At 45.9% G+C, this 72,089-nt stretch overlaps 1 pseudogene; it reads right to left on the bottom strand.

Annotated features, from left to right (window-relative positions):
- Positions 1 to 32,907: 32,907 nt before the first annotated feature.
- Positions 32,908 to 44,907, bottom strand: LOC144798041 (uncharacterized; annotated as a pseudogene).
- Between the last annotated feature and the right edge of the window lie 27,182 nt (positions 44,908 to 72,089).

The following is a 72,089-nucleotide window of genomic DNA, read 5'->3' as shown; positions in this document are numbered from 1 at the left end:
TAGCCAAGAACTCATGGAGTTTTCAAAGAACTGAGTCTTTGATGACGTTATTATGTCCAACCTTACGTCAAACTAGGCACCTTCAAGGTATAAATATGCCCACACTTGCCCAGGCAAACACATGGTGGTTTGGAGCCCAACGCATCTCGCTGAAGCAAGTGCCGAAGGAAGCAGATGCACTGAGAGGGACACTGTCTTTTCTCTTGCCGAGAAATCCAGCTCCAGTGTTTCCAAGCTACCCTTGTGGGTTGTTGGGAAATCGAGTCCTGAGAGAGACACCAGACCTCCTTCATTCTAAAACCAAGGTACGGAGCTGATTAGACCCTTAGAGAAATCTTGGATTAGATTCTTGGCAAAAGAATACTGAAACTAAGCTACACCTCACTTACTTCTTCCCTTGTACTAGACCTAGGTTAGGTACACCGGGTAGGCGTATTTTAGAAGCACCAGTTGAGTACTTTTTAGTCTTTATTTATTAATGTATGTATTCTATGTATTTTTTGGCTTAGAAACCATATCATGCTTTTACAGTATTATTTTATAATACACTTCGTACTATACGCATTGTACTGCGATTGTAGCAGTTCATTTCTTCTGCATGAGAAAGAAGACTGTTCAATAAATACTTTTTTATTGAAAACGCCCGTCTCTCTATTTCTCTGCACCTCTGGTGAGACGAAGCATGCACGATTGACTGAGTGAAATAACTATCTATTGTTTCCGCGACTCTAGAGATACATTTCTTATTCTTGGGAAACAAAGTTGTCATGTTTATGCGGTTGCCCTTCTTGTGAATTCGAGAAAGTTTCTAGCGACCTCTAAGCTAGCTGGCACTCACAATTAAGTCTAATATAATCGATAGAGACCTAGTCGACCTCAGTCCTACGTCAAATCTATAGTATATATTATTCCAATGTGCAGAGCCTATTGGGAATATAGGAACTACACTACATGGCTCCCAACGTTTGGTAAGGCGATAATTTAATGCTAGATACTAGAGTAACTCAATCGTGTTTTTCACACAGACCCCTTTTTCACGTAAAATACTCCAATAGACATCTGGAGTGGGTAAAAATGATATAATATCCGCCATAACTGAGTAGGATGAAAATCCTATGTATTAGTTTTTTGTTTGTTCAATGTTGAAGGATATAGTGTTCCAAAAATATTGTGCACCTTATCTTTGTTTCCTTGAAACTTGCTCTGCAAACTTTCAGTCAACAAAATGTCAGAGAGTGACGATGAAAGGGAAAGAGCTGCAGCAGCAGCTCAAGCAGCTCTAGACGACACAAGTCGCCAACAAAATAACCTGGATGCTATAATCCCAGTAAATATAAGGAAAACAATCACTATAAAACTTATAGAAAATGGAGTATCATCGAGAGGTGGTAAAGTAATATTTGTTATAGAGGCTGTAAGAAATGGGGTTACCAAATCTCCAGGGGGGTAGCACGGAACCAAGCGGGCAGGCCAAATTGCGGAGGACATGTGAAGCACTAACGCAGTACTCACAGACGACTCACCAGGCACACCACAAAAGAGGCACAACACCAGCTTGAGTTGGAAAATTAGTAAGTTCTCTATTGACTCCAACCTGCAAGGGTAAACATAACATAGGCCGCAATCACAACAAGGCGCTAGCGAGCGCCAGGGCAGTGTATGCCCAGGGGATTATTTACAAGGGAATTGGGAACAAGGCTGAAACGGTAGATAAGTCCAAATTGTCCAGCTGAAATATAAAAAGGTTAGCACTTGGCATGTACCGTCAGCGACATCAATATGAGGGAAGAAAACACTAGGCGTGGGAGCCTATTAAGCATGAAATCAAACATTAGGGGTAAAAACCCAAAATAGTTGTCATTGGCGTCTCCTGCAAAGAGGATAGGGATCACCCAGCATTTACATCAAGCAGGAACACCTGTCATAGAAGGCACATCAAGGTTTACTCCACCATCCACCTGTGGGAATAAAACATCAGGCATAAACTCATTCAACACCGGGCCTCAAAAGCATTTCAGGAATCAACCGGTACTGGATAACTACACAGCCCGGGACCTGCATGAAAGCATGAGGGCATCAACACTAGGTATCGGTCTCGATCCTGAGGCAGGACACCTGTAATCAAAACATCAAGGCTTCCTCATTAGCATGGAGCCTAACCATGGGCCTGGAATAACACGTCAGGCCAGCACGTTGGCAACACCATTAGTATAAAACATCAGGGTGTATACAACAGCCAAGCCTCCACATGGCGACAACATTATGCATCCACATTATGGTGTGACGTTAGGCATTAAATCATGGGCACGAAAAACATTAGCAACAGGACTGCCCAATCATGGCCAGGGGCGCAGTAGCCAGGTGCAAGTCACCACTGTGACCATTAGGACCACCCTTAGCGTTGGGGCAGTCGGCTTGACCTATGGGCGTCTTCTCAGCAGCATAACACATGGGGACACCCACCATTAACAGGGGCATTAATACTAGGCCATCAGCACTCTGGGTGCGAAACCATCTGCCTAAGCATCAACCCAGCATTAACATAAAACTCGTCCCTAACTCATGGAGGTCATGCAGATAGCAGTCACATGAACACTAGGCCCAAATCGCATGGAACCTGGGGGCATTTATGTATTTAACATGGGCCTGACTCTAGGCCTATGAACCTCAACATAGGGCAAACCCTCCTCGGGGCATAAACATATAGATTGGATGTCAGGCCTAACCTCCGTGGGCACGAGCACCTGGAAATGAGTTTCACGACCTGTCTGGTACCCTAGGCACAACAGGTAACAGGCAACCAATAGGCATCACTGCCAGTTCGCTCTTCAGGCGGCTGCCCACTCCAGGGACCACTTATACAGGCCGAAATGGAGGCACCTAAAACCTTGTGCCCTATCACGAGGTCTATAAAGATTACAAGTCATGGGTGGGGGCGGGCACCGACCCTGTGCCCCGTTTCCCTCTCCACCCTCTACACAGGCCCCACTCACCGAGCTCCTGAAATCCTCGTAGGGTTCTGTAGGGCTCTCCTCCGCGGTAGGGGCCAGGCACCGAAAATGTGCGTCGAGGCCCCTGCCGCACGGGGCTTGACTGGCTGGGTGCCCCGCAGGAGTGCAGACTTCCTCCGGCCGGCTTCTCTTCTGCCGAGGCTCCTCCACGCGATGGCAGGGCTCCCCCTCCACACGGAGCCCTGCAGGCGGGGCAGTCTTGCAGGCAGCTCTCCTTCTTCACCCGGGCCCCTGCAGCACAATCGGGGCTCCCTCTTCCTCACGGAGCCCCGCAGGCACTCTACACCTCCGGCCGGCTTCGCCCAGGTTCCCTCTGCCTCACGGGAACCCCGGGGCTTTGGGGCAGCTTCCGCGGGCTTCCGGGGCCTCCACATGCTGCCCGGCTGGGCTGCCAATCCGTGCACGGCAAGGGCGGGGGCGCGGCCAATGACGCGGCCGGGCGCTCCCGTCACGTGGGTAGGTCGAGGCTGGCTTCTCGGGCCTGGCGCGGCCCTTTTCTCACTCCCGCGGTCGCCACAATGTTACCCCCAAGCAGCGGGGGTCTCCTGATACAGCGGCGGGCCGCGGTGGTGATTTTCGGCGGCGGTAAGGGGTAGGCTCCCTTTTCTTTAATTATTTATATTACGGGACAGCTCCAGCCAGCCTTAAGGGGCCAAAAGCGCGCCACACCGAGGGGTAGGCTCCCTCGACGCTATCTCCTAGCAAAAGGGCGCATACACATGGGGTAGGCACCCACAGCACTATTCACGGCACTCAATGTCAGCGCTTCTCAGGGCAACCGTCTTCGGACTTACAGCGCTTAGGGGTCAATGCAGCAGTTTATGCCAGTCAGCAATCCACAGCGCTGCACAGTAGGCTCCTCACAGCCAAGCGCTTCCAAAGGGGCCACAGCTTCACCAGGGGGGGCAGACAGCCCCACAACAGTTCCTCAGGGGCACACTCCTCACCTCCTGGGCGCTTCTTTCGCGCAGCGCTGGCGTGGTTCAAGGTGCACCGAAATGCATTGGACATGATTAATTTGGGAACCAAACAAATGATGTTATATGAAAGATTGAATATGTGAACTTTTCGACAAATGTGGATTATGATGAAGAAATAAATTCACATATACATAATTACAACGAAGTTACGTTTGTATTGTTTAGAGCTGGAGATCCAGCAATCTTCTTGTGCCCGGGGTGAGAGGACTATGTTGTAATAGTCCTGCGACCATTGGATCAGTCTCTGGTGGCACATCCCCCTTACTTATACCCTCCACCCAGGCAGTGCCAGAACCTTCTAGAATGTTGGCAGAGCTGGCCTAAACTGACTCAAGGGGAGGGGTTGAGCTCCCTGGGTGCCAGGCTTCCCTCCAAAAGCTAGGGATGGCTGGGTATTAATATCTAGACCGCTGACCTACGGCAGTCAGGTGGCAAAACCCATGGCCTTGGCATCCATTTTAAATACAGAACATTTCAGTCAGGTGCATTTCTAAAATGGGGGAATATTTCCTGCACACCATTTCGTGACATTACATTTTAAAACAGGGCAACTCTTACCACACATGGCCTATACAGGTTTATTACCATGGGGGAGACATTTCAAATTAGGGGGAAAAAAGCGAAAAAGTTTGAGGGGAAAAGGGCCAAGTCCAACAGAGGCACATGAATATCGACAGACAGAGGTATTCTATTCATGGATTCTGTTTCCTGCAGCAAATCCAGTAACACACGAGTTCCACTACTACAAAGTAGAGGAACCTCCAGCGGAATACGTTCCTTGCAAGAACGTTGAAATTCCACTAACTTGACAAGAGCATCAGCTCTGGTTTAAAGGCGCCCTACAACATCAAAATCACATTACCGGGCTCGGTCCACTAGGTAGACCAGAAGCAACATGGCCGGTACTAGCCAGCTATACACCACATCCTGACATTGAAAGAATGACAGGTCCAGAACTGTTAGCTCAGCTGAAACAGTTAATTAAAATACATAGACAATTGGTTCAATATGTCATGCAGACATTAACAGTCCAACCTACTATAAGGATTCCACAGCACTCCCCTCATCAGGGGAACACAAACAAAATTACACCACAGACTATACAATCAGTCATTGGTAAATTACCAGCAAAAAGGGAACAAATTCCGTTCTGGTTAGCTAAAAAAATTACTCAAATAGAGGCAGTATTTCCGATAGTACACCTCATGAGAAACACAGGATTTTAATCATCTGTTTACCGATGGGGATTGCACCACACGTAGAGGACTGTGACACTTGGGGTACAGTCTTTGCTTCAATCTACACAAAAACACATGGTGTTCCGTCTATGGCGGTAATACCAGACGTCCTAAGACAGATTCAAAATGAATACGGACCAGAACCTGCCTTAAATCTTGGTATGAAAGATTTCAAACAGGTCTTGGCTATACTATTAGCTAACATCAAAGGTGAAGCAGCATCCGTGGCAATCTGCCAGAAACTTAAAGAAACTGATATAACAGAGCAACCATATGAACTTACAAGAATTATTGAAAAATCCTATGAAGAACTAGGTAGAAATAGTTTGGGTGGGAAACCAGTAAAACCCCAACTAACAGAAAATCCTAAAAAAGTTTTTATTAAAAATAATCTCACTACTCCTAAAAAGAAGTGGGAAAACACTAAACATACACTTCCTAAAGAGAAGTGCTCTCAGTCCAAAGGAAGATCTCCTCAACAGGAGCCCTCTGAAAAGAGGTATAACCTCAGAAATAGGGATAATTTGAGAAAACCTGATAGATATCAAGATACTGATACACGTTCCTCTCGTACCTTTCAGACTTCCTTGCAGAAATCCGAAAGAAGAGGACGATCAGAAGAAAAGGAAGAACGCGTGAAGTCAAAAGACGAACAGCACGTTCCGAAACATAAGAAAACCCAATTCACCAAAAAGAAGGTAGCAAGTCTAAAGATTAGACATGCCGAGGATCTTGAGGACACAACTCAGGAACGGGGAGTCGGCCCAGACAATGCTAGACAGCGCAGCAGAAGTGACCATAGCTCGCAAGATCCTGAAGGATCATCTGGAGACAGTGGACTTGAATGACTACATTCAAGTTGAAACTGCCGACACCAGAGTTAGTGTACCACATACGTTATATGAAGTAACACTCTGGATGGAGGGGGACATACCTAGGAAAATAAAAGCACTCTTTTGGGAGAAGCTATCTAAGGGTTATGACATTCTTCTAGCTGAACAAGACTGGCCACCTAAATCTTTCAGGGAGTGCCCACATGGCGAAGAGATAATTATGCCGACCTTCTCTAATCACATTCCAATTTATCCAAAATACACATATGCCAGAAAATGGGCAGTAGCCCAGGCTCCAGCATTATACAAAAATCATGTAGGTTGGGATGAGGACTCTCCTCACCATAAAATACAGTTAAAAAAATCAACCTACTGCTCGAAGGCAGTATCCAGTTAAGCAAGAAGCTAAAAAACAGGTCAGGGAGATCTTAGATCAACTTGAATACCAAGGAGTGATTGAAAACATGCACCTCATCTATGAACAATTCATTGTTTCCTGTCTCCAAGCCAGACAATACATATCGTCTAGTTTTGGACTACAGACACTTAAACTCTTGTTGTTAAACTTTTGCAGTACAAAATGCACATAGTGCAGCACTGATGAATAACATTGTGTGCAAAAAATATAAAACCACACTAGATATTTCTAACGGTTTCTTCTGTCAAAACATTGCACCCGAAAGTAGGTACTTGACAGCTTTCTCAATAATGGGGACACAGCAACAATTTTGCCGTCTCTCCAGGGATTCAAGAATAGTCCAGGTTTATTTTCAGCCAGAGTAACAGAGTTACTACAAACGTATGATGATGAGGCCTATCTTATGTCGATGACATCTATCTTACAGACAATAAAAAATCAAGATTTGCCCACCTCAACGTCCTATTCTTAGGATATGAGTTATCAAGTGAGGGCAAAAGCCTGGCAGCCAACTTCCTAGAGAAATGTGCGCAGCTTCAACCTCCAAAAACGCTGAAAAACTTACAGTCAATTCTAGGTTTCCTGAATTTTGAACGAAACTATGTTCGAAATTACGCAGAAAGGGTTAGACCTCTCTACGAACTAATAAAACCTGATTTCAAATCAACTAATTGGACTCCAGAACACACAGAAATTTTGCGTTCAGTGCAAACTGACATGTTAGCAAAAACACAGTTACAGACACGTGACAACGTGTGCAATCTTGTGATCTGAATCATCCCAGGGAGATGCGGATTCACGTACCTAACCTTTAATGAAGGGGAAAATGTACCAATAGCATACAAATCACACTTGTACACACAAGCTGAAATGAAATTCACTTCAACAGAAAAGATTCTGACAACGGTTCAAACTGCAGTAGCAAAAGAGAGAGCTCTCGCGCACGGTAAATGCATAATGATTGTTACACCTGTACCTGCCTTAGAGGCAGTAACAAAAGCGAGCATTCCAAATGCTAAGGCTTTACATCTGAGATGGATACAATGGGTTAATTCTCTTGCTGCAACAGACGGTGAATTACGTTTTTGACCCCTACTTGAAAACACAAGAATTTCTACAATATGAACACGAATGTCCTCTGCCGACCGAGATTCTGCGTCTAGAACATTACGGCTGTATAATCTATACAGACGGATCAGCACATCCCGCAATTGGGGGTAAACAAGCCTATAGTGCTCCGTGCGCGATTGTTAAAGGTCGCTGGCGCGAAGGTAAATTTAGACCTATGGTCACTAAAACTCAATCACCGAAGACTGTACATCTCAGCGAGCTGAACTACAGGCTTTCAAGATGGCGCTTGAAAATACCGATCGCGAATTCCCCACACTCATTGTGTGTGATTCGTATTACTGCGTCCAGTCTTACAATGAATAGCTGCAGAACTGGGTTCAAAACGGTTTCAAAGACACAAAAGGTGGCACAATTAAGCATAACATGCTTTGGGAACATGTAGTTCTATTACAAAAAGTACTACACAAGACTCATGTGATCCATACACTGAGTCATCAGCGTGATGGCGTTCACGTTACAGGGAATTCAATGGCTGATGAAACCGCGAAGGCAGCTGTGCAAACAGCTTCCGTAGCTGCAATCACTCGTTCAAAAACAAAAATAGACAGCGGCATAATGCCAGCTGTCACTGCCTAAGTAAAAGACAGTGGTAAAACACTCCCAAAAGGCTTTCCAGTAAAGTACTCATATATAACTGATGCAAATAATTTTCCTTTTGCTCGAATCCCTGGAGTGGGGGATAGGGCAATTCCAAACATGGAACATAGGTTAGGACTAATCTTAGCAGCACATGAAGGGCTCACCTCTGCACACGCAGAGGTTTCTGCTACAGTATCATTATTAAAACAGAGATATTGGTGGCCGCGCATAAGGAAACAAACTAGAAACTATGTTCTAGAATGTGAAATCTGCCAGAAAATTAAAGTTTCAACTGTAAGACGACCTGCACAGACGCCCCTTCTAACCTCAGATAATCCTTTAGCGTGCGTTTACCTGGACCACTGTGGTCCCTTACAAAGGGATGGCAACTATAAATATGTCATGGTGGCAGTGGATTCCTGCACAAGATTCATTTGAATGTGGCCTCAGCGCTTGGCTGACGCACGAACTGTTATAAAAGATTTGCGAGTCTTTATCGGCACATACGCAATCGGCACGCTACATTCTGACCAGGGTCCTGCGTTTAGCTCTCAAGCTTACAAGGAGGCCATGGCTAGCTTGGGCGTTGCATTGCGGTACTCAAGTCCATTCCACCCTGAGGGAAATGCGGTAGTGGAAAGAAAAAACCGTAACATAAAGCAATCTATAACAGCTAGGGTATTAGGTTCGGGTGACGGGTGGGTCAAACATCTAATAAATGTCCAACGTAGTCTTAATAATCTGCCAAGAAATTCTCTGGGTGGATTCACTCCATATGAACTACTATTTGGTACTAGAATGCTCATCCAGGATCTCGATTGTCAAACTTCAGTGGTAGAACAAAAACCCTTTGACATCAAAGATCGTTTGGCTGTTTTACAGCACTTAAATGAAACAAGAAGAAGTCTGAGTAACACAATACAGATGCAAACGACCACTGAAGAAAAACCACCTGACCCAGCAAGGCCTGTCTGGATTCCAAAGATTGGGGATCTAGTTAGGGAAAAGATCGCGGTGAAGAAGAAATTTGGACCTTCTTACAGACAACCAGTACCTGTCTTAGCAATCCACGGAATAGGATCAGTGTTACTGCCACCCCTTGCTGGAAAAAGGGAGAACAGAATCGTGTCCATCGACCTGGTCAAAACACATCATGTGGCCGATAATAAGTAGTAGGCCCAGTGGACTCCCAAGATGTAGCAGAAGACCAAATCTTGCTACAATCCAAGAGGTCCAAACAATCACCTTTGATAAACCTGTAGTGAGTAAATAAGGACTATGCAACAAAGCCATGGAACTTGTGCCTCATGAGACCCAAATAACAGTTCGTCAAGAAACACCTGTCTACAATGATATAGCCCCTGACTTTACTAATATGACAAAGGAAGAAGCAGCTCCAACGATTCCAAACAATCCGGATACAATCACAACAATTGACAGAACTGCCTCTGGCTATTTCATCAACTTTGATACACTTTCTGAGGATCCCAGTGAACCTGAAACTACGCCAGCAAATAAAACTTTCATTTTTTTTCTTTTAGTCCTCATACACCGTATTGGGCATTCTTGAAGGGATTCCTCCACTCTTCTAATCTGGCTTGCTTGTTCCAGACCAGATATTGGGCCAGTAATGATATTGAGATGGGGTTCCCTCAAGTCAGAACTGTTTTCTTAGTCAACTCCTGTTCACCATGCCTCCCAAGCCATCGTTACTTAGGAGAAAAAGAACCAACAGTACCCAGGTAAAATCACGGGATCACTTAGCTTATTGCGCCAGGCCACAAGGGCCAACCATATCTTATGCAGAGAGAGATTCCCAGCTCAACACCTGTGAATCCTTCTGGAGATCACCCCAAAATTGAATCCCTGCAGTTTTCAGAGGCTGTGAGAGATGATCCCTGAGACAAGCAGGAGTGCCTGGAGAGTCCCAAATAGGAGCCTGGCATGTGTAGTACGGTATTTTGAGACTGTTCCTGACGTACATCCAATTTTTTAATGCAGCCCCCTGGACCTTCAGCCTGACTTTTTTGTAAAATTTAGGGTTCCCTAATTTAAAGAGAAAAAACTCCTGTCCTTGAGGAATATCGTGGAGTAAAGCCTGAAACAGTAGGCCCAATGAGAACGGAACGTGTTTATTGGCCAATATTCTCAAGCACAAAAAGATAATGGGATAGAATTGAATAAAACAGTTAACTTAGGCAAGACAATCTTTTTTATTAGGTTTAATCTACCAAATATATTCAACTGGAGGCTTGACCACCAAAGAAGGAGACTGCAAACCTCTTAGGAGACGCTGCTCCAATTGATCTTAGGGATATCCTCTGTTTTCTGAGCTAGTTGAATGCCCAGATACCTCATACGAGATTTAGTCCCTTGTGTCCCATTAGCCTGGTTCCACTCCATGATCTCGGTCTTGTCTCTATTAATTCTGTAACCCGAGATTTCCCCGAATACTTCGGCCTGCTCTACCAATCTAGGTATAGACTCTGCTGGATTGGTTGTAAACATAAGCAGGTCATCTGCGTATAGGGCAAATTTTAGCTCCAGGTCCGAGATTCTGAAAGGTATAATTAACGGGTCGGTCCTAAGCCGGCAAACAAAAGGCTCTATATATAAATTAAACAAAAGGGGTGCTAGGGGACACCCCTGCCTGGTGCCTCGGGAGATATTAACCCAGTCCGAAAGAGCCCCGTTAAATAAAATTTTAGCTCGGGGAACAGAATAAAGAGATATAACGCTGGAAACAAAATTGCTAGGGAATCCAAAACTCTTTAAAGATTCCCAAAGATATGACCAGCTCACCTGGTCAAAAGCCTTGGCGGCATCAATGCAACTAAAGTTAGCGGGAGTTGTTTATCTACTGCCACGTCGATGGCACCAATGGCTTGAAAAGTGAGTTCGTTCAACTGTCTTCCGGGAATAAAGCCCCTTTGATCTTGATGTATTACAGTTTTATTAATTTTCGCGGTCCTAGTTGCCAATACCCCAGCAAAGATTTTATAATCTATGTTTAAAAGAGAAATGGGTCTGTAAGACTCAGTTTTTAATGGATCTTTGTTTGTTTTAAGAATGAGGGTAACAGTAGCTTCAGACCAAGAACTTGGAATGGGCTCTCCCAGCATATATATTTTATTAAAAAGGTTTTTTAGGACAGGCACAATTATATCAGTTATGGCAAGATATACCTCTGTGGGGAGGCCATCTGGACCGGGCGCCTTACCTCAGGCCATTTTCTTGAGCTGAGCCTCTACCTCGCCCTCTGTAATACTGGAATATAGAAAAGCTCGATCCGCTTGAGACAGCTGAGGAAGATCGATCTGATTTAGCCAATCCTTTGCTTCCTGAACGCTAAAATTCAGGTCTTCCTTATATAGGTCCTGCATAAATAGTCTAGCCTCCTCCCGAATCTCATCATCATCATGTAAGATGTTTCCTGTGCTTTTTTGAGATAGACTATTTATCTGATTCCTTGCTCTATCCGCCCTGGCCTTCCAAGCCAGGAGGGAGCCACATCTTTCCCCATACGAAAAGTTTTGGCGTTTGCTGGTGTCCCACCTATCCTTTAAGATCTTATCCAAATTTGCCTGAAATTCTGCCCGAAGGCCCTCAAGCTCAGTTTGTAGACCTAGGACTTGGTTCTGAGCGCTAACCAAGGCCCACTGCAGCTCCTGTTCTTTCCTTTTAATCTTACAGAGCCAATCCTCCTCCAACTTTCTCTTGGATTTATTTTGTCTGATCATTAGCGAGGTTAACACGCATCTTAAAAAGGCCTTAAAGGCCTCCCATGCTACCTGATCATTTGTAGTGCCGAGGTTATAACTAAAGTATTGTTCTGCTTGAGCTACTAATTCAGCCTTTACCGCCTCTTTTAATATTAGGTGATCTATCTAGGGTCCACCTCATCTGACGTTTTTTTTTGCTTTAGATTCACTACCAGTACCACAGCTGAGTGGTCTGGGAGAATAGCGGGGACATAGGAGATTGATCCTACATCTGAAACAATAATCTGATCTAACAAAAAATAATCTATTCTAGAATGGTGTCTGTATTTTTTATTATAAAAGTAAAAATCTTTTTTAGAACCATTTTTCACTCTCCATATGTCTAAGAGACATAAGAGTTTTCAGCTCAGAATATGATCTGTGAGGAACAATGTATTTGGCTTTAGAAGTGTGATCCAAAAATTCATCGAAAACATGATTGAAATCTCCCCCCAAAATAACAGGAGCGGAAGTGGCCAATAGACTCATCTTTAACTTAATTATGGCCCCTGGATTATCATCATTCGGCCCATAGTAAACTGCACATACCAGGGGTGTGCCATGTATCGAGAGAGTAGCCACCAGTCACCTTCCGGATTGATCCGTTTCAAACTTTTCAACCTTTTGTAGTGTAGTAAAGTTCCTATATTCCCAATAGGCTCTGCGCACTGGAACAATATATTCAGCAGTGTAGACGTAGGACTGAGGTCGACTAGGTCTCTGACTATATTAGATTTAAGTTTTTGCCAGCTAGCTCAGAGGTCAATAGAAACTTTATCGAATAAACGAGGAGGAGATTAACCTCCCTGGATAGACAAGAAGGGATTAGCTTCTGACAACCATATAACATGACAACTTTGCTCCCTCAGAATAAGAGTGTATCTCTAGAGTTGTGTGGAAACAATAGACAGCTATTTCACTCAGTCAAGTGTGCATACTTAGTTTCAGCAGAGTGCAGAGAAAAGAGAGACGGGTGTTTTCAATAAAAGGTTGTTATTTATTGAGCAGTCTTCTTTCTCATGCAAGAGAAATGAATTGCCACAATTGCAATACTATAGTCAAGTAAAGTGCGTACAGTAAAAGGAGGATTAAGAAATAATACTGTAAAAGCATTGATATGGTTTCTTAGCCATAAGATACTTTAAAATAGATAAAATATATACATACCTATATACATTGACTAACTTACTCAACTGGTGCTTCTAAATACGCCTACTCCGGTGTACCTGACCTAAGCCTAATACGTGGGAAGGAGTAAGTAAGTAGCAGTTTAAGTTAAGTTGGTTTTGCCAAGAATCTGACTCAAGAATTCTCTTTAAGGGTTTAGTCAGCTCCGTACCTGGGTTAATAGAAATCAGGAGGTCTTGTATCTCTCTCTCAGGACTCGATATCCCAGTAACCCGCGAAGGTATCTGAAAACACCGGAGCTGGATTTCTCGGCAGGAGAAAAGACAGCGTCTCTCTCAGTACGTCAAAGAGGAGGGGCAGCGTCCGTGGGCTCTCGCATCAGCTGGGCTCTCGGGCAAGTAGATAGCTGCTCTGCTCCAAAACCACCACCGTGTGTTTCCTTAAGGCAACGTTGGTATATTTATACCTGAAAGGTGCCGGGTTTGACGTAAGGTTGGACATAAGACGTCAATAAAGATGTCACTAAGAACTGGCCGTTCTTAGAGTGCTCACAGGAGTTCTAGGACGAAATCAAAACAAAAGCAATGGGGAATTCCCAGGTTACTGGAGGTTTAGTTAGTTTACAGAACTCGTTGTACTTGCTAGGAGCCTGGGGAAGTAGCCTTGCTTAATTTGGACAGCATGGGCTATGACTAAATATGGATATGATTCTTATGCCTTTATAAGGATATTATTGATTATAACCACATAAGGGCATAAATCAGGACTATCGAATTTAGGGTCCTAGATAGAACTACAACACTTTATCCCTGTGTTACCTCTAATAATAATTGACACACCCCGGGAACTACCCCTTTGTTCCGAGAACAGGCCTTCCTGGATCCACCTGAACTTACTAAACCCCGTCCTACACTCATGAGCCTTAAGATGGGTTTCTTCCAGGAAACAAATATGGGCCTTACAGTTGTAAAGAAATTCAGCCACTCTAGATAATTTCCTCCTATCTCTCAGGCAATTCACGTTCCAACTTATTATTTTAATTCTTGTAATACTAGCCATTTAATAAAGTTTCCGAAAAAAACATACTACATACCCAAGCTAGTGATGCACTTTCTTTTACTTTAGTTGTATCAGGACTATTTTATTTATTTTGCTTCCCTCCCCCAACCCCCCACCCAACACCCTCCACCCCCTGAGGAACCCCCTCATACTTCCCTCATACTTCCCTTCGCCCATCATTGTCGCCTTTTCAGGACTACCCCTACACCAGCAATAGAACAAACCCCTAATAGGTGAAAACATAAAACCCAAAAATTAAAAAGAGCAAAAGCAACCCCTTTTGGACGTTGACGTTGACATTATGCTTTCAAAGAAAAAATAACAGAACTCTTTCATCAATTTGAAAATACATATCTGGTTTCACCATGGGTTGAATTTTGGATTGTGTTAGGTGTACTTTTTCTCCTACTTTGGCTCATTCTTGTTTTAAGTTTGGGACAGATGATAGATGGAAAATACAGTAAAATGGACACAGCAAGTAAGAACATTAACTTGCTCCTGAAACTTCACAAATCATCTCATTGTGAGCGAAGAGACCTGTCATCAGTGAACATCACAGCCATCCCTATACCTGGTGGTATAGCATGGGACACAACTGATTATGACATTTATGGCCCAGTAGAACTGTTGAAGATTCTACACCAGTTTAAGGTTTCTTTGAGTGACTTTGTCTCACCCAGCACATTTTCTGATGATTGGAACTTTTTTTTTTTTTTTTGGAGTTCAAAAAGTGATCTTTATTGGGTTTAACACAAGATACATCGCAGTGTGCCTACAACCCTGAGGCCGGCAGCAGGAATAGAAATCAGTAATGCGTTATGCATTGACACAGCCTTTTGGCCGACAACCCAGAGGTCCGGCGGCGTATAGATATACATTTCGCAGAGAATAACTTTCTTGTGTAGTACCGGATAGTTCAGAGCATGTGGGTTGAACTTAGTTTTAGATGAAAACTCAGGTAACAGTCTTAACAAAGAAACAAACCGTGATCACTTCACCACCGCATCCTCCCTCTTTACATCAATAAAACTACTGCAATCTCACAACATCCTGACAGTGCCTTTAGTTATTGTTCACTCAGAACAGTCCTGGAGTTGATTTTTCAGATAGTCAGTGAAATAGCACCAGAAGTTTTTGGGTTTAGATCCAGTTGGAAGTTCCTCCTCATAAGTCAACGTGTCTTTACAGTATGTGAGATCCTCCAACCAGTGTGGCAATAACGGGCCCCTAACTCCATTCCAATGCATAGCAATTCTACGCTTTGCCATTAACAGTGCAATAACACAAAATGTTCTTTTTTGCCCACGTATCTGGGGGATAAGGCCCAACAAACATATTTGTATCGAACACACCACAGGGACCCCCAGCATATCACTTAAGGTTCCCGTTACCTGAATCCAATAGTCCGCAATTTTCGGACAGTGCCAAGCTAGGTGTATGAAGTCTGCATCTGCCATTTTACATCTTTTACAATTAGAATCTGTGCTTAGTCCATAGCTGTACAGTCTATGTGGCGTATAATACATTTGGTGTATATATTTATAATGAATTATCCGTAAGTTCCCATTCGGTGTCAGCAAGCTAGTTAACATGCATGTTACAGACCAATCTTCAATAGATAATGGTGCGTCGTCTAGGACATCATTCCATTTTTGCCTTGCTTTCTCAGTGTCATCTGCAATATCCCCTTGCAGCCTAGTGTACAACCTAGAGGCTATATGTGCCGGAGTAGAAGTTGTTAGTATGAACTGTAATGAAGTCATTTGTGGGGGTTCCTCCAGATAGGATTGGTAGAGGTCTTTGCAGACGGTAATAGGTAAAGCTGAACAGCAGTGAGGGATTACTGATATAAGTCAGTGTTTCCAACGTTTTGAATTGGCCTTGTTCATATAGGTCACCCATTTTATCTATCCCCGCCTGCTGTAAAAGTTTCAGTCCGACGGTTTCTTGAGTTACCGTGATTTCTGGATGGTGTGCTAGTGGCATTTGGTGCATATAGAGGCAGTTTACCTGCTTTTTTGCCCGTCAGATGCCAGGCCGTGTTAGTAGCATCAATGGTGTTAATATCCCGAGCGTGTAATGGTGGTCGTTTGTGTGGTAGTATTGCCGATAAAGGAATAGGGTACGCATCACCTGTTTCAACCGCTATATGTGTCATATATGGTATTTCATGGTACCAATAATGTGCAAACTGCGCTTGTGCGCATAGGTAGTACAGATAAAAATCAGGTAGTTTGAAACCTCCACTGGCATAGGGTAACGTTAACGTATGCAAGTCTAGCCGGGCTTGCTTACCTGCCCAAACGAGGTGTAGCACCAGCTTGTTGATGTTGCGGAATACTTCCGCTGGTGGTTTAATGGGTATGTTATTAAATAAATAGAGTAGTTTGGGAAGGAGTACCATCTTCACTATGGCTGCTCTGTCTGCTAGCGAAAGGGGCAATTTGTTCCAGCGATCAATTTTGCTCTCTAAGTCAGACAGTACCCGTCCATAATTCGTTCAGATAACTAGTTCAGGGTCTCTATGGTACCAAATGCCTAGGTATCTTGTAGGGTCCTCCCTCCATTCTAGCGGGTAGTCCAATGTGAAAGGAGCAGTACTGTCCGTTAACGTTATTATTTGGGATTTGGACCAATTAATGTGTAGGCCTGAATACTGTCCGAATTTGATATATTCACGTAGTAAGGAGTTAAGGTTTTGGGCCGGATCTTTAACGTACAAAACCATATCATCCGCATATAAGGATATACGCAGTGGACAAGTTGGGAATTGGAGCGCCGAGTAGTGATGATGTTGTCTTATTTTACATGCTAGTGGTTCCAGTACCAACGCAAAGAGCATTGGGGACAACGGGCATCCTTGCCTCGTTCCCCTGTCTATTGTTATCGGGTCGGAGATGTAACCATTTACTTTTATGCGAGCCGAGAGGTCCGTGTATAACATTGATATCCATTGCGTGTATAGGATCGGAAAGCCCATGCGCTGTAACACTGCATGGAGGTATGGCCACTCTATCGTGTCAAATGCCTTGGCGGCGTCCAACAGTACCGCCGCAGCTTTCATGTCAGGTGTTAAATAATGCGAGAGTGCAAATAGAGTGCGCGTGTTATGCGTTGTCGATCGTTCCGGTATGAAACCAGATTGATCCGGTCTGACTAGTAAGGGCATCAGAGGCTTAAGTCGTGCAGCAAGAACACTCGCAAAATATCTTAGTATCTACGTTTATGAGTGATAATGGCCTGTATGAGTCGCAGTATAATTGATCTTTACCCGGCTTCAATACCGCTACTATCATTGCCTCATGAAGGGATGCTGGGAGTTGTTGTTGCTCGTGAGCATTACCGTACATTCTTACTAGATGGGGAGCTAGCAAATCTACAAATGTCTTATAAAATTCCCCCGTGAACCCATCAGGGTCTGACGCTTTTCCGTTGGGTAGGGCTTTGATGATGTCAGTTACCTCCTCTACCGTTACAGGTTGTGATAGGTATGTTCTATGTGCATCAGACAGCCAGGCAATTTCGACATCTGCCATGTATTCCATTACATCATCCCTTTCCGCCGAATTGTGAGATTGATACAAATGCCCATAGTTCGTTAGAAATTCCTCTAGTTTGCCCTGCATGTCATATTTGACAGTGTCAGTGTGGTCTTTTATCATGTGTATGTGTTGTGGTGCACGTCCAGAACAGATCTTTTGCGCTAATGCTCTTCCCGGTCTACCACCCTCCCCATAATTCCGTGCCTTCCATCGTTTCGAAATGTAGTTCAGTTCATCCCTGGCATAGTCCTGGTGTTCAGCTAGTATTACCCTAATGTCACCCAATATGGAGGGGTCCCCGGAGCGCTCGTATCGTCGTTCTAATTCACCGAGTTTGGTTTCCCTATCTTGCAGCTGTTTACGTATGTCTTTTAGGATACCAGCAGTTGTGTTGATGCATGTACCACGTATGGTCGCTTTAAAAGCTTCCCATAATAACCCTGTGCCATCAGTTGTCGGAGTATTTATCTCACAGTATTCAATTATGGCTTTGTGCAGAGTGTCTGTGTAGACTAAGTCCAATAGTGCTGCAGCATTAAATCTCCAGGTAAATGGAGGGGGGGTGTAGTAAGGCATGTGCAAGGAGAGCAGTATTGGGTTGTGATCTGATAGTGTGCGCGGTAAATGCTTGATGGAAGACGTCCATAGTGAGACATCCCCCGTGCCCAGCCAGTAGTCAATTCTTGACCAGCTGTTGTGTGCCGCAGTTATGTGTGTAGCTTCTAATTGACCTGGATGTCGTGCCCTCCAGATGTCAATGAGTTGTAAATCCGACATAGCATCTCGCAACACTTCCAATGCCCTTTTGTGCGGCTGAACAGTGTTCCGTGAGCGATCTAATTCTACTTGTAGTGCAATATTAAAATCCCCACCCCATATGAGATGTTTTACATGTAAATCAGAGATCGTGTGCCACAAGCGGGTGTAGTATGTCGGGTCATCTGTGTTCGGGCCATACGTGTTGATCAACGCCACATTGTGATTACGAAGTATGCCAATCACTATGACATACCTACCTTCTGTGTCTTTAAGCACATTTGTGAGTCTGAAGTTAACTCCTTTACGTATAAGAATGCTCACACCTCGCGAATAGGAGGAATAATTTGAGCTTTGTACCGTTTCCGCCCATTTACTACCCAGTGTCAATGGCGTTGTCGCTGCAATGTGTGTTTCTTGGAGGAATGCAATGTCTACTTGCAATCTGTTAAAATAAGCAAATATACTTCGGATTTTTTTAGGGTTATTCAATCCCCGGACATTCCAGGTGATTAGTTTGAGTTGTGTCTGCTTCACTCTAGCATCGAATTTAGCAGAAGACAGGACCTCGGTAACATTTTGCCAATACGCTACAGAATGGCGTGAAACATGACTCAGTATGCAGGTCTTAGCACTGCTCATTCTAGGCGCTTTGGAGGTTGCGATGCATCTTAGGTTCAGTGATCTGTAGGAAACATTTCCAAACTCCCCCCTCCACCACCCACCCACTTTAGCAACCCAACCCTGCCAAAGCCATATCCCCGAATCATTTAACCTGTGTAACCAACCTATTTTGGAGAACACCCACAAGGGGGGGTCCGCTGGGTACGCATCTCTCCATCCACATTGTGGATGTGGACGGGTGTGCCATCATAAATTGAACAAATTCTAACAGTGTGCTGAGTCTTTACAAACATGACCCGTTGAGTCAATTCTGCAATGAGGTATCACATTCTATAACGGTTGTACATGTAATCACATCGAGCTTTGTTATCCTAGCAGGCAAGCTCCCTACCCCAGTATAGGAGATAAAAACATTAGGCACCCGTTTCAGACAAACTGGCTTTCCAACCCATCTCAACCTTAATTACAGTAAGGTAAACGAAACAGCCTTTACCATAGCCGGGCATCGACTGTCGTAGTGTCCGCGTGGCACACAGTTCAGAAATCGCCGGGATAGCCAATAGTGCAACAGGACAGCTTGGCACCACATTCTGTGGCAGGTGAACATTGTGTAAGGCCATTTGTACCATGTGTCCAAGTCACAAGAGATTGTGAGGAACAATATATCTGCAGGATACCTTAATAGTCTTACCGTCAGGTGACACCTCTCAGTCTGCGCGCACATTCGCCAAGTCCATGATCCACTTAGCGTATGTCCTGAGATATGATGCCATACCTTGCAATGGTGATGCAGGCCGTTTTCATATTTATGTCAGTGGTCAACCAAGTGTACCTGAAAGGAGCAGTTCAATCCTCCTCACTTTGCTGTTCGTCGCGGCCATTTGTCTTGCGCCTTTTGCCGAGCTTCTTGATATATTCATGGGCTGCTTGTGGTGTAAGGAGTATCGTAGATCGATCCGCATGAGTAACTTTGAGCTTTGCAGGGTAGAGCATTGAGTATTCCACTCCCAGATCGCGCAGTTTTCTCTTAGCTGAGTGATATTCTTTGCGGGCCAGCTGGACCGCCATGGTGTGATCCGGATAAAATTGTAATTGATTCCCCTGGCGGGTTATGTCTCCTTTCTCCCGCGCCAGTCTGAGGACTGTGTCCCTGTCCCTGTAGTTCAATAGACGAGCAATGATAATGCGTGGAGGGGCACCTGGTTTTGGCTTTGGTGCAAGAGATCGGTGCGCGCGCTCTATAAGGAATACCGGCGACAGTTCCCCTTCACCAAAGAGGTCCTTGATGAGATTTTCAACGTAGGTCTCCATTCTCCCTGTGTTGGTTGACTCCGGCAGGCCCGCTATGTGCACATTACTGCGGCGGGACCGTGCTTCCAAATCCTTGTGACGCAGTGTTTCCAGCGTTTTCTCCATGTTGGCACAGGATTTGGTGGTGTTTCTGGATTCATCCTCCACTGCCGAAAGTCTTGTTTCCGCCTCTACGAGCCTTTCTCCGTGTTTGTCCAGTTTGGAGGCCATGTTGTCTACTCTTTGGGTCAGGGTATCTAATTTGCCATTCATTTCCTGCAGACTGCGCTGTATGGCACGAAGCACTCCCTCCATCCCGTTGCCGTCATCTCCGTCATTGTCGCCGTCAGTTTCTGAGACCGCCGTGGCCCCTTTGGTTTGCCTTTTAGCCTCAAACTGCACTTTAGTTTGTTGTTTCTCCGGTTTTCCCATCTTACTGCCGTGGGGTTGTATTTTCCGGACGTTATGTAGTTCTATTGTATTGCGTAGTTGCACCCCTTTATAAGGAAAGAAAAACCTGCGGTATGTAGGCCGCTTTATGTGCAATGAGGTGAAATCAGGCGTGTCAGCTGCTGTCTCGCAGGTGCAAGCTAGCAGGGGGGGGACCTGGGGCCTGTTCAGCCGCTGTTATCTCGTCGAGTTGCAGGGTAGGGTGGGCGCGAGTCGTAATCGTCGTAGCTCGTCAAGGCGCCATTTATAAGCAATGTGTGCCTTCGGTGCGTAGACGGAGCATGCTGCGTGGCACGCCGTAGGTTGCCGCCATTAACTCTCCACCTTCCTCTAGACAGTCCTCACAGCCAACTCACACGCTACATAAGTGGGCGTCTGATAGGCTACGTAGTGGTTCTTCGTTGACAGTGCTCACCGCTTTATCCCGTTGTTCACTAGCCACCAACAAACCAAGTCTCCGATCATGCGAGGCTGGGAGCAGTCATACCATTCCTAGAAGGATCAGAGCTCCTGTTTAGTATGCATGTGCTCCGTCTCGTTGAATCGCTCCCTGATTACTCCACAACAGCAACAGCCCGCCACTATATTTCGAACTGCGCGGGGTTTGACGTGGCAGGTGTGGCGTAGTAGCGCGCTGCAGCCTGGCAGATCAGCAGGTCATTTGTGCTTTATTGCAGTGTTCTGGTTGGGACTTTTATATAGTTTTGCAGACCTACGATAGCGGAGACACGCTCCCCCTGTCCCCCTGGTCTCAGAGGGTAGTCCCGCATACTACAGCGCAGCCGCCATGTTGCAGGGTACAAGCTCGGCAAGCCGGTCTATGCCGCATGTACTCACGATTCAAGCGGTGCGGGTGTTGAAGGCAGTCGCTAGGTGTTGAATCGCCGTCAGGCATCCGGGGGACCACCGGGGTGTTACTGGAGTTGCATGGAGATGCATCGGAGGCTGTTTTCAGTTCCGATGTTGGATCGCGGGCGCCGCCATCTTGTGATCGTGACCGCAGTGTCCGCGTTTCACCGTGCTAGCAGCAGCGTCCGTTAGACCAATCTTCTCACTCCGACGAGCGCTGGGGTGTTCCAAAGCCCATAGTTGCCAAAAGAATTGCCAAATTTGACCAACAGCACCTCTTTAAGTCAGTTAACGGACACCCGTCCGGCGGAGCTGACTCAGGAGCCAGCGATTCCGCAGTGCGACCTCTAGCGCCCTCGATGATTGGGACTTTGAAACTGTTAATAACATGATGACAGATTTAGAAATGTCAGCTAAATTCACAAAACATGAATACTTAGAAGGTTCATCAGATTATGAACAAATGTATTGTTTTAATCATTATGGTCAGCATTATTTGCACAAATCTGCCAACCCTAGAAATATTTTTACTTATAATCAATGGGAACATTGTCCAACGCCGCCAAAGGGCAGCTAAAAAATATTTTATGAAAAGTTTCCATACTTCTCAGGTTTTAATGACACAAATCTAGAAACGTTTTATTTAAAAAATGTGAATAAGACAGGAATGAAAAACATGCTGACTAATACTAAACAAATTTATTCTGTGAACTTTTATGCACAGCTGTCTACATTAGGTTTTAACTTTTGGAAAGACAACATTTAGACAAAAACTGTCTGGGGCACAAAAGGTGCAAGGTTTAGAAGCCTTATTCAGAGCCTGCATTATCCCAGAACAAATAATGTTTTTAAATAACACTGTTCAACAAACATCATGTCTTGGCTTAGCTAAGATAAAGGATTTAAACAAACAGTCCATACCTAAAGCCACACCTGACAGTAACGGCACTGCAGATGAGGAGGTAGACGTAAAACAGATTTTACAACAGAACAGAACTAATCATGATTGAAAAAAATGGTCAATCTGGCCCACAGACATGATTACCTATCAAGATAGATTCCAGGAACAAAGCACAAGGGTTCACAGTAACTAGGCGAGATCCAAGATATTCCCAGAGACAACATCCAGGGATAGTTACAACATACAGTGTAGGAAAACTATGCCTTGAGTGGCTATAGAAATCCACACTTCCAGAAATTAAAGAACACTTAACTTGACTTAAAGAAGGCGTTGACTTACGAGACTTCTTACTTGGACCTCGTAAACCACGTCAAAAACTTTTCATATATGCCGGTATATACTCGGCTTACAATGAAGCATGGAAAGTCACGCAAATGGAAACTGCAGAAAGAATACGAGAAATTGATTGTATTCATTTAGAGAAAGCTCCCTCTGTAGTGGACAATGGGTTAACGACTCTGTTCTCCAGAATTTATTCTTTGGACAGCATTGTATCCTCTGCCATTGACATAATAGAGCAGGACTTGCTAATGTTACAACATGGTCAGTCTCAATTATATTCTATAATGTTGCTGGGCTGGATGTTACAAAATCTCTGTTCAGGCTACGTGCCATGGTGTCTAATCAACCCCACGTCATTGTTTATTGTCTTTAACCGTACAGATGAACAAATCTCTTTGGCACAAAGAGGAGCAGACTATACGGTGCTGAGCATAGAAAAACTGGAAAGATTACCATTAACTGTTTCTGAGAAACCAGTTGTGGAGTGGATAATACATGGCACCATCACGATACCAGTGACGATGTTCCAGTTTCAGTATTGCTTAAAACACATACCAGCGGGCCTGTATGAAAGGTTGGGTAAAGAATACATTAAGGAGGTATTTCTTAGTGGAAAAATTTTTAAGAACTCACTAAGCAGTACACTTTTGTGTCAGGGTATTAATTTACACGGAGCCTGTGAGGGTTCTTCAACTAAACTTTCTTGCCACCTGCACGGTTCACCAGCAGCCATGATAGATCCAGTTTTTAGGCAGCTATCCAATGGTAGCTACATAATGTTGAATGATCACAGCTGTTGTGGCATGTTGCCAGGAAAAGCCTATATAGTTAGTGTGTCAGCCAGGGTCACTAGTTGTATGCAAGTAGTGTTTCCAAAAAGCAAGACAGACAGGAAGTCAGCATTATGGCCTTCACTGAATATCTCTTCTATACAAATTGATACTTTAAGCAGAATGAAAGCCATTCTTTTGCAAAAAACGGTGCCACTGACCTCGTCCAGAGAAACGTATGATCTGCAAGTCTCAAGGACTTCTGCGGAGATACATGCCCTATTATCAATGAACTGTCCAATACATTTCTCAGAAATGTTAGGTCGTATCTTAAACATGTCTGATACGAGTGGTATTGTACATGTATTTTAAGACAATTTTTTCGGGACTCTTAGCACCCTTTGAAGCAGTCCTAGGCATTTTCCCAAATTTCGTGCACTCTGTGTTCGGCAGCCTGCCTCTTCTTTTGGGACTCGTAGCAGGAATTGTATTTTTGTTTCCTCTGCTCTGATATGGCAAGTCCAGTCACCAGCGTTACCCAGACTACCATGGAGGACGCCCTCCTAGCCATGCGGTACCGTGACAGAATTACACAGATTCTTGGCTTGGCTTGTTTAAGAGATCTGAATACCACATGGTTTCTTTCGTTCAGACCAATCTTGCAAGATTGCATCTTACCTGTTCTACGATGCCTGCTTTGGGGAGAAGAATGCGTGTTGGACGTTTGTCTTACATTTCCATCAGCACTGCCAACGGATGTTGACGCATTACTGAGTCCGGTAACGGCTCACGTGTTGTGTTGCCCCCAACGGCTAATTATCCTGAAGACGGCATTCATTGAGATCTCACCGGCAAATCCAACTGGAGGTGAGATACGCGGATCAACAGGCACACAGGTACCATCTGATTTGAATATTGCTAACGCGGCCGACGCTGACGGCGATGCTTCTCCTCTGTGCACAATTGATCTACTTAATGAAGTAGTTCCACTTTCACCTACTGTGGTAGACGATTTCTTTGCCAGCCTAGACGAATTTGACGTTTTCTCCTGACACCGAGAATAACTTTTGAAATCTGCACACAGCATTCCATGAAGTCTGAATTTGGCCTTCACTTTTCATAACAAACCTTCCAAAGCTTTGGAACTCTATTTTTCTATGGCTAATTTTGACTTTTTCCCCAAAAACGTGATTATTTTTTTTGGGGCACAAAGTAATCTGCTTAAAGTAGAACTATTCTTAGAGAACACGAAATTCCCTCTTGAATACTTCCTAGAGACAATATTTGACCTTGTCTTAAAAACCAAAACAGTATATTATTCTGCTATGGGATGGTCTCGACTTTTTTTTTCTGTTATTAAGAGCCATTTCATGAATGTACATTTCATTATTGATTTAGTTAGTATTAATGCTTTCATGCTTTATACTTCATATGAAAACACTATTCTCAAAAGCGTACAGTCAAAACCTCATTTTTTCGTGTGCAAACTCTTTCAAATGCATTTTTTGTATTTGGGGTGGGATTGTAAACACATGCTTTAGATATGTTTTAGTGCTTATAATTTAGTAATGTTAAACATAATAAAGTGGAGTGGGTGTTGTATATGAATTTAGGACCCTAGTGTAATTTTCCCGATTCATGCCCATATATAGGTATACATCACCCTATCCTTATATACTCATAGAAATCATAACCATATTTAGACTTAGCCTATGCAGTCCAAATACGCATGGCTACTTCCACTAGTTCCGAAAAGCCACAACGATTTCTTGGAAACACCCGCCTTCAGCAGTCAGGGACTTCCCCTTGCTTGAATATTGATTTAGCGAAGAACTAGTGGAGTTTTCAAAGAATTCAGTCTTTGATGACGTTATTATGTCAAACCTTACGTCAAACTAGGCACCTTCAAGGTATAAATATGCCCACACTTGCCCAGGCAAACACACGGTGGTTTGGAATAGTTCGACTATCTACTTGCCCGACGCATCTCGCTGAAGCAAGTGCCGAAGGAAACCGACCCTCCAGCAGACGCACTGAGAGAGACGCTGTCTTTTCTCTTGCCAAGAAATCCAGCTCCAGTGTTTCCAAGCTACCCTTGCGGGTTGTTGGGAAATCGAGTCGTGAGAGAGAGATACTAGACCTCCTTCATTCTAAAACCAAGGTACGGAGCTGATTAGACCCTTAGAGAATTCTTGGATTAGATTCTTGGCAAAAGAATACTGAAATTAAGCTACACCTCACTTACTTCTTCCCTTGTACTAGACCTAGGTTAGGTACACCGGGGTAGGCGTACTTTAGAAGCACCAGTTGAGTACTTTTTAGTCTTTATTTATTAATGTATGTATTCTATGTATTTTAAGGCTTAGAAACCATATCATGCTTTTACAGTATTGCGATTGTAGCTGTTAATTTCTTCTGCATGAGAAAGAAGACTGTTCAATAAATACTTTTTATTGAAAACGCCCGTCTGTCTATTTCTCTGCACCTCCGGTGAAATGAAGCATGCACGATTGACTGAGTGAAATAACTATCTGTTGTTTTCGCGACTCTAGAGATACATTTCTTATTCTTGGGAAACAAAGTTGTCATGTTTATGCGGTTGTCAGAAACTAATCCCTTCTTGTGAATTCGAGAAAGTTTCTAGTGACCTCTGAGCTAGCTGGCACTCACAATTAAGTCTAATATATTCGATAGAGACCTAGTGGACCTCAGTCCTACGTCAAATATATAGTATATATTATTCCAATGCGCAGAGCCTATTGGGAATATAGGAACTACACTACAACACAATTGTACTGTATCCTCAGATTATGTGACAAAATAGAATGCTTCGATCTTTATGTCGACTACTGCCTTAAATCTACACTGCGTACAACAGGGTTCACAACTTGTCTTCAGCTTTCCTTCTCCACTACGGACAGCATTCAAGATATCCTTGATTTATGTAAGGCAAAGATTATTTTCTTAAAGGATGCCACAAAAAACATTCCTCAGTGATTGTAGTGAGTTCTGTTTTCAAATATATACTGTGATCAAAATAGTTTAACGCTTGATACCAGTGGTGCATAAGTACTACAGACAGCATTCAATTAAGCCTCGATTTATTTATTTAAAGCAGAGAAAAAAATAGTGCTGTTGCACTGCTAGTAAGTGCAAACACCTTCAATAGCAGCATCATGTGAACCATGATAACAAACAATGTACAAGTTTGCGCCAAAATGTACCTCCACCACCAACAATACCAAGTACCTCTAGGGTATCACCCTCAACATCGCCACCAGACATACGTCCTCAATTTGTGAAAGTAACAATGCACTGTGTGAAGTGGAACTGTTTAATTTGTTGTGGGGAGCAATCAGTACACCTAGTTTTCACAGCAATTGATAACCATCGATGCTAGTTTCCCCCCCCTCAAAGTTCATATAGTCCAGTATGCAACAGTGATTGATTTCAGTACAGCCCATTCAGACCACGCATCATCGCAGGGTGAGCACACAATAAATACCAGACATACTACTAACTCAGTACACCGTAAATAATCACCACTTGCCCTTGTTAAGGCAAAATTCAATAGTCAAAACACATTTTTACCAGTGTGGTCTGCGTGGACCATGCATCATCGCAGGCTCCACACAAACCGCCCCTACCTCAGTGCACCACAACTCATGAACACTTTACAATAGAATCTTCTGTGTATTATTTGACATATAATGCTCCTACCTTTGTACAGCAGAAGTCATAAACCGTTTATGATTAAATATCTGTATATGATATCATGATTACTATTCTACATCTTACCAACAACAACGTAATAAAATGGAGGCGAGCACATGTGCCCGTACCCACTTCAACTATCTATCTGTGTCTGTGTATTTATTATGTTTGTAAAATGCTGCTCCTCCGCCCTACCACTTTATATTGTGCTTTAAATAGCGTATGCAACCATCTTACCTGTGACAGTAAATGTGGGCTATTCCTTCTTTTTTTTTAGCATATTTATATAGCGCAAAATCAACCCAAAACTAATACATTTTCAGGCACGCGTACATTACGTCATTACTCTACAATAACAGGATGTGGACGCAACTCCGAGCCTCGAACACTGATTTCCAGCACCAAGTTTGACAGTGTATATGAATGACCACATACGTATATATATATATTAGCTGCCCTTCATGTGCCAAAAACTGCAACTTAAACCTTACCTTTCACAGCCCTGTATTACTACAGCTACAACACTCCACTGATTGTACAACAAAGACTCATAACTGCAGAAATGCGTCATGTCCACCATCTTTTATGTATGCAGCTGTGATACCCCGTACCTTCCATGTTGGCCAAGATGTGGGACTTTACAGATATAATGACACATTTGCTTTTAAGACCCGGGTGACGTCAGCACTACAAAACGGACACCCGAATCACTTGATTTCTCATATAAATCACGACGGTTCCACGCCCATAGCTCCGGAATCAGTTCAGAGCCTCGTGCACCACTGGCATACGTCAGGCCAGCCCACTCCACTTACGCTTCCAGGAAAACATAACAGCGAAACATTGCCCAGATTTAATTGTAATGATTTCTTAGTTCCAGGTCTAGTTGTCAGAACGGCACACACGCACTCCCTCATGGCTGGTATACACACACCACACCCATCCAGCACCTGCGTCTCAACACACGTGACCCTACCAATAAAAAAGACGGGCGCACGTGCTCTACGCCATTTTAGAGTTGCTCCCATCCCAAGCACTGTGATGGCCTGTCCTAGTGATTCAAACGCCTCATGTAGACCCGAACCACCGAGTAGGGAGGCCCACCACTACGTGTGTGGCCTCTTTGATCACTGAGTTAGTGGTATCAGAAGCACTGAGCAGGTGAGGAACCTGTGATGATGATGGGAGCACGAGTATGTACATAAGCTTGATGTATATCTCAAAAATACATGCTTTGTTTTTTTTCGACGGCGAAATGCGCGGATCCTACGTGCATCCTGCGACATAAAAAAAAATGTATTTTCTTACATTTTTTGCCCTACGTGTCCTTATGGGACCCCCTGAACAGGCCTAGGGAGTCAGGGTGTGTCTACCCTGATCCTGTTCACGTTTTGCACACATATTTCACAGACTTCTTCACCCTCGCTTCTACCAAGACAAAAATGGCTGCAAACAGTTCCTGGTTTCGAATGTTTACAACCGCTTGACAGCCAATTAGAATTGAGCGCGTGATCGGGATGGTGCGCTTATGGTAAGATGCCAACCCTCACACAATCTGCGGAAATTGCATGGGGAAAAAACATTTGGGACCCCTCTTTTTTCTCGGCCCCGGCTTGACCAATCAGCCCAAACTTTCAGGGAAGGAGTGGAACTGAGCTGGCCAAAAGTTTGAAAAATTTCAAGAAGATTCATCATTCAACGCCAAGGTTATTGCCAATAGAATGTTGTGGATCTCCTATGGATAATAGGTCCTAACTATAATTAACTATAACTATCTACTGGCGACTGCCAGTAGATTTCATACATATATATATATATATATATATATATATATATATATATATATATATATATATATATATATATATATATATATATATATATATATATATATATATATATATATATAATCACTGAAAAAACCATATGTCATCAGTGATGTAGTTGCAGTGATGTCATGAGTGATGTCACTGACCACGTCATGAGTGATGTAATATGTGACATCATCAGCAGTGCATTGCGGGAGCGCGAGTTATAGTTAACTATAACGGGGGAATTTCAATTGTTTTGTATGAGTGAAATGTCCAGCTAACTATAACATGTGTGAAATCTATAGTTTTTCAGTGAATTTCTAAGGTTCTTTAAATGCTAATTTTTAACTATAACGTGTGTGAAACCTATGGTTTTTTCAGTGAATTTCTAAGGTTTTTTAAATGCTCATTTTTAACTATAACGCTAGTGAAACCTATGGTTTTTTCAGTGAATTTCTAAGGTTTTTTTTAAATGCTCATTTTTAACTATAATATGGCGGAAACCTATGGTTTTTTCAGTGAATTTCAAAGGTTTTGTACTGATTTACTACATTATTTCAAATTATTTATTTTTAGATATTTTATTTTTTAAGTTACATTACATATTTTTTATATGAATTGAAACATAAATGTTTTTAAAAATATTGAAATTGTAATATTTTTTTTATATATATATTTCTAATTTATATATTTTATATAGCAGGCAATGATATCCTATGGAAGGAAATTCAAGTTACTGTTACTACGATTAGAATTACTTTTCAGGATCAGTAGTGGGCTAAAAGATGCAGCAATGAGGTCTCTCCTCAAAACAGCTGGGTAAATCGGAATTCGTAGTTCGGCTGATTTTTGAGGAATTTTTTAAGTTCCAAAACTCCACACTTAGAAGAATTTCCAAGTAAAACATGTCAATGTTAGCCTATGGAAGCAAATTCTAGTTACTGTAAGTATGGTTACATTTACTTTTCAGGGTCCGTCCTGGGCTCAAAGATGCAGCACCTATGTCTCTCGTGATAACAGGTGAGTAAATCGGAATTCGTAGTTCGGTTGATTTTACAGGAATTTTTTAACTTCCAAAGCTCCACACTTCGAAAAATTTCCATGTGAAACCAGTCAATATTAGCCTGTGCACTGTTAACTCACTCTACCTTTTTCTCACTGTTGTGCCTCTGCTGTGACCGAGAGAACGCCCTGAGACCGTGCCTGCTTATGTTCTTTGTGAAAAATGTTCTTAACGGTAGCAGCATCATCCTTTTGGTGTGTAGGAACACACAGCCTATGTCCACATGTGCTGTATACTAGGTGGTGCGAAGGCGAGAGGTGAAAATGTAAGATTGCACATAATGACCAGCCCCTGCTCAAAGCAGGTAGTGCAAGATCAGAGAGGAGAACGACTCCCCATCGATGACAGCCCAAAACCAAGACTTGCAAAGGGTGGAGCAACTATCTAAAGAATCAGGATGGATAAGAGTTTAGTCTTACATCGTTGTGAAATATGGAGAAAGTCTTAAAAGTAGCGAAGTACAAGAAGGATGTTCCTCAGATGAGAGATTGGATGGACAACATTTTGAAAAAAGGGATATTCTATGAAACTGTGGATGATAGGGGAGGTTCTGGAAAGCTGTGGAGGATGTATGCAACATTAGGAGCTTTCATGCAGCGTGGAAGTAATATTCTGTGAATTGTACAGAGTGTAACAATTCTGTAGGTTGCTGAAGGATAGGAGCCAAGTTCTGTAGTGTCAAAGCACACAAGCGACTTCTGTATTGTTGTGAAAGATGTGAGAGGAATTATTTGGATTTGTGAGGAATAGAAGCGAGGTCTATGGAACTAGGAAGGATGCAAGAGGAGCTCAAGAAAGCTGCTAACGGTGTTCTGTGGAGTTGCGAGAGATGGGGGGAATTCTGTGCAACTGTTAAGGAAACTGAACACATGGAGGTGACTCAAGAGCTGTAAAAGGCAGCAGATGTGGGAAAAAAGAAGACATTCTGCAAATTAGTTAGGGGGAGTTATGCATAGTTGTAAAACATGGGAGGAAATTTCTCTATATTTTGAAGGTGTAGATTTGTGATGGATGGGAAGTATGCTCTACACTTTTGAAGGATGGGGAAGTGCTATGAAGTTGAGAAGGGGTAGAAAGAGTTTGTAAAGATGCGAGAGTAGTTCTGCAGATTTTGAAACATGCAACAGTTCTGTATAGTTGTGAAGGATGGGAGGTAGGAGATAGAGTGCGGCATGCAAACCCCTGGGGGCATCTTGGTGCCGAGTACAGGAGGTGGTACTCACTTACTTTATCGACTTCGGAAGGATGAAGGGCTGAGTGGTCACGCCGGAATTGAAACCTGTGACAAGGAGGTCAAAGGGACATTCCTGACCTGGTCAGAAGATAACCGAGAGAAGCAAGAGTGGCAAATACTTGACCCGAAGGAGGTCAGCAAGGGAAGCATTGAGATGCTGTTCAAAGTAGCACCGTATCTTCCTGGCCTGACAGGGTGGGTGAGCTGGTGAACTCAGCAGTGCTGCGGAGACCCCGAGGCTGAAGCGGAAATGTAACAGCGACAGCACTTGGTGTCCCAGGGGGTCTGATCGCTATTGAGAGGTGCCTATAGTCACCAATTCAAAGTAGTGTGTCACTGCAGTGAAGAGGTGAAACTCTCCATTTCAAATGAAAGAACTGGAAGCACCCAGTGTCTGACAACACCAGCCCATTTAAAGCAGGCAAAAAAGAGACGTCAGTGCAGACCGGCAATATCACTCAGTGACTCCAGGGCTCATTGTGGCCTGCAGATCACGAGACTGAATCCAGCAATATCACTCTGACTTCAGGGCTCACTGTAGCCTGCAGATCACGAGACTGAATCCACCAATGTCACTCGACTTCAGTGATCACTGTGGCGGGAGTGCAGATCACGAGACTGAATCCGGCGATAGCACTCAGTGACTTCAGGGCTCACTGTGGTCTGCAGATGTCGTGCCTGAATCTGGCAATGACCGTCTCAGACCTTCATCCTTCTGTTGTAAAAAGGCTGGGAATCATTACATCTGGTTACGGTATGTCGTGATACTGTCACAAAGCTCACTTTGAGGGGCACTCCTCTGACAGAGGCCCGTGTTTGCCAGAGCACCAGAGGAGAGTGTGTCCACATCAGAGGAGAGGTGTCCGCAGCAGGAGTCAGGACAGGTTTAGGACAGAGCTAGCGAGCTATGGGATGGGCTCACAGACGGAGACCCCTCATGGCACACTTCACACTCTGCACAGGGCCGTGCATACACACTGCGAGGCACCTACAGACACTTCACAACTAACAGACAACTAATCTGTCAACACTGGGCTACAGTTATAGCATTTACTGAGAAACTCAGAGCAGCGCCATTTTAAAAAGACAGAGGTCAGTCCCCCTAGAAAGTACAGCAAATGAGATTCTTCACTGGTGACGTTTGGCCAATGAGAGTTGGTCTAATTTTGATAGCGAGGCTTTGAATGCAAACAGTGCCGGATAGATTGACGTATCCTTCTTCGGGTTGAGAGATGATTGAAGTTTGAGCTAGAGAGATTGGAATCGGAAATGCGATGAGAGATATTTCGGCTCCGACTCCCAGTGCTGGTCATTGATTTAATTAAATTGTTGCCAGATGGATATCGAAAATTGGTGGTCTAGGAGTGACAGCAGAGAGGGACGGGGTCACAATAGTAGAGGCACAAGGAATGGAATATGGCAGTCAACTTACACATTTATATTGCAACTTTGTTTCTTCTGTGCCATTTCGACTACCAACTGCACACACTAGCGCCCGGATTCGCCATACGACTCCTCCACTACCACCGCTTTCCTGATCCACCAGGTTACGGATGAAATCGCCTGTCTTCTGGTCCCAAAGTTTAACGGTGCCATCATCTGAGCTTGTTACCACAAACTTCGAGCTGAACTGTAAGCAAGTGACATCACTCTGATGGTTCTGGGGGCCTGCAGTGTCTGTAAGCACTGTCCTGTCTTTATATCCCAGATCTTCACAGTGGAGTCGGCATTTCCTGAGACGAGGGTGTTGTCCCGCAGCTCCATCCCACTGGTCAGGGACTGATGACCCATAAGCGTGTGCAAACAATTTCCACTTTCCACATCCCAGACACAGATAGAGGTGTCCAAGGAGCCACTCACAATATGCTCCCCATAAAACTGCAAGGAGTAGACTCTGTTGGTGTGTCCTTTCAGAGTGTGAATGCATGTCTCCGTCTCCGGGTCACAGACCTTCACAGTGTAATCTTAAGCACCGCTGACCACCTTCTTGCCATCGTACTGCACGCAGTGAACAGCAGCCACATAAACCAAAAGTACATGCAGACACTGTCCAGTCTCAATGTCCCAGAGCCGCAGGGTGGCATCACGTGAGCTGCTAACAACCCTGCTTGTGTGGAGGTGCATACAGCGCACTGTGGATGTATGCCCGTACAGGGTGTGGATGCACTCGCCAGAGTCTGCATTCCAGACCTTCAGCGTCCTGTCTGTATATAATCACTATATTATCTCTCATCTGAGAGGACCAGACGCCGCCTGTGTGCCCCACCAATGTCTGAACACACTCTCCTGTGATAGCAGACCACACCTTTAGCCTGTTGTCATCAGACCCGCTAACTATCCGGTTCCCACAGAACTGAAGACAAATTATGACGTGATCATCATGTCCCTTTAGCACCTTAGGGGGCCTGATATCCCCACTTCGCCAGTTCATATCTATTTTGGGCTGCCTCATGAAACCAAATTTACATGGACTGTACATGAAAACAGGTGTCAGCATCCTCCGCCGTCTCAGGTTGAGGGGCTCATCAATTCCTTCATCTCTGCATTTTTCCCGCCATAGCAACTTGTCCTCAGCCAGGATCCTCCAGTAGCGGCAGGTCTGAGCGGCTTGCAGAAGTTCCCGGGGCTCTAAGAAGGATAGTACCTACAGGGCAAGCTCTTTGGGTAGTAAAGAGATGAAATCCAATGCGATAGCGAAACATATGGAGAAAGAACATGAAAGTCGGTGGGAATGTCTCAAATTCTGGGCCATAGAACAAGTGCCATTAAGTTTCATATTCATTAGAGAGCCTCCTGTTTTCATATCATCATCATTATAAACGTGTGCAAATATTATAATAAACACATGTGTGCTGCAAACAAAAAGTAAATACAATGTTTACAAATCATCGGCTTGCTGACTATCATGGCGTCTAATACATAAAGAAAACACATAAATAGTGTACAGTATATGATCACCTTGTTGTGTGGCATCATTTATTTATTTTATTTTATTTTCAAAGGTTTTATATAGCGCTACTGGACCCAAGAGTATCAGAGCGCTTTACAAGGATGTTGAACATAATGAGATAAAATTAACAACTAAGCGAAAAAGAGGTACAGTATGATAATGCATTCAACAGGGCTAGGAGGGCAAGAAACAGAGAGCTAAAATTAAGTGGAAAATGAATATTAAAAGTTAGGAGAGAGAGGGGGGTGAAGAGAGGGGTAGTGAGAGAATGAAGGGATTGAGAGGGGGTGGGAAGAGGAGTGGACAAGGGAAGAGAAAGGAGTGAACATGGTCAGAGTCAGTAACATTAGATACCCCAATACTTGTTGAGAAGAAGTACTTTGAGTTCCTTTTGGAAGAGATGGTAAGAGGGGTTGCAGCGAAGATCCTTAGGGAGAGAGTTCCAAATTGTAGGAGCGTTACCAGAGAACGCACGGGATTGGGTCTTTTGACATTTGAGTCTGGGTGGGATCAAGACAAGGGAGTTTATGCTCCTCAGGGACCTGGAGCAACCTGCTTTGTGTAGTTTTGTTGCAAGGTAAGAAGGAGTGTTTTGGTGAAGAGCTTTGTGAGTGATGCAGACAATCTTGTAGGTGGATCTTCCTTCTATTGGGAGCCAATTGACATTTTTTAGGACGGGGAGATGTGATCACATTTTTTACAGATGAGTCTCGCAGCTAGATTGAGGACAGATTTCATCGGAGCAAGATGGATTTTAGGGGTGCCAGCCAAAGTGGCGTTGCCATAGTCAATCCTGGAAAGGACAATCGATTGGACGACAAGTTTGAAATCGTATGCTGGAATAAATGGTTTAAGTTTCTTGAGGTGGAGAAGGGTGAAAAGCGCATTTTTGGATGCATTTTTAATGTGGGGGATGGGATTTAGATTCTGGTCGACACTGATGCCTAGGAATTTGACAGAATTAGAGGTGGAGAGTGTGCAGTTAAGAGCTTTGATGTCATTTTTCCAGAGTTGAATGGGAAGGGAGTTGTTTTTGGGGGAGAAAATGATGATTTCAGTTTTATTCGGGTTCAGTTTGAGATGGTTCCGATGGAACCAGGTTTGAATTCTGGTCAAGGTCTCATTGAGGTGGAGAATGTCTTTGTGGGATTTGATCTTGTAATATAATTGGGTGTCATCGGCATAGAGGTGGTAATTGATATTAGCTTGTTTTAAGGATGTGGTTCCATCAACAGATTGAATAGGGTTGGGGAGAGGATGGATCCATGAGGGACACCGAGTGAGACAGGTTGAGGTTTAGAGAGAAAGTGGCTGAGCTTGATTTGCTGTGATCTGTTTTGAAGGAATGAGGAGAACCATTTGAATACGTTGCCATCTAAGCCGAACTGGTCTTTGAGAGTGTTGAGAAGGGTGGGGAGATAGACAGTATCAAATGCAGCTGAGAGGTCGAGGAGGATTAGTAATGAGGATTCCCCTTTGTCGAGGGAGCGATGAATGTCGTCAGTGATATTTAGCATAGCAGTTTCTGTACTGCATCCCTTTCTAAAGCCGGATTGCAAAACATCAAGGAGGTTGAAGGAGGCCATATGTTTCTCTAATTGCAATAGGACACATTTTTCGAGGGCTTTAGAGAGGAATTGAAGGTTAGAGATAGGGCGAAGGTTGTTAAGGTTATTGGGGTCAGCAGTGGTGTTTTTGAGAATGGGTGAGATTTGACCAAGCTGAAGGGAGGTGGGGACACAGCCAGTGGAAAGAGAGGAGTTGATGATTTTGGTCCATATAGGTGCAATGATAAATTTAAGTTCTTGAACCAAAAGGGAGGGAAGAGGATCTTTGGAGTGGGAGGAAGGTTTTAGTTTGGTAATGATATTAGTGATCGTAGATTCAGATACTGGACTAAAAACACTCCATGAGGCATTGTTTTTAGCAGGGGGGCTTATTTTCGGAAAGGTATCTTGTTGGAGGAGAGCAGGGAGGGGATGAGAAGGATCGAGAGGTGTGGAAAAAGTGGACGGAGGTGAGTTAGGAGTGTTGAATTAGTGTGAAATGTTATCAAAAAAGTCTTGGGGTGAGCCGCGAACTCTTGTCAGTAGCTAAAACCCACGGCAAAAGATGCACGTACTGGTTGAGCTGCGCCCCTGTTCACATGAAAAGCAGTCAGATAGGCAAAATAGACCGGTTTACAAGCATGCAACCCAAGTGGGTACAGCCGATATGAGTAAATACCTAAACATACCAGTGCACTTCTCAGTAAACATATGATTGATACGCCCAAGTGGGCCATAATAAAAACTTATAAAAAATAGCCTACCATGTGACACTGTGTGGATATTTAGACATATAACAATAATCAAATACAGTACTGATCGAGATTTGACTAGCTAGCAGCTTATTTGACCCTAGTGGGTAAAAATAACCAGTGTACTAAATGCCTAATGCGGGATCATATACAAACTAATAACAATGTACAAATTACATATTGTTTCGGCCTCAGGGGCCAGCATTTTCATAACATTGTAAATCACGTTGGAACTGTGGCTCGATGACTTGCATCATATACTTAATTTGAGATGGTTCACAGCGATCGATGAGCTCATCCAATGCTTGCATCCTCTCGGGACCGGTCCACTTTTGAAAGGTTCGCAGCCAGTCCTGCAGCTCTGCTGGAGGGGCAATAGAAGGGATTCGTCAACGTTGATGCCCATGGTTGTTGGCATTTGGCAGGTCCCCAAACGTTGTGGCACTGTTTATGCAATGTGCTAATGACCTAAAACTGCTGTACTCTGAGCCTTTGCATAACTTCTTTCCAGGAGATAGGGCTCTCACATCAACACCATTCTCATACTTTCGTTTCATCTTGGGCGGAACATGATGAATGAGGTTCTCCTCCTCAGTACGCTCCAGATAATCAATCTAGCGCTCATCCATCATATAATAGAAGTAGACGTCACGGCCATCCTCTCCATCTTCGCTCTCTTCCTCCCCTTCATCCTCTCCTCGCACGCCACAGCGGTCAGACTCTTCCGACTCATCCTCCTCTTCCTCCCCCCAAATGGCCTGAATCTCTGACTCTTCTTCCTTCTCTCTGCTCGTGTCTCTGGAATGTTCCTGAGACACATTGCCATTCAAAGCACCTCCTGTAGAGGCTAGAGGGCGCGCTTGTGGAATGGCTGCCTAGGTACGCAGCTCCTGCTCCTTGGTGAATAATCCTCCATGTATCCTGCGCCACGGGGTGCTGTACCACCCCCAAAGTTTGTGACCTGCTTCAGGACATCGCTCTCTATACTCGGTCCAATTCTGAGAGCTCCGAGTGCTTCAGGACCGGAGATACAGGCTGCTGAACCTTGCCCGACTCTCGCACTGGAGCTGCGGTGAACGGGTGACCGGCCGCTGCTATTCACGCGACCCTGGGGACTGCCGCGAGGCCCTAGGCCACGTCACACCGCGGCTGCTGCGATCCTGCTGGGACGTCGTGCGGGGGCTACCACGCAGGTAGGCGGCTGCTGATATCTTTGTCGCGAGACCCCCCCCCTCCTCCTGCAACCGTTGGCTCTTGTCGCTAGCTCTGGGGGGGCTGCTCCTCGCTCGGCGGGAGGAACTGCAGATCCCCCGGGCTGTTTGTGCCGGCCCTCCCCCTCCTTGCTGATCTTGGCCTGGGCGGCGCAGGCTGTCGGGCCTGCTGACAGGGGGTCATGGCCGGCCTCGCGGCACCGGGTGCTGCCATCACGGTCCATATTTGCTAGCTACGGACCCCTGCATCAACTCAGGAGCTGGTAACACCATCGGTTGTGCTGTGGCTGCGTGGCTGCCTTGCGTAGGGGCTCTGAACTGCTCCCCCGTGCAGCGCTATCCTGTGAGGCGTGTTACCTCGTAGGTAACTGCCACTACCTGCCCTGCTGGCCTGGACCTTGTCGATTGCTGTGGACACTGGTACCCGGGCTACTCCCCAGCCGGCACTGAGCGGTGAGTGCCCACCACTACAATAACGTGGCTCTGACTGGACGACCCCTACACCTTCTTGGCGCTGGGAGGGTGCGTGGCACTATACCCTGGCGGCGCCCCTCTTGCACTCTCTTGGGCCGCACCACGATCGCGCTTTCCTGCCCGCTGCCGGCTGTGCCCTCTCCGGGTGGCCTGTGCCCATATCAGGCCGCCCTGCCACTCTGCTTCTTGGCCTGAAAGCCATCCCCGGCCACTGCCATGGGGCAGACTGAGAATCGTCAACCCAAGCTGAGCTTCGACAGCGTGCGTAAAGGCGCCAAATCGACGCAGATGCACCCGGAGTCTAGCGTGCCTTCTTCGCAACCTACCCCGCCTCCAACTACTGCTGTGGACCTTACCAGCCTGTTTCAGGAGATGCGGCAGGGCTTCGCCACTGTCGTCAAGAAGGTGGATGGGGTCACGGCCCGGCTGGACGCCTTGGTGCACAAGGTTGACCGCCATGAGGAGCGCATTACAACCGCGGAGCAGCGAATATCCGATAACACTGATGTCGCCACGTCCCATACGGCGCAACTGGCCAGGATGGACAATTTACTCCGGATTATAGCGGCAAAGAATGAGGACTTGGAAGCGCGCAGCCGCCGGAACAACATACGCATAACGAATGTGCCGGAGTCCACAGACACAGGTAGGATGGAACTGTACGTTGAAAAATTGCTGAGAGGCTCGATCGGAGAGGAGGCCTTTTCGCCTCAATTTATCGTGGAGAGGGCCCACCCCTCCCTAGCGCCTGTGCCTCGGCCTGGCTTGCCGCCCAGGCCCATAATTGCTCAGCTCTTGAACTATCGCGATCGCGACACTGCCCTCAGGGCGGCCCGGACCCAAAGATCGCTGCAGTATAACGGGGTTACTTTTTCCATCTACCCAGACTTCACGCCGATGGTTCAGGATGAACGACGCAAGTTTCTGCCAGTGAAGAAGAAGTTGCGGGAGGCCCAAATAGACTATGCTCTCTTGTATCCTGCGAAGCTTCGAGTTACCCATCAGGGTACGCAACGTTTTTTTACCAACCCGCAAAAAGCAGAGGACTTCCTAAAGACGATACGAAGGGCGCGCAGGGATGATAATGCTGCTGCAGATGAACGGGCGGATGCTGATCTGCCTCCAGCGCCAAAAGTTGGCTAACTGCCCCTGTGCACTTTGAGTGGACTATTATCCGTGCCGGCTAGCTCTCACACAGCTGCTCGGACCTTGGAAGCTGGGATGATTCGTGAGCGATGGACCTGCATGGACTCTACACCCCAGTGGTAATGTACACCAAGGACCACTTTCTCGGCCCTAGTCTCCACCGAGGGCGGTACAGTTCTGGAGCTAAGGACCGGGTAGTGGCAGTGCGCGCTCTATGCTATACCCCTACTGGGTGTTCCCCATTGTCTTGTTACGTTTTTTGCTGTTGGTGCTACTACAGTTGGGGGGGAGCGGGAGGAGGGAGGACTACGAGGGGGGTTACTATGGCCACTGGCATGATTGGGATGCTGGGGTGGGAGGGGGGGGGATGGGTTTCAAGAGGCTTACATTGCTTAGACTGTGTATATATGTGCTGACCTGGTGTATATCCTGGCGCTGGTGGGGCGGGGGTGGATCTGTTATGCGGCCCTCTCGGGCACTGCCGCGTTTACTGTTGCTGTGTCCATGGCTGTCTTGACTACGAATGCGCGACTGACATGCTTATCTTGGAATGTCCGGGGGTTAAACAATGCTAAGAAATGCCGAAATGTTATTGCCTACCTAGATAGACATCATGTGCAGGTTGCCATGTTGCAGGAGACACATCTGCCCGCGCAGGGCAGTGCCACCTTTGCGAAGAAGTGGGCCGGCTCTCGTACTTTTTCCTCGTATTCGACTTATGCAAGAGGTGTGGCGGTGCTTATTGCCCGCGGAGTGCATTTTCAACGATTGGGAGAGGTGGTGGACAGGGAGGGCCGCTATGCTTTATTGTGGGGTAGGATAGGCCACGACGTCTACTTATTTGTGTCCATGTATGCACCAAATGTTGATTCACCTGCCTTTTTTACCACTCTATGGGGCAAGATTGTGGCTGTCGAGGCGCGACACATAGTCTGGGGTGGAGATTTTAACTTAGCACTGACACCCTCCCTAGATAGAGCGGATGGAGTTGGCTCCTATAAGCCCAGGGCCAGAGAGGCATTAGAAGGAGTTGTAGAGGAGGGCGGTCTTTTAGATGCCTGGAGACGCCTACATCCCCATGGCCGGGAGGGTACACACTTCACCTCTCATACCGGGACATGGGCACGCTTAGACTATTTTTTGGTCAACAGGGGAATTGCTGTAGAGCTGATAAGGGTGGACCATCTGCCGAGAACCTATTCTGATCACAGCCCTGTGTTTCTGCAGTTCCGCACTCCTGGGTGGGATAATCCGCGACCGCAGTGGAGGCTGCGCCCCGATGTACTTCTCGACAACCTGTTTCGCACTGAGCTAGGTGAGGAGATAGCAGATTTTTTTCCTAGGAATAAGGGATCGGTTGAGTCCGTTGAACACGTATGGGAGGCTTTCACGGTCACTATCAGTGGTTTCTGCATATCTAAGAGCCACGGAGTACTACGGGATATCCTACATTCCATTACCACACTGGAAGGGGAACTGCGGGCTCTAGAACTCCGCATGACATTAGATACTGACCCAAACCTGCACGCTACCTTTTGGGAGACACTGTCAAAATATGAGGAGGAGACTGCCAGAGAGGCGAAATATCGGGGTAAACACTGGATAGCTCGGAAATATTGTGAAGGGGATAGGCCCGGAAAAGTGCTTGCTGCGCTCACACAACCATCACGGGTGCACAACACCATACTAGAGCTTACTGATGCATCCGGTACCACTATCAGAGATTCGGATACGATACTATCAACCTTCACCACGCACTACTCCTCACTGTACACTTCCACGGCAGAGGCAGATGCGCCATATGCTGCGTACCTCAATGACGTGGCGCTATGTTGGCTCAGCGATGGGGACAGGGAATTTCTTGCAGCACCTTTTGAGCTTGACGAGGTTTGCGAGGCCATCATGTCCCTTAAGAATGGCAAGGCTCCGGGACTCGATGGCATACCTGCCGAGTTTTACAAGGCCTACATCGACATTATGGCGCCCGTGCTCCGCGAGGTGTTCACAGAGTCCCTTGCTGATGGGATACTCCCCTGCTCTATGCGCGAGGTAGTGATCACCTCCCTCTTAAAGCCGGATAAAGACCCCACCTCCTGTGATTCTTACCGTCCGCTTTCCCTCCAAAACTGCGATGTCAAAATACTCGCTAAGGTTCTGGTCACTCGACTGTCGCTGTTAATGACCAGGCTCGTATTGCCTGATCAGTCTGGCTTCGTAGCGGGCAGATCCACGTCCCATAACCTTCGCACCCTCTTCTCCTTGCTCCGCACGGTTCACCCTGACACCCCTGCGGCGGCTGTATTCCTCGATGCCACCAAGGCATTCGACTCGATCGAGTGGCCTTACCTCTTCTCGGTCCTGGCTGGCATGGGTTTCCCTAAATTGTTCTTATCTTGGGTCCGCCTCCTATACACAGACCCCACGGCGAGGGTGCTAATTAATGGACGCCTGTCGCATCCTATCACACTCACGAGAGGCACCCGTCACGGATGCCCACTCTCTCCCCTGTTATTTGCCATCGCGGTCGAGCCACTCGCCTGTCGCTTACGACAGTTACATCGAGCGGGAGCAGTGCAGTACCTGCAGCGACAAATTGATGTCTCCCTTTACGCGGACGACATCACGCTGTACGTCAAGTATCCTGAGACACATCTCAATCCCCTACTTCGGGAATTTATTCTGTTCGGCGGGGTGTCGGGTGTTCACATCAACTGGGCCAAGTCGCAGTTTTTTCCCCTTACAGATGCGGTGCATGACTTCCCTCTCGATTACCCCTTGGAGTGGTGTCGCAAAGATCTTCGCTATTTGGGAATCCGTATTTCTCGCGATAAAGACGAGACGCTACGGTCCAATTATGGAGTGGCCATAACTAAATTAACTGCCTCCGTTGACAGATGGATCACGCTACCACTTTCCCTGGCTGGGAGGGCCTCACTCATAAAAATGGTGATATTACCCCGCTTTCTGTATCTTTTCCTTAATATCCCCTACTTCCCTGGTGCCTTTTTCTTTAAGACACTCCGGACGGAACTGCGCAGGCTTTTCTGTGGAGGCAAGTCCCCCCGGTTGAAATGGTCGACGCTGACCCTTCCCTATGACAGGGGAGGCTTCGATGTCCCCGATTTTGAGACATACTACCAGTGCGCGCAGGCGCACTTTGCCTACCACTGGATGGCTCCTACTCCTTTCATGCCGCACATAGCGGTGGAGGACTGGATCGTGCATCCACTCCCACTTAACGGCCTACTACACTGTCTTGAGGCGTCCATCACCACACCAAATACCTCAGTCTCCTGCACATTAGATGCATGGCGTCGCATCGCTAAACGGTTGCTGTGCCCACTGCCCTACTCCCCCAGGTTGCCGCTCGCGTATCACCCACAACTTTCCCTGTTATCGGAACCGGGGTTCCGTCATCTCTGTGGTAAACTGCTTGTCACCTGCTGGGGTGATTTGTTCCATGAGAGTCATTTCAAATCAGCAGACCTATTCTTTAAAACGCATGAGCGTACCCCCCTCGAGCTCTTTTACTACATTCGGTTGCGTGCGGGAATGCGTGACATCCTACCCGACTACCCTGATGAGCCCGAGATACTACCACCGCTACACTTCCTCCTGGGAGCACAAGACGGGACCCACTTGGTTTCTGGGCTCTACCGTCAGGTCCGCAATGCTGCTCCAGAATCGGCATCCACTGCTCGGCTGCGCTGGTCTGCTGAACTTGCCACTGATATCTCGGATGACCAGTGGACACATTGCTGTGCACTCACTTCCCGCATCTCTGCCAGTAGCAGATTGAAAATCATCCATTACAAATTCCTTCAGAGGATATATTACACGCCAGTACGGAAACATAGATTCGGGTTGGCAGATAATGACCGCTGTGAGCGTTGTCGTGCCGACCATGCTGATTTTCTTCATCTGGCGTGGGGCTGTCCCCAGGTTGCTCACTACTGGCGACAGGTGATGGAGGCACTTGCGGAGATGGTGGGGGAGGCGATCCCTGCGGACCCTCTGATGGCCCTCCTCTGGTACACGATGCACCTGCCCAGGGATTGCAGGAAATTCATCTACACTGCCTTGCTCTTGGCCAAGCGGCGCATCGCGTGCCGGAGGGGCAGAGGACGGGCGCCCAAATTCAAGGACTGGCTTACAGATTTGATATACTGTCAAGATCAGCATACTACTTTTGCTGAACTGCTACCTCCCTCGTGTCGTCCCAGGGATATCTGGGATCCGCTGGTGCACTACCTGCTCAAGCGCTCGGATGACGATGCGCAGTCGGACAGTCAACTTGTCATACCTCAGCACCCCGGACTCTCTCCTAGACCTTGACCTGTAGCTCCTGCTGCGATATCTGGGTTTCCTCGTTTGTGCGTCCCTTTGCCCCTACATGATCCTTGCTACTCTAGGCCGCTATACCTTGACTGACCTGTCCCTCCCTCCTCTCTGAGCATGTATACCCTGTTCAACACCCATAGCGCGCTTTCGCATCTCCGGCGGGCGACATTTCGGGGCATTCTACACCTACCTGAGACGGGCCTCTGCTAGTTCTTATTGTACTGGGGTGGGAGTTCTGGGCACGAGATTTCCCTCACACCTCTGCCTGCCTGAATCGCCACGCTGCACCGATATCACTTATTCCTACTACACAGTCATGTACTGCCTCTTTGTTGCTACCTAGTTGGGGTGTTTCGGTTACTGTTCAACAAAAACGGAGAGAATCTTCTCTCGATAAAAGACTCTGTTCAACTGCTGCTCATCCTTGTTTGTCCTACGGCACTGGCTGCGGAACAAGTTTCACATGTGTCTATGGTGTGCCGCCGGGCCTCCGGGATGCCGGCTTCATGGCTGTGTACTGTTCATTATCTCCGGCTGCCGGCCTCCGGGTTGTAGGCGAACCAAGCTGTGTACTATACTCTGTTTACTCCAATAAAGCAGATTTGAACCCAAAAAAAAAAAAGCACCTCCTGTAGAACCCGATGGCCTTGGCTGTGTGTTGTTGTGCGAGCAGCTACCCCGGCCAGTATCACCACTGCGCTGCCTCTTCCGGCACGTCAGGCGATCACTGTAAATTTCCAGAATGCGGGTGGTAATCCCCTTCACTTGCAGGAGATCTTCTAAGGAGTTGAAACCCTTCAGCTCCTCTCTCTTCCGCACGATGCCGCGGGCTCTGCTCCTGCCGATACCCCTCAGCGCCCCCTCCAGCTCCTTGACGCACGCTCGGTTGATGTCCACCGTGCTCCTCCGCTGCGGGTTCGGAGCCTCCATGCTCTCTCTACCCGGGGATCTACTCCGACCGCAGCCAGGAAACTCCGCGGACCTACAGGCCTCCGTGTACATTTATTATTATTTTGTTTTAATTGAGCCTAAGTATGCCGAGTTGGAATCCCCATGTAAAGAATCAGGGTACGCGTACCTAAGCGAACCCCGCGATTTTGCGTGTTTTCCACCTTTGTTTCCCTGCTTTCTTGTGCCTCAGTCTACCGAGGCACAAGATGGCTGCCAATACATTCTGGTTTAGAGTGTTGACAGACAGTTGACAACCAATTAGCATTCAGCTTGTGCTCGGGAAGGTACAGAGTACAGTAAGCTTACAGTAACCTTACCGTAACACCTCCAAAATATATCTATGATTTTACTTATGATTTTCTCACGAACTATTGAACAGATTTTCACCATTCAACAAAAAGCGCGATCTGCGTACAGAACTCTACCTTTTTGCCAAGTTTGGTGTAATTCCGTTCAGCCGTTCGGGCTGTAGCCCTGGCTAAAGGTCCTATGGGAAATTACATTGGGAAAACACGTTTTGGGACCCCCCTTTTTTCTCGGCCCCTGCTTCACAAATCACCCCCAACTTTCAGGGAAGAAGCGTAGCGGAGCAGGCCATTTTCTTGAAGAAATTCGCAAAGATTCGTCCACCGGCGCCAAAGTTATTCCAAATAGAATGTTGCGGATTTCCTATGGAAACTAGGTTTTAACTATAACTACCTACTGGCGAGCGCCAGTAGGATATATATATATATATATATATATATATATATATATATATATATATATATATATATATATATATATATATATATATATATATATTCACTGAAAAAACCATAGGTTATAGACCATATATAGTTAGGAATTTGCATTTACAAAACCTTGAAAATTCACTGAAAAAACCATAGGTTAGAGACCATATATAGTTAGCTGGACATTTTATTGACATAAAACCAATGAAATTCCATATATAGTTAGTTGCACTAACTATATATCGCGCACCCGCAATCCACTGCTGATGATGTCACATATTACATCATTCATGACATGGTCAGTGACATCACTGATGACATCACTGATGACATCTCAAATGACATCACTGATGACATCACTGATGACATCTCAAATGACATCACTGATGACATCATCTAGTGTCTGTGTGTTTTTGTAAAGTTTAAATATGTTTTACATATTGAAGAATGAGTGGATGTATGGAAGACTGAGTGTGTGTGTGGCTGGCTGGGAGGTGTGTGACTCTGTGCATATCAATGTGTACTTTTATCAGTGATTGTATAAGAGAGTAAGTATGTGTTAGTATATGTGTGAAAAGTATGGTGTTCTGTGTTTAACTGTATAGATGAGGAATTCGAAGTGTGATTGATTCTTCACAGGACTGACTAGGTGTATGAGTGCATATGATAGTGTTGTAATAATGAGTAACTGTATGTATGAGTAATTGTATGGGTGAATGAGTGAATGTGTGTGTAGACGTAGGAATCAGTGAGTGCATATGTAGTAACTGGTATTGGTGTGTCATGATGTCATCAGTGATGTCATTTGAGATGTCATCAGTGATGTCATTTGAGATGTCATCAGTGATGTCATCAGTGATGTCACTGAAGTATGGTGTTCTGTGTTTAACTGTATAGATGAGGAAATGGAAGTGTGATTGATTCTTTACAGGACTGACTAGGTGTGTGAGTAACTCCATGGATGAGTGGCAGTGTGTGAGTGTCTGCAAAGGTGTATGAGTGCATATGATAGTGTTGTAATAATGAGTGACTGTATGTATGAGTGATTGTATGGGTGAATGAGTGAATGTGTGTGTAGACGTAGGAATCAGGGAGTGCGTATGTAGTAACTGGTATTGGTGTGTCATGATGTCATCAGTGATGTCATTTGAGATGTCATCAGTGATGTCATCAGTGATGTCATTTGAGATGTCATCAGTGATGTCATCAGTGATGTCACTGACCATGTCATGAATGATGTAATATGTGACATCATCAGCAGTGGATTGCGGGTGCGCGATATATAGTTAGTGCAACTAACTATATATGGAATTTCATTGGTTTTATGTCAATAAAATGTCCAGCTAACTATATATGGTCTCTAACCTATGGTTTTTTCAGTGAATTTTCAAGGTTTTGTAAATGCAAATTCCTAACTATATATGGTCTATAACCTATGGTTTTTTCAGTGAATTTCATTGTTTTTTTAAAAGCTAATATCTATAGCTGTAAAATATATTCTTTATTACGTGACGTATCACGTAGCCACGTGAGACGCCTCATGACGCGTCGCATAACCGTGACGTATCGGCTCTGCAGCGCAAACAAAACCCGTAACGTAAGCGTGCCGGAGCACGCTTACAGATATATATATTTTTTTTAACCTTAATTAGACAAAATCCACACGTGCACATATCTTGAGGCCTTGCAAAGGCACATCAAACAAACAGTCCCTACAATTTTGCCAAGTTTGCTGGAAATCTATTCCCTTACTTTTTTTTTTACTGTTTCTCTTGGTTTTCCCCTTGTTACGCTTACCGGGACGCTACCCGGTACGCGAACCGGACGCTCCAAAAACACAAGATGGCGGACTCCCGTTACGCTGCCGGTTAGCTGCCCGGTTCGCGTACCGGGAAGCGCCTCTACCGCGAAAAATCGCGGGGGACTTTAATATCCCCCTCATCAATCCTAGGTGGTCAGGAGGGGTTTACCTTGCCCCCTTTCCTTCATTTCCCCCTTCTTTTTTCACCACATCTTGTCTCTCGAACCTACCGAGAGACAAGATGGCGGCCGCTCCGGACTGTTTACAATGTTGACAGCTACGCTGCCGGTTAGCTGCCCGGTGAGCTGCCCGGTGAGCTGCCCGGTGAGCTGCCCTGGTCACGTACCGGGACGCGCCTCTACGGCGTAAAATCGCAAAAAAAAAATTTGTTTTATTTTTTGCCCCGCGGGGCACTTTAATATCCCCCTCATCAATCCTAGGGGGTCAGGAGTGGTCTACCTTGCCCCCTTTCCTTCATTTCCCCCTTTGTTTTTCACCACATCTTGTCTCTCGATCGTACCGAGAGACAAGATGGCGGCCGCTCCGGACTGTTTAGAATGTTGACAGACACCGGAGAGCCAATCAGCTTCGCTTCGCGAAGTTCCGTTACGCGTCAGGTACGCGAACCGGGGCGCTAACCGGAGCGCTGTCACAGATATATATATTTTTTTAAACGTTAATTTCTCAAAATCCACTGGAGCACATATATTGAGACATAGCAAAGGCACGTCGGCCAAACCATATCTACAATTTTGCCAAGTTTCATGTAAATCTATTCAGCCGTTCGAGCTAAAAGTGAGTCCAACCGCCCTATGGAAAAATGAATGGGAAAAACGCGTTTTGGGACCCCCCTTTTTTCACGGCCCCCCCTTGGCGAAACCCCCCCACATTTTCAGGGGCTGCTCAGAAACTAAATGTGCCATTTTCCTGAAAATTTCAGCCAATTCCGTCCACAAACGCCAAAGTTATTAGACATAGAATTTTCAGAAACCCCATAGAGAAAAAATCCTAACTATATATACCCACTGGCTATCGCCAGTAGGTAATATACATATATAAACATATATAATCTGCATATCTATATAAATATAAATGCATGCATACATATACATATATGCATACATATGCATGTTATTTACATGAAAGTTTTAAAAACACTAATAAAAGCAAAGCTAAAAAGCCACCTCATTACAAACAGAATGGCTTTAACTTAAACGAGGGCGAGATCTATTGCATTTTCAATGCTTGTTTACTTTGGTTCTATCAAGAAGGCATTCAGATGTGTCACACATTTGCCATAAATTCTGAATGTTAGCACTCTAGTTGCTCATTAGATCACTGTAGTAAAGCTAGTGCTCACCAGGGAAGTCTGCTGCTAATCATGGTTTGCAGCCATTTTCCCGCATTTTTTATCCCACAGACTTTCAGTCCGCATACCATTATCCCGCAAGGTCATTGACCTCGCATACCATTATCCCGCATTTTTTCAAAACGCATGTGCATTTATCGCGCATGCCTTTACAAAGAATTACGTTTTAAAGGCATGTATGGTAAATGCATTTGCGTTGTGAAAACCACGATGACGAGAGAGGTAAGTGGGTTTGTGTTAATTTTTTCGTGGGTTAGTGATTGTGTAGTGTAGTGTAGTGTTGTGTAGTGTAGTGTTGTGTTAGTTTAGTGTAGAGTTGTGGTGGTTGTTTAGTGTAGGGTCATGCTGGGGGTAGTGTTTTAGGGTTTAGGGTTGTGTTGTAGTGTTTGCGTAGTGTAGGGTCATGCTGGGGGTAGTGTTTTAGGGTTTAGGGTAGTGTTGTAGTGTTTGCGTAGTGTAGGGTCATGCTGGGGGTAGTGTTTTAGGGTTTAGGGTTGTGTTGTAGTGTTTGCGTAGTGTAGGGTCATGCTGGGGCTAGTGTTTTAGGGTTTAGGGTAGTGTTGTAGTGTTTGCGTAGTGTAGGGTCATGCTGGGCGTAGTGTTTTAGGGTTTAGGATAGTGTTGTAGTGTTTGCGTAGTGTAGGGTCATGCTGGGGGTAGTGTTTTAGGGTTTTGGGTAGTGTTGTAGTGTTTGCGTAGTGTAGGGTCATGCTGGGGTGTAGTATTTTAGGGTTTAGGGTAGTGTTGTAGTGTTTGCGTAGTGTAGGGTCATGCTGGGGGTAGTGTTTTAGGGTTTTGGGTAGTGTTGTAGTGTTTGCGTAGTGTAGGGTCATGCTGGGGGTAGTGTTTTAGGGTTTTGGGTAGTGTTGTAGTGTTTGCGTAGTGTAGGGTCATGCTGGGGTGTAGTGTTTTAGGGTTTTGGGTAGTGTTGTAGTGTTTGCGTAGTGTAGGGTCATGCTGGGGGTAGTGTTTTAGGGTTTTGGGTAGTGTTGTAGTGTTTGCGTAGTGTAGGGTCATGCTGGGGTGTAGTGTTTTAGGGTTTTGGGTAGTGTTGTAGTGTTTGCGTAGTGTAGGGTCATGCTGGGGTGTAGTATTTTAGGGTTTTGGGTAGTGTTGTAGTGTTTGCGTAGTGTAGGGTCATGCTGGGGGTAGTGTTTTAGGGTTTTGGGTAGTGGTATGTTTGCGTAGTGTAGGGTCATGCTGGGGGTAGTGTTTTAGGGTTTTGGGTAGTGTTGTAGTGTTTGCGTAGTGTAGGGTCATGCTGGGGGGTAGTGTTTTAGGGTTTTGGGTAGTGTTGTAGTGTTTGCGTAGTGTAGGGTCATGCTGGGGGTAGTGTTTTAGGGTTTTGGGTAGTGTTGTAGTGTTTGCGTAGTGTAGGGTCATGCTGGGGGTAGTGTTTTAGGGTTTAGGGTAGTGTTGTAGTGTTTGCATAGTGTAGGGTCATGCTGGGGGTAGTGTTTTAGGGTTTAGGGTAGTGTTGTAGTGTTTGCGTAGTGTAGGGTCATGCTGGGGGTAGTGTTTTAGGGTTTAGGGTAGTGTTGTAGTGTTTGTGTAGTGTAGGGTCATGCTGGGGGTAGTGTTTTAGGGTTTAGGGTAGTGTTGTAGTGTTTGCGTAGTGTAGGGTCATGCTGGGGGTAGTGTTTTAGGGTTTAGGGTAGTGTTGTAGTGTTTGCGTAGTGTAGGGTCATGCTGGGGTGTAGTGTTTTAGGGTTTTGGGTAGTGTTGTAGTGTTTGCGTAGTGTAGGGTCATGCTGGGGGTAGTGTTTTAGGGTTTAGGGTAGTGTTGTAGTGTTTGCGTAGTGTAAGGTCATGCTGGGGTGTAGTGTTTTAGGGTTTTGGGTAGTGTTGTAGTGTTTGCGTAGTGTAGGGTCATGCTGGGGGTAGTGTTTTAGGGTTTAGGGTAGTGTTGTAGTGTTTGTGTAGTGTAGGGTCATGCTGGGGGTAGTGTTTTAGGGTTTAGGGTAGTGTTGTACTGTTTGTGTAGTGCAGGGTCATGCTGGGGGTAGTGTTTTAGGGTTTAGGGTAGTTTAGTTGTTTAGTGTATGCTAAAGGCATATTCGTTCTAAAAGTTTTCGTTATTTTAATTTGCGGCCTAATAGTACATGCGGGATTTTTTTTGCGGACTGATGGTATGCGGGATTTCGTCATATATTCGCTAATCATACTTTCTATGGCAAAATGAACCCCCTCATTTTGTTCCTTTTTAAATTAAATGTTTTAAGAGTTACCACTTTATTCCAATCAAGATGGCTTCAGGCGTGCCATACCTTTGTAATAAGTAGGACTGTTAGCACTCTAGTTGTTCTTTAGAACACTCTGGGACATTCTGTCATTGGGCTATAGTTGGGCTACATCTGGCTGATATTTGGGCTGCATTTGTTTTTTTTGTCTCTGGTGGCCATCTTTGGGCTACATTGGGCTACATTGGGCTACATTGGGCTACATTTGGGCTCCAACATATATATAGCCAATGTAGCCCAATATATATTTTTCAAAGTTAATTTTCGTAAAAACCACTGGAGCCTATATCTTGAGACATAGCAAAGGCACATCGGGCTACCAGTCCCTACAATTTTGCCAAGTTTGGTGTAAATCCATTCAGCCGTTCAGGCTAAAAGTGAGGCCAACCGCCCTATGGAAAATTGCATGGGAAAAACACGTTTTGGGACCCCCCTTTTTTCTCGGCCCCCCCTTGACGAAACCCCCCCAAATTTTCAGGGGCTGCTCAGAAACAAAATGTTCCATTTTCCTGAAAATTTCAGCCAATTCTGTCCTTAAACGCCAAAGTTATTCGACATAGAATTTTCAAAAATCCCATAGGAAAAAAATCCTAACTATATATACCTACTGGCTATCGCCAGTAGGTAATATGTATATATATATATATATATATATATATATATATATATATATATATATATATATATATATATGTATATATATATATATATATATATATATATATATGCACAAACAACAAGGGCCCTCCCGGAAAGGACACCTCTGACAAAGAGGTGCACGAAACGCGTCGGGTACAGAGACTTTTGGAAGCGTCCTGATCCCATGTTGCAGCTTTCTTTATTAAAGCGGTGAATACTTACCCCATGCGTGTGGCTTCCTCAATGTGGGCAACCTTTTGTTTTTGGATATATATATATATATATATATATATATATATATATATATATATATATAGGAATCCACAATCCTGAAGCACCGAACACCAACAGCAACGGACACAGCCAGGTACAGACCACAAACCAAGGTTTCACAACGAAATAATGTGCTTTATTCCATCAATGGGGATGGCGGCATCAAATATATATATATTTATTTTTATATATATATATATATATATATGGGGCTGTCCAAAATGGGCATGCCAGTGTAGATAGGGGTTATTACCCATGATCTGCCCCACAGGTGGAGGCAGAAAGCCCACTAGACACCAGGGTTTTCTTATTATAAAAGAGGAGTGGGGGCTGCCCACAACGGGCAAGACCAAGCCCCTACCCAAATGAAATTGTAAAGAAAGTCTTTTTGCCCCCTCCCAGGGAAATTATGGGGGCAGTAGCTCCTGATCTGCCCCCTGGGGTGGAATAAAGCCCACTAGGCACCAGGGATTATGTATTTTTATACGTAGCAGCGGGGGCTGCCCAAAATGGGCATGCCAGTGTCCCCATCCCACAAATATAAATTGGACAGTCTTTCTGCTCCCCTTGAGAGCCAGTTAGAGGTTATTACCCCCGATCTGCCCCACAGTGGTGTCAGAAAGCCCACTAGAGACTATGGTTTATTTTAAAAGAGGAGTGGGGGCTGCCCACAATGGGCAAGAGCAACCCCCATCCAAATTAAATTGTGAAGAACATCTTTTTGCCCTTCGGGAAGATGGGGGCACTAGCCCCTGATCTGGCTCTGATTTGCCCCCCACAAGGGGGCGGCAGAAAGCCCACTAGGCATGAGGGATCATTTTTTTTGTATATAGGGGTGAGGGCTGCCCAAAATGGGCATGCCAGTGCACCCACCCCCAAAACACAAATTGAACAGTCTTTCGGCCCCTGGGGTAGAAAGCCAATTGGGAAGCAAGGGACTAATATTTTTGTAGATCAGGTGTGGGAGCTGATCAGAATGGGCATGCCTTTGGTCCTACCCCCCAAAAAAGTTAGCCACAGTATTTGTGCTCCCCTAGAGGCAGATAATGGCAATCTGTACCCCAGGGGGGGCAGAAAGCCCACTAAGCACCAGATGTCATGAGCTTCAAGCCACATGTCATGATCGTTTGTTCACACTCTTCTCAATTGTGCAATTATGCACTGTTGACTGCATAAACATAGCATGTTTTAACTCTGAAGACATGTATAAACAGGTATAATTATCAAAAACGTTTGTGTTTGTAAATCATCAGTTGGAAAGCCTTGCTGCACATGACATTGAAAAGCAAGCATTCACAAAGACTGCCATGTGTATTTACATGAAGATTTAACCGTTATACTCACACTCCCTCTATACATGTGTATTCTAATTAGGTACCTCCTTCACAAGTGATTGTAGCCATCAAGCACTTGCCGGAAGTTAAGAAAATAAGTCTCCAGCACATATTTAAAGCTCAAGCATACAACTGAAAATTGCTTAGCTTCGTTTCCAGAAGAGATTCCACTTACTTGAAGTCTCTGGTCCTGCGATCCCAAGCTGTCTTGCTTCCTGCTCTGGTTTCCAACTTCAGAGGCGTTTCTTGTGGCCTTCGGCTCTCGGCGACGTCTCTCTGACTCAGCGCATCTCTTTCCAGAGGTGTTCCTACTTCTCAGCCACTCTCATTAGCCAGATACCTGCAGAACAAAAAAAGAAAAGGACAACGTTTGCTGTAAACGTGAACCATTGTATTTTGATGGGCCATTATTTCGTTGAACCAAGCTGTCGACCAACTATTCCTGTGTGAGAACTGTTTTGTAACTTAGAAAAGTTACTGAGACAAAGCACTTGGAAATATTTAAAAAGAGACAAACTGCTTGGAAATATGTGGAAATTTTCATTTTTAAACAATTCACTGACATTCAGTAAACTGTTCTGAGATCAAGAAAATAGACTGAGAGACGCTACAGAGATAAATCGTTTTGGAAATATTTTCTAACTTCGTTTAGTGGTTTAAAGTCATTCTATTATTGAATGGTATAATGTTTTTCCCTTTATTATAATAGTGTAACAGTTACAAGTGAAAGACCATAACTTCTACTTATTAATATTTATTCACTCACAGATCTCTCGGTAATTGAACATTGTTCACAGATTTCTACCCAGCTAATAGCTGCAAAACGCATGTACACCTATGTTGTTTCCTTGATGTTAAGGTTATTGTGAGACATTCAGTTACATGCATTTCATTTTGTACAACAGCACACGATAGGTGAGACTCATGGTCTTTAATGATGTTTCTTTTATTCAGCAATCCTGATCAAAAGGTACTATAACATATATTGTGACACTTCAGAAGTCAATAATTGAACAATCATGAACCCCACTAACAGCCAGTTTGAGTTCCCAGAGATTCCAGTACCTATCCTGAAGCAGCTGGCAGCCTTGTTTTATTTCTCTTTCTTTGCTTCTTCACCCATATCCCCTTTCTGCCTGGGTTATCGTAACAGTTTGATGCATAGTAAAATCATCCTTCTTTGCGTAATTTCCGAGGGATTTGGGAACAGTCCTCGCCAAGGTTGAACGGCCTGGATTTCAGGTGAGTGGCTATCTTGACATCAGGAATTATGTTTTTTTTATACTTAGGGGTGGGGCCCCCCAAAATGGGCATGCCTGTGCCCCCTCCCTGAAACACAAATTGGACAGTCTTTCTGCCTCTCTTGAGGGCCAGCTAGGGGTTATTACCCCTGATCTGCCCAATGGGGGCAGAAAGCCCACGAGACACCGTTTTTTTTTTATTATAAAAGAGGAGTGGGGCCGTCCACAATGGGCAAGACCAAGCCCCCATCCAAATGAAATTGTGAAGAAATTCTTTTTGTCCCCCGGGAGAATTGGGGCACTAGCCCCCGATCTCGCCCCTTCCCCCCCCCCCCCCAGAGGTGGCAGAAATCCCACTAGGCACCAGAGTATTTTTTTTATATGTAGGGGTGGGGACTGCCCACAATGGGCATGCCAGTGCCCTAACTCCCCAAACACAAATTGGATAGTCTTTCTGCCTCCAAGAGGCTAGAAAGGCCACTAGGAAGCCTGGGACTATTTTGTTTGTAGGTCAGTGGTAGGGCCTGCCTAGAATGGGAATGCCCTTGAGCCTATCCCCAAACAAAAGTTAGCCAAAGTCTTTCTGCCCCCCAGAGACAGATGGGGCAATAGCACCTGATCCGCACCCCGGGGGGTAGAAAGCCCACTAGGCATCAGGGATTATGGGTTTTTTATACGTGAAGGTGGGAGCAGCAAAAATAGGCATGGCAGTGCCCCCACCCCCAAACACAAATTGGACAGTCTTTCTGCCCCCTTTGAGGGCCAGATAGGGGTTAGTACCCCCGATCTGCCCTATGGGGGGGGGGGGCAGAAAGCCCACTAGACACCAGATTTTTTTTATTATAAAAGAGGAATGGTAAGACCTAAGGGGATGCTGTGCTTCCTACACTGCTCAAGAATGGTGGCTCTCTACTTCCGCAGGGAGGGAAACGAAACAAGGCCAGAGCGCATCGGCAACCATGGCTTGGTGTTTAAACTAATAAGATTATTCTCCAGTGCAAGTTGCTCAGTAACCATGGAGAGCCCACTACTCCTAGTAACCTGCCCACAGAGCGATTGGCGAGGTAAGTTTCCAACAAACAATGGTACCTGCAGGGTCCATATAGAATGAATAGGCTCAAATGGGCCTTGAAGCTGAGCGATCCCAGGCCCTACCACAAGTAGACAGTGTGGGGTCACCACACATTCTGCTCCAGCTTCGTTAGGTGTATGCAGCGGAGAGATAGTGGAGGAAATTGATCAAGAACAGATGTTCCTTCCTATTGATGAAGCGGTACAAAAGGGGGTGATGATGGACGGAGCATCTGAACCAATCAAACACTCACACCCAGTCAAAAGATCTGGGTTTGATCCATCACCGTTCTTTAGCCCACTCTGCCACCCTAGTTCAGACATAGCTATATGCAAATCAGTCTGACCCTGTGCCTCATGGGAACAGTCCAGCCCGAACTGCCAAGCCATGCCTTCCCTGGACCGGAAACAAGCTTCCGAGGACCGGTTTCTGGCATTACAGCCGTCTTCAGCCCGGCTTGCTTGAATCCAGTGGAAAAGTGAGCAGGGGTGGCAGAGTGGGCTAAAGAACGGTGATGGATCAAACCCAGATCTTTTGACTGGGTGTGAGTGTTTGATTGGTTCGGATGCTCCGTCCATCACACCCCCTTTTGTACCCCTTCCTATTGATGAAGTCCTAGTTTATGCCATGGATACATTCTTACAAAAGGCAAAGCACAGCATTCCAACCCCAACGGGGGAGGACTAGGTGTCAAGTTATCCCGAGGACTCTCAGGTGGCCTCAATGCGAAAAGGCAAATTTAAGACACAGGCCAAAGCACCAACAGTTTCTTCCCCTTCTGACTCACTTGAGAGGTTCAAACAAACCTTTTTGGAAAAGTGCATAGATGCCCGGAAAGTCCAGTGGAGGAATATCACCCTTGGGATACAGTTAATAACTAAACATATTCCCTGCAAAGGAGAAAATCATGATGCACAGGAAAGGTAAAAAATTAAGGATGAGAATTTTGGTGAGGAACCAGTTCCCAGCAGACCTTGGCAGCTGAAGGTCACACCCAAACTCCCCAGGGTGGAATCAATCCATCACTCAATCAAATAATTTGTAGAGCGCACTACATACCCACATCGGTTCCAAGGCGCTGAGGGAGGGGAGAGGGGGGGTGCTGTTGCGACTGGTCGAACAGCTAGGACTTGAGTTGTCTCCTAAAGGTTAGAAGGTGTTCGGTTTGTCGTCGGATGAGGGGGAGGGTGTTCCAGGTCTTGGCGGCACGGTGGGAGTAGGCTCTGCCTCCAGCTGTGGTTCTACGGATGCGTGGGACGGTAGCCAGGGAGAGGTCTGCGGACCGGAGTTTCCTGTTGGGTACGTAGAAGGAGAGTCGACTGTTGAGGTAGGCTGGGCTGGTCTTGTAGAGTGCCTTGTGTGCGTGGATCAGGACCTTGAAGGAGATTATTTTGTCGACAGGGAGCCAGTGCAGGTTCCTCAGGTGGGGGTGATGTGGTCGCAGCGTGGGACGTCGAGGATCAGGCATGCAGAGGCATTCTGGATTCTTTGCAGTCTGTTGATGAGCTTGGTCGGGGCGCTGGCATAGAGGGCATTTCCGTAGTCGAGTCTGCTGCTGACTCGGGCCTGGGTGACTGTTTTCCTTGTGTCTGTCGGGATCCATCTGTAGATCTTGCGGAGCATACTGAGGGTGTTGAAGCAGGTGGAGGAGACAGTGTTGACTTGTTTGGTCATGGTGAGTTTCGAGTCGAGGATGACTCCCAGGTTGCGTGCGGGGTTGGTGGGTGTGGGGGGTGTCCCTAGTGATGCGGGCCACCAGGAGTCGTCCAATGCTGAGGGGTTGGGCCCGAGGATGAGGATCTCCGTCTTGTCTGTGTTCAGCTTAAGGCGACTATCCTCCATTCATTCGGTGACGGCCTTCATTCCCTAGTGGAGGTTGGATTTGGCGGTGAGGGGGTCCTTGGTGAGGGAGAGGATCAGTTGCGTGTCGTCAGCCTAGGAGATTATGTTGAGGTCGTGATGTCGGGTGATGCGTGCGAGGGGTGCCATGTAGACGTTAAACAGTACCGGGATGAGGGAGGATCCCTGCGGGTCGCCGCAGATAATCTCGGAGGCTTCGGATTGGAACGGGGAAGCGGACTCTCTGGGTTCTGCCGGAGAGGAAGGAGGAGGTTCAGTACAGGGCATTGTCTTGGATCCCTGCATCGTGGAGTTGTGTGCATAGGGTGTGGTGGCAGACAGTGTCGAAGGCGGCGGAGAGGTCCAGAAGGATGAGGGCCGCCGTCTCGCCGTTATCCAGTAGGATCCTGATGTCGTCTGTGGTGGGGATGAGGGCGGTGTCGGTGCTGTGGTTGCTGCGGAATCCTGAATGAGGGGGTCCAGGATGCTGTTGTCTTTGTGGTAGCAGGTGAGCTGGATGTTGACCATCTTCTCGATGACCTTAGCTGGGAAAGGAAGAAGGGAGATGGGTTGGAAGCTTTTGAGTTCGCTCGGGTCCGCCTTGGGTATTTTCAGTAGGGTGTTGATCTCGGCATGTTTCCAACTGTCAGGGAAGGTCATGGTCTCGAAGGAGAGGTGAGGTTGATGATGTTGCGCAGGTGGGGTGCGATGGAGCTGCTGGCTTCGTTAAGGAGGTGGTATGGAAAAAGGTCAGACGGCGAGCCGGAGTAGGTTGTGCCTAACCCTGGGCGTAGTTCGCGGAGCCGCACTCCGCGGAGCTACGCGAAGACGCAGTTGCACTCCGCGACCTTCGCGTAGCTCCGCGGACATGCGTAGTAGCTTGCTAGACCCGTTCGCGCGCCGTTTTTCGTCTTCGGGAGCGCGGTGCGCGTGTTCGGGGCGCTGCCTGCATGCTCGAGATAGCTAGCGCGCTAAGTTACTCAAGAGGTTTGTCCCGCCCGCTTGCGTTCCCTTATTTCCAAAGTGCGTGATCGCGTCAAATATCGCGCGAACTTACCCCCGGCGCACGCGATAATGTTATTCAGCGCGCGAGAACTACGCTACGCACCGGATCGCGGAGTAATCGACAGCTTCGCGTTCTCCGTAGAACGCGGAGTTGCCAAAACTCCGCAAGCTCCGCGAACGGAGCGTAGTTCTTCGCCCAGGGTTAGTTGTGCCCATGGTCTTGATTGTGTCCTCGATGCTCATGTTGGCCCAGGTTGTCAGGGGGTCATGATCGGTGGGGTGTGGTGGGTCCAGCGTGTTGGGGCCTATTGGGGTCGTCCGGGGTTGAAGCTGTCGTGGATGTTGGTGATCTTGCGGTGGAAGAAGGTGGCGAGGGAGTCACACAGGGCTTGCGACAGCGAGATGTCATTGGTATTGGAGCTGGGGTTAGAGAGTTTCTTCACTACGTTGAAGAGCTCCTTGCTGTTGTGTGCGTTCTTGTCGAGGCGGTCTTTGAAGGAGGTTTTCTTGGCGGTCCTGGTGAGGCGGTGGTGGTTGCGGATGGCGTCTTTGTGGGCTGCGCGGCTGCCTGATATGTTCTCCAACTTCCGGCAGGTGCGCTTTGATGCTAGGAGTTCCGGGGTGAACCAGTTGGCTCTCTTGCTGGTGTTTTTGAGGGTTTGTTTTTTCACCGGGGCTAAGGTGTTGGTGCAGTCGTCCATCCACCGTCTGAGGGTGCGCGCACCATCGTCGAGGTTGGAGTGTTTGATTGGTGGGTTAAGTGCGAGGTTTGCCTGTAGTTGTACTTCGGTGATTTTGCCCCAGCAGCGACGGGGGATCTGTATGGTGCGGTGATGTGCGACGGGTTTTCAAAAGGTGAAGGGGATGCAGTAGTGGTTGGTCCAGGTGGGTTCGGAGACGTGGCTGAAGAAGACATGGGGGCTTGAGGAGAAGATGGCGGCGAGCATGTGTCCGGCGATGTGGGTCGGCGTTGTGACGAGTTCTTCCAGTACAAGCTTGGCGAGGTTGTCAATCAGGGTGGAGGAGTTGCTGTCGTCGTTGTTCTCCAGATGGAAGTTCAGGTCTCCGAGGAGGATGTATTCGGTGGAGGTCAGTGCGTGCGTGTTGATGAAGTCGGCGATGGCGTTGCAGAATTGTGGTTGGGATCCGGGTGGACTGTATACGAGTGTACCTCTTAGGGTGATCTTGGGGTCCGTGTGGATCTGGAACTGCATGTGTTTGGTGGTGCTGAGAGTGTCGTTGGTGTTTGTTGAGACCCTGATGGTCTTCTTGTGGATGATGGCGATTCCTCTTCCGACTCCATTGGTGCGGTCTCTGCGGGCGATCTTCTATCCATCGGGGATGGCTATGGCGATGTCTGGAGAGGAGGCTTCATTCATCCAGGTCTTTGGTCAGGAAGGCGATGTCTGGTGATGCGGTGTCGAGTAGGTCCCAGAGCTCGATGGCGTGTTTACGTGCGGAGCGGGTGTTGATCAGGATGCATCAGAGCTGGTTGTGTTCTGTCGTGGCGGGAGTCTCTGCTTCTTCGATGCAGGATAAGCTGCAGTTCTGGCATGCGAAGGGACCATGGGTGCGCTTTGGGGTGGCCCTGCAGCAGGTGGGGGTCCGTCCTGGGTTGAGAGCATTGAGGGTGCTAGCGTCGTATCGGAGTTGGTCTTCATGACTGGTGAGGAGGCCAGGGGTTCTGGCACTGGGCGCATTCCAGGCGCAGACGGGGACGGGCTTGCCTTATGTGCGCCTGCTGCGCGCAGCCGCACAGCGACCACCATTTTAAGGGGAGGTGAGAGGGAGGAGCAGCTGGGAGGCGGGAGGCGGGTGGCAGGGCGCAGCGAATGGGTGCGGGGGCAGGGCCGTATGGGTAGTAGCGGCGGGAACTGCGAAAAAGGAAGAAGTGGATACAGACACCTAATGAGGGGTCAAGGAGGCTCTGGGCATGCTAGATTCTAGCAACATCTATTATCCGTGCGCCACAGATATTCAGCCTGTGTTTCAAAGGGGCCCAATAGGTTGCCAGTGACATTAGAAAACTGATGGATAAAGAGGTTCAAGGATGACTCTGATAGTCAAACATTACAGGTCATTGTGGCGCAGGTGGTCATGCTGGTGTTTTGAATGGTGTTTTGATCCAGTCAGTTGAGATTTAGCTTGTATCCTGAATTTCTTGTTAGAACTGGAAAAAAGAGGATTTGCTCATCGTACATTCAATGCCTGTAGATAGGCGATTTTTGTGGGTCACACACCCTTCAATGAGATACCGGGAGAAACATCCAATGGTTTGCAGACTGCTAAGAGGTCTTCACCTGTTGAGATTGCCAATGCATAAACATTTATATTTGTGGGGCATCAATGTTGTTCTTAGACTTTTGGATTCTTGGCACAACAACCAGTTTATATCCAGAAAGAAATGAACAGGTAAATTCACTATGTTACTTTGTCTCATCTCTCACATATTGGATGTAAGAGCACTAGATATTTCCACCAGGATGTTTACTCCAGAAGGGGTGTCTTTTATGGTCTCTAGAACAGTATATCGCATACAAGGGTGAAACAATATCCAGCTTTCCTCCAATTCTCAAAATATGCATGTTGAGGTGCTTCAGAACATATGAGACTGTGGCAGATGAGTTGAGATGTTCGGGTGTTACACAATTATTGATTGCATAAAAAAATATTTAAACCAGTCTGTTCTACTACCACTGCACGTTTGGTGCAAGAGGTCATGAAAGGTGCAAGCATTGACACATCCATGTTTGGTGTGCATTCTGCTACAGAGGCTTTGGCCTCAAAAGCGTTCTCTAAAGGCATCCGGTTGGAGAATATCCTTAATGTGGTGGATTGGTCTTTGGGATCTACTTTAAAAAAGTGTTACTTAAAACCTGTAATGGGGGGTCACATTACTGGTAGCAACTAAGCTTTAAACTTCCATAATTCAAGCCTCCGGTCCTGACAAAGTAAATAAAATTTTCTAGCTAACATGATTGAAAATATCAGTTCTAAAAAGGACATAGATGCAAGAATTGTCCCACTCAGGTAACTATTGCGTTAATTAATCAATCAGTCAATCATATAATTTGTAAAGTGCACTACTCACCCGTGAGGGTCTCAAGGCGGAATGCTGCTACTGCTCGAAAAGCCAGGTCTTGAGGAGTTTTCTGAAGGTCAGCAGGTCTTGGGTCTGCCGTAGGTGGATGGGGAGGGTGTTCCAGGTCTTGCCGGTGAGGTGGGAGAACGATCTGCCGCTGGAGGTCACTCTTCGGAAGCGGGGGTCTATGGTGAGGTCGAGGTCGGCGGAGCGGAGCTGGTGGATGGGCGTGTAGAAGCTGAGTTGTCTATTGATGTACGTTGGTCCGGTGTTGTGGAGTGCCTGGGTGAGGAGCTTGAAGGTTATCCTCTTGTTGACCGGGAGACAGTGCAGGTCTTTCAGGTGGGGTGTGATGTGGCTGCAGCGAGGGATGTCGAGGATCAGGCATGCAGAGGCGTTCTAGATGCGTTGGAGCCGTCTCAGGAGTTTGGCCGAGGCTCCTGCGTAGAGGGCATTTCCGTAGTCCAACCTGCTGCTGACGAGGGCCTGGGTGACCGTTCTTCTCGTTCCAGTGGGGCTCCACTTGTAGATCATGTGGAGGGTGTTGAAGCAGGAGGAGGAGACAGCGTTGACCTGTTTAGTCATGGAGAGGTTGGAGTCGAGGATGAACCCTAGGATGCGTGGGCGTGGTCGGTGGGTGTTGGATCGGTTCCCAGTGTGGTTGGCCACCAGGAGTCGTCCCAGGCCGAAGGGGTGGATCCGAGGATGAGGATCTCTGTTTTGTCCCTGTTCAGCTTCAGTCGGCTGTTCCTCATCCATTCAGCGACGACCTTCATTCCTTCGTGAAGGTTGGTTTTGGCGGTGTTACATACTCCCACCCATATAATTTGGGGACATTTCAACATTCAGTATAAGTATGATTAATTATTTGTATTTAACTGTTCAGTATGGCTATACGGTTGATAATGATTTTGAAAGGGTAAGATTGTGGCTCATAGATAATTGCAGCCATACAACTTGTTTCTTTTTGGCAGGAAGTCAAAATTAGATTTCACTGTATTTTATATTTGCATGATAAAAGACGAAATGCTTTTCCTTTGAAGATTGTTTCGAAGGACTCAGAGCAATGTCATTGGCTGTTGTTTGTTCAAAGTTGAAAGACTCATGAGCATGTAGTCTTTTATGTGCTATATATATCGATGTAGGGCTGCAGAGTAATAAACTTCAAGGACTTTAATATATAATCCTTGCCTCTGTCTTCTTAATAGCATTGAAACTTTCCCTCATCTTAGCTAGGAAATGTTTCATTCCATACAAAAGATTATGGTGTAATATGTAAGGAGAAACCAATTCATAGACTGCTTAGCCAACATTAGGACTTCATCCACAAAAGCCTGGTAATTGGCTTACATAGGGTTCCCTGCCCTAGTCACAAAGTCAGAGTGAAGGCACTTTCTGTAGTACATATAGCCATAAATACAACATACTTATCATAACATCTCATGTTAACAAAATATGGTTGACATCCCTTGACAAATTCTACCTGAGACAATGGCACATTTGCTATATGAGGTGCATTTTGAATATATTCAGTGTTAGACCTGTCAGCCTTAGGGTGGTCTTTCACCACAATCGTTGCCTTCTCCCCTCCTTTTTTCTGAATTAATTTGTATTGGCCATCTGTGCACTTTACCACTGCTAACCAGTGCTAAAGTGCTTGTACTCACTCCCTAAAACATGGTAACATTGGCAGACCTCTTGCTGGCATATTACATTTACTTATCAGTCCCTAGTAAAGTGGTATACCATAATTCCAGGACTGGTCAAATAAATCTTACTATTGGGCCTGTCTCAGGCCTGCCATTGTTGTATGTTAGCAATTTTAAATTGCCAATGAAACTTGCCAAAATAATCCCCTTGCCAAGCCTAAAACTCTCTTTTTTGTTAAATATTAAGTCAACGCTAGGGTAGGCTCTATACAGCCCATAGGGCAGGGTGAATTGTAATTAAAACGTTGGTCATGCACATCCTGATTGTGAAAGCTGAGGTTCCGTGACAATTTTAAGTGATGTTTTCGACTCGCACGAATATGGTCGAGTCTGGTATCTAAGAACCGCAAATGACGAGGTTAGTAAGTGTGCGCAGTTTCGCTGTGCTAACTTAAACCGTTCATTTGATATGTGAGTTTTTCATCTGTACCCACGGGTTCCATCTTAGATACGGCATCCATTTTGTCTCTTGCCCTCAAGTAGCCAGCGAACGGACACTGTCCGCTTCGTCACCCTGGGACTCTCAGGATATTTGTGGAAGACACATGTACTTTGTAAATATCTTTTACGATGAGGGGGATGATACTGTAAGGCAGATGGCCCCGCTCGAGGCTCATCTTGCCGTCCGGTTTATTATCTCAGCCGTGCATCTCATTAGGCACGTCCCTTTGATGCCTGTATCTCGTGTTTCCCGATACCTCCCCTTTTACACTCTTTTCAATCCCCCACTGTTTCCATCTTACTCTGCACCTGTCTTTGTCCCTATTTTTGATCTGTTTTACTGCCGATTGGAATTCACTAAAGTTGGGAAGATGGGTTTTTACAGTTGGGAACCGCCAAATGTTTCCGCACTTATGTTCCGGACCTTATGTGTACCAAAGTGACCAAAGCGACCCCTCTGGGGGATAATTATGGGAACCAGGTTGTAAACTTTTGTGTACCATGTTGTCCTATGAGTTAATTTTGTATAAAAGGAGCGATCCACAGAACCAATTTGAAGCAGTCTCCCCAAGTTGCACGTGTTGTACTTGTCGTGACTTCTGTGTTCCCTGCAGTAATAAACCTTGAATCTTTGACGCCGAAGGAAGTGTCCTGTGTCTCTGTAGTTTGTGCGCCGAAACAGGTATCCCATGAAGGTTATAGGTGTTGTTCCCTGGCACCGCTGGTACTGTTAAAAAGTCCAGTCCTTCAGTTGGCGCCCCACGTGGGGCGACTTCAGCGGTACCGGTCCGGTCCAAAGCCTGATGATCGTGAGGAACTTCGTGTGAAATCTCCGAGGGAAGGTGCACCCCGCTTCATCGATCCTGTTGTCGAAATAAGTGGCCCGAAGTTTTTCCCTGCGAAGATTCCCGCCTCCTGACGGCTGCGACGGACCGATGCCCTGACTGTCGAACTGTCTTCGACGCCCGGCGTAGACCTTATGTACAAGCGAGACGATAGACGGGCCTTCCTGGTGACGCCATTGAAGTTCTGAGTTAAGTATTTGTGGGTCGCTCCCAGTCCTTAGTGGTTGTTCTAGCTTTTTGAAAGCTTTGTGGTTAGCCTTTAAGGCTTTGTGGTAATAGCTCTCCGAGCTTTGTAATAGCCTTAAGGCTTTGTTGTATTGCATGGTTCCATTGCATTTGTGGTTCTTAGTATTGGTTCTTAGTATTATTTGACAGTTGCAATTGCCAAAAACCGAGGGTTTTGACTTACACGAGGGTTTATTGCTTCGGTAATCCTTGAAGTTTGATACTAGGTTAGTGTGCACGATGCCTAGCCATAGTGATTTGTTTCGTATTTTCAAATGTTGCGCAATGGATTCCCGGTTGGAGGACTCATGTCCGATACCTCCAGTTGGAACTCCTATTCATGATCTTTATAGTCGACACGGTGTGGGTCCCATAATCTATAATGATTACTGGATCCGCTATACAAGGAAAGATGGTGACCTTAGATGGCCACCACACGGAACTTTTGAACTTTCGATTTTAGATAATCTTGAGGCTAAATTATTTTTAAAGAAAGCTAGGCCAGCTATGTTTGATTCCTTTCGGATATGGCGTAAAGAGGCCAAACAGAAAGAAATGAAACAACTTAAAAAGGATAAAAAGCAAGAGTTTGTTCCGATAATGCAAGCTATAAAAGAATGTAGACAAGACAAAGAAGAAAAAGATATGGAAATCGCTACTAGATTGCATCACATGAAAATAGATAAATGTTACCCAGTTTTACCGAATAATCTAGAAAAGAAAGAAGAAGATTTAAAGGAGGATTCCTTGCTATCATACTTAATGAAATCACCACCTCCTTATGTACAGGGTGCTACTGCTCCTGTAGCTCCTCCTATAGCTCCTCCTGTTGTTCCTCTTGTTGCTCCAGCGGCTGCGGGCCAGCCCGCTGTTAACCCTACGTTTGTTCCACCACCTGTCCTCGTTCCTACTGCTCCTGTACCTGTACCTTTGCAGACTGTTGTTTCTGCTACTCCGACTATCTTGTCCGTTCCTACTATGCCTTCCTTCACCTCTAGTGTTGTTGCTCCTGTTTTTCTTTCTCCTTCTGTTCGTAAGCGTGTTCCTAACTCTGTTGCTACCCTTTATTCACCTCTTCCTGGTCCGTTATTTTCGTCGGATTTATCTGATACTCCTCAGAGACGGAGTCAGATCCCTAGTGGTAGGGAGAAAGAGACGTTAGTAACAATGGCACATAGGTGGATAAGATATCCTGCTAATTACACTCCGCGTGTAGTATTTGATACGTTTTCTCAGTTTAATGAGCCAACGCAGAGATTCGTATTTGAGGAGATGTGTAACTTTTTGAGAGAAGAATGGTACAATGATGAAGTAGAGAATGTACCGTCCGACATAATTGAACTCCAGAGTCACTTTTCGAACGGTATGATTATAGGAGACGATGTACGACGTGCTGTGGAACGCTTATTAGCATTCAGACCCACAGCACATTCTCGGGTGTCATTAGATGATACCACTGAGAACTGGAAAGCGGTTCCTGGTCAGTATCCTATGAGAGAGGTTCCGCCGCTATGGGTACCTGGTGACCCCGGTGCAAACCCTCCGGTTTTACCACATTTTCGAAGGGTGTGGATACATCTTCCATGGAAACGATCGGAAGTTTTGCAAGTGAAGCAATCCTTACCCGATCCGCGTAAAAATCCGGCTGGTTATTATAAGGAGTTATCACAACTGATAGAAGCTTCTATTATGAATATTGCCGACATCGACATGTTGTTTGGCAATGTTGTACCGCAACCAGTTTGGGCTAAAATTCGTCAAGCCAATCACGCAGCTGAATTAGGGGGTGATTGGGCTGCACTGCTAGCAGCTGATGCATTACAAGTCGGTGGGGCTAAACCTGAACAGTTGATCTTGGATTTGCCTCAGAGAATCATTACGCTCATGAAAACTCTCATGCCAGCGATGAAGGTGAACTGCGATAAGTTATCAGCTTGTAAACAAAAGAAAGACGAGAGTGTCTCAGATTTCTTTACAAGGTTTGAGGAAGCGTTTGTCGACCACAGCGGCCAGGACATGGGCGCTGAGGGAGGTCAGCGGTTATTCGTTGACAAATTTGTTTCAAATTTGCTGCCTGAGCTATGCAACAAATTAAAGAATTCAGAAAGTGCGTGGGCAGTTTCAACCCCTGCGCAAATATTAGCAACGGCTCAGTATTATGAGAATAGGGAAAAGGAAGAAAGTGATCGTGTAGAAAAGAAAACGAAAGAACTCAAAACGAAGGTTTTGTTGCAGCAAGCATACCCTCCACGATCAAACCAAAATGATGCACAACAGCAGTATCGACCACGAGCACAGCTCGATAGAACACAGCCGCGCTCTGACAACTTTGATCCCAGATCTTCACTTGGGTATAATCAGTGCGCATATTGTAGGAAAGAGGGACACCTAAAATATGATTGTCTTGCTTTACGGGACCGTCTGAATGGTGTGTCGACACGAGGAAATCGTGGCGGTGGTCCCCAACCGGCACCACGTGGTAGAGGTCGTGGTTCATCCCACAATCAGATTGATCATCATCAAAATCAATCGGATGCAAATAATTATTTCGACCAACGAAATGCGGGGTCAGTTCGATCTGCACAGTATAATGTTGATGACTATTATATAGACCACGAGACTGTTGTAAATGACCACTACTAGGACAGCCAACGACAAAGAGAGGGAGTAGTGTCAGTTCCGGTCGATCAGAGTGGGCCTTACGTTGCAGTGACTACATCGGGTGTAGTTGAGCCTTTTCTGTTAGACACTGGTGCGACGAAAAGTTCCATCATGCATTCAAAACTCCCTGGCGCACCTTTGTCTGGCTTAAAGAACGTTTCCGTCGGATTCTCTGGCGCCCCTGTTAGTAACCCAGTCTCTAACCCTTTGCCTCTTATGATTGGACCTCGTGAGCTAACGGCTCCACTGATTCTATCTACAGGTTGTGGTGAAAATCTTTTGGGCCTGGATTTGTTGAAACGATTATATGCAACATTGTATTGTTCCCCCGAAGGAGTGGAACTTACATTGGGAAGGAGAGTGATCTCTCCCATGTATTTATCGGTTGATAAATTCCCACCGGAATTGAATTCCCTCCCTGCGTCCTTATGGGCCACAGGTCCCAATGATGTGGGCCTGTTAGACATTCCACCCTATGTGATTCAATTGAAACCAAATGCGCGATTACCGCGTTTACCTCAATATCGTATTTCTCTGGAAGGCGAACGAGCACTGTTAGCAATCGTTCATGATCTCATTGGAAAAGGTGTTGTTGAAGAAACTCGTGGAAACGTGTGTAATAGCCCTGTATTGCCAATTCTGAAACGAACTGACCCAACTAAACCTCCTGTGTATCGTTTTGTTATAGATTTGAGAGAGGTAAACAAAATAGTGGTTCCGCAATTTCCTGTGGTCCCTGACATTACGGCTTTATTAACAATGATTCCGGCATCTGCCTCCTGGTTCACAGTGATCGATCTAAAGAATGCTTTCTTTAGCATCCCGATTGCAGAGGAAAGCAGAGACCTGTTCGGATTCTCATTAGGAGGTCGCAGTTTTAGGCTAAAACGCGCTCCACAGGGCTACTGTGAGAGTCCATCAATCTACAGCCAAGCACTTAAAGGTCAGCTTGATGCCTTTGTATTGCCTAAAGGTGCAGCTTTGATTCAATACGTTGACGATCTTTTAGTGGCAGCTGATACAGAAGCTATTTGCAAAATGGCTACAGTATCATTATTGCACTATCTACATGACTTGCACCACAAGGTATCACCTTCAAAGCTACAGTATTGTTGCCAAGAAGTTACCTATTTAGGTCACTTATTGTCAAGAGAAGGGAGGAGGTTGACCCCAGAGAGAATTGCAGCGATTTCCCGAATGACTGTGCCAAAAACCCAGAGAGATGTTCGTGCCTTTTTAGGTATTACGTCCTACTGCAGACAATGGATTCCAAATATTTCATTGTTGGCGAAACCATTGATAGCCCTTACGTGCAAGGATGTTTCATCCCCAGTACCTTGGTCTGAAGAATGTCAGAAAAGTTTTTCTGAATTGCGTGATGCGCTGTGTTCGGCTCCTGTGTTGGGTACCCCTGACTACAGTAAGCCATTTACACTATACGTTCACGAGAGGGATGGTTGCGCGTTGAGTGTTTTGACACAATCTTTTGGTGGTAAGCAACGCCCATGTGCCTACTTTTCTTCGACTTTAGACCCAGTAGCAAGAGCCTTGCCAAGTTGCTTAAGGGCAACAGCGGCAGCTGCGGCGTCCATTCGACAGTCTGCAGGTCTAGTCATGGATAATATGCTCACGGTAATGGTTCCGCATGCAGTCGACACTCTATTGAACCGAACGAAAACTCAACATCTGACAAGTGCAAGATTGTCTGGATATGAGTTGACGTTGCTGGCCAGTCATATACGGATAAAACGATGTAATGTGTTGAATCCAGCAACATTGCTGCCGATCGACGCAGAATCAAGTGGTGAAGCAGTACATGACTGCTATCTCAAAACTGAAGAGGAAACCAAGGGTCGCATTGACCTAAAAGATACTCCATTGACAAATCCCGATGGTACTTTGTATGTGGATGGTTCTTGTTTCAAGTTGCCGAACGGTGATGTGACGACCGCGTATGCTGTAGTTACATTGAGAACGATTGTGGAAAGTGCAAGATTAAATCAAAATTCGGCTCAGGCTGCTGAGCTAATTGCTTTGACGAGAGCGTGTGTATTGTCTAAAGATAAACGGGTGAATGTGTTTACAGATAGCCAGTATGCATTTGGTGTGGCACATAGTTTTGGACGACTGTGGAGAGAGAGAGGATTCCTTACGTCACATGGTACGAAGATTCAGCATGGCCAGCTTGTAAATGATCTTTTGGATGCACTTACATTGCCTAAGCAAGTGGCGATTGTTAAATGTAGTGCGCATCGTAAAGTGATGGATGATGTTGGTCGTGGTAATGCGTTTGCGGATGAGACTGCTAAAGAGACTGCCCGGAACATTAGCACTCGAATGTATGTGACGAGTTCGGTTAGGTGGCCTGCAGAATCAAGTATGTGTGAAAACACTATCGAGAGTGTGAAAACAATTCAGAATGAGGCCACCGAAACTGAAAAGACGAAGTGGAAAGAAAGTACGGGAAAGTTGGATGCGAATGGTTGTTGGACTGACTTATCGGAACAGAAAAGATGGATGTTGCCTGATGCGTATGTGCTGGCTATTGTGACTATGGCACACGGGTTAGCACATATTAGCGCGAAAGGTATCTGTAAATTGCTGTTTCCTGTGTGGAAGAATGATGGTATTACGAAATGTGCTGAACGCTTGGTTAAGAATTGTATGGTGTGTTTGATGCACAATCCTGGTAAGGGCACTCCCACTCCACCTGGTCATTTTGCCCCTCCTGCGTACCCTTTCGAAGTTATCCAGTTGGACTTTATCCACATGGAGAGATGTAATAATTTGAAGTATGTGCTGGTTGTGGTGTGTGCATTTTCTAGGTGGATTGAGGCCTACCCCCTTAAGGATAATACGGCTTTATCCACGGCAAAAATTTTACTCAAAGAGTATTTTTCCCGCTACGGAATGCCTCGGGTTGTGTGGTCAGACAACGGAAGTGAGTTTGTTGGGAGCGTGATGAAGAGTGTGTGTCGCGGGTTAGGGATTGTACAGAAATTTCATAGTGCCAATCATCCTCAGTCAGCTGGTTTGGTTGAAGGGTACAATGGCACCCTTAAACTTAAGCTAGCAAAGATTCAGGCTACGACAGGTCTTTCGTGGCCTGACGCTTTACCCTTAGCATTATTATCAACAAGGGCAACTGTACACTCCCGAGTAGGGCTCAGTCCCTATGAAATAGTGTTCGGTCGTCCTGCCAATGTTTGGGGGGTCCCTAGACCGGGTGCCTTTTGTGAACTTGAGTATCCAATGTTAATCGATTATCTTCATGACTTGACTGCTAAACTGAGGTTAATTCACCAACAGGTTCACGAAGCATTGCCAACACAGACGGAGGGTCCAGGCCACCAGCTCCAGCCCGGAGATTGGGTGGTAACGCGCAATTTTTCGCGCAAGAACAATTTGGATCCCAGGTTCACTGGACCCTATCAGGTCCTCCTTGCCACGAGAACTGCAGTTCGTCTTGAGGGGCGGAAAAATTGGGTGCATGCCACCCATACCAAGAAAGTCCCCATTCCGTTGCCAGCAGACTCGTGGGTAAGGAAAGGCATTGCATCAACTGAAACTGAAGGATTGCCGGAGTTGGTACCTTTCAGCGACGCACAACCTGTCGGAGAATCCTCAGTGCAGCAAAAAGGCATTATTGAACACTTGTCATCAGAAGACTCAAGACCAGAACATTCAGCTGATCAACAGGGCGTTGTCCCTTCAACGGATCTTTTGTTTAACGAACAGACACGTCCTGGGAAAACCCGATATTTTTTAAGATCCAGCACTAAAGACTAATAAAAAAACCCCGTTCTGTCCCTTGACAAGTGCATTATCCCGTTTTCCATGATCAGTTTGAACACTCATACTATTGTAATTATTTTGTATATATTCATTGAGCTTCGTTCCTTACACTTTTTGTTTCCACAGCTGAGAGACATTTGTTTTTATACATATATATATATATATTTGTGAAATAAAGGCCGTAGGGCCGCGCGTGTACTTCCTCCTGGTTAGTAGGTCTTGACGATAGGTTAAAGACCGTCGATTCTTGGGAACTCCTAGGAATTGACTATTGCTACACAGAACGAAGTGCGTCAAGAAACGTTGCGGACGGTCATAGGGAATGGCATTTTTGAAGCTGATGGACTTGGAAAAAGCTCAAGCACAAAGATTCAAGCTGCAGCAACTCAGTCGTACCAAATGTTTTGTGTTCCAAATATTTGTACTGTTTGTGACTGGTTCTGCGTTATTAGCGGGTGGAGTGTATTACACAATGTCTTACTTCTTGCCTTCTACTATACCTACTCCTACCCCTAATCTTAAACTCATCTCCACTGACTCTCCTCATTCTTTTCACATCTTACCTGAACACGAGCAGGCTAGACGTGCAGAATTCCGCAACAATTCCTTTATTCAACTCCTTCATCAGCATCAGTTAGTGGTTAACACTACTAATTGTTGGGTGTGTGGGTTGATGCCACATACTACGGATAAGGGAATTCCATATCTGGTGTTACCGTATAGCTCCCAAGGGTCTGCTCGAGCATTTCAAACAATGTTTCGAAGCGCACTGGGTTTCCACCCCATTCGAGAACCACGTTCCCCTTACTCTGGTCCTACCTCGTACCAAAAATCTTTGTCTATAGCTCTAGAGGATTTAGATAGCGATATCTATGATCCCTCGCTTATCCCTGAAGAAGAGGTACAAGCCTATAGGGTCCTAAGTAGA

Source organism: Lissotriton helveticus, chromosome 12, assembly GCF_964261635.1.
Source record: "Lissotriton helveticus chromosome 12, aLisHel1.1, whole genome shotgun sequence".
NCBI classification, from domain to species: domain Eukaryota; kingdom Metazoa; phylum Chordata; class Amphibia; order Caudata; family Salamandridae; genus Lissotriton; species Lissotriton helveticus.
Note: the sequence above shows the minus strand (reverse complement) of the source record. Positions and strands in the feature narration are given on the sequence as shown.